Genomic DNA, 70522 nt, shown 5'->3' with positions numbered 1-70522 from the left:
ATGAAAAACTTCCTTTATTTTGTTCTAACTCTCTTTTCCCTTTCAACTTCTGTTTGTGGTTGACCCATTATTAGATTTATCAAAGTTTTACCTCATCCATGATTACTTTTCTAAGGACTAGCATTGGGATTTATTTATGCCCATATTTCTATAGTTTGTGATTTTATTATTTCCTTTGTTTTTATGTTGAATAGTTAATTCATTTATAATCTCTTTTTACAAAATTACTTGCTGAAGTAGTGTACTTAATAATAAATTACTTCTGATTATAGCCTTGGCCACATCTTAAAGTTTGGTAACCTGTGTTCTTGTTTATGTTGTTGTCTAAAGGTTATATTGTAGTGTTTCTACGATATAAAGAGTGCTTTAAGCTCAGTGATCATGTTTATTTATAAATAGTTTTGTTTTAATAATTTATGACACTGTGAACAAAGAATGTGGTCTCTAATATATCTGCATTCAACACCTTCTTAAAAGTTTTATTGTGGCCTACAACATGCCCAGTGTTTATACATGTACATTTAAGGTGAATATGTATTTTCGGTCTGTAGGAGTCAAAACTCTACATGTCTGTTAACTAACTCAGTCTTATCAGTTATATTGATTAGATCCATGTGTTAATTTAATTATGGCTCACCTTATCTGCCAAAAGCCAATAGGGGTGTGTGAGAATCTGTTACTATGACTATGTTTGTTGATATATTTTTGTAACCTTTGCTTTATGTATTCAGCCACTGTGTTATCTGATGCTTACAAGTTACAGCACTGTTAAGTCTTTGCCAGTTCAAGAGTAAAGGTAAAGCACCAAGCACAAGGCCAGGCACAGAGTAGCCACGCAATAAATGTATAGTTCAAACCTCATTCTGAATCCTTTGTGAAATAGAAAGTGATTGTCTTGACTTTTATTTTACCTTGTCTGATAGAGGTCAGTATTTCCATCTTGCTTTTTCATTCATGAGTGTGTATGTGTGTGTGTCTTTAGACTCTTTGTACCATTTTGTTTTGATAGGACTTGCAGTGGCCTCTCCTGGGTTTGCCAAAGAAATCAGAGCAGGAAGAAGCCTGGGATGCTCTCTCCACATCCTTCCCACCAGCCCATTGCATCCAACAAGCAAGAACATTCCCTTAAAAGAAACACAAGCCTCAGCTGTTACATTCATTAGGATTTACTGGTTGCAAATATCAGAAGTTCAATTCAAAGGAGCTCAAACTTGTTATTTATTAATTATTGATTCATGTTACACCACCAAAGTTCAGGAGGAAACTGGCTTAATTTATAGCTGGCTCCTGGGGCCTAAAAATATCACTAAAACCTTTCCTCCTCATTGACCTCAGGGCTATGATCTCTTTCAGGAATGACCTCCTTCTTTTTCTCCACATGTCTGGGAGGATGGCTACCACCACCACCCTGATCTTCACGTCCAAGTGGCAAAGTGGGGGACACGGGACAGACTCTCATCACACCCAGTCCCACCTCCCACCCCTTCTGTGCCACAAGAACTGGAACCTTGAATTAAGTCATGGAGAGAATAGTAGCTGAAGGCAGGAACAAGGCAGGCAGAGAATGGACAGGAAGGACAGGGCAAGTGTGGAAATGAGGAGCTGCCATGGGGACCATCCTAGATGTCTAGCCTAGATGTGGGGGCTGTGGGCTGATTAGTTCGGCTTGTGCCGCAAGTCTTCATCAAATTTGTGGGAAGTAATCATGAAAATAATGTAAATCATATAAGCAGTGGTCATTCATTTGGATTCTATCACATGCCAGAGCAGTGGTCATTCATTTGGATTCTATCACATGCCAGAACCTCATTTCATTGACGATAGAAGTATCCACCCACAACCATGGTGTTCCATTCTCTACAGCTAGATAGATCCCATAAAACCATAATTAAGACCATTCCTAACCCACTCAGTTCAGCAGGTAAAAGCCAAATTCCTCATCCCTGAGGGATGAGCCCATCCCTCAGGGGCCCATCCCTCAGCCCATCCCTGAGGGAACTGGCCTGCGCTTGCACCCCTCCCTCCATCCAATCCACACTGGCCTTCAGATGTTTGAACAAGCCCATCATGTGCCTGCCTCTGTCTGCAAACGAGAGTCCCATTGCACTCATTCATCCATTCACCCAGCACTCCTTGAAGACCTACTGTGTGCAGAGCACCTCAGCCGGGTGAAGGTCAGAAAGAGGAGTCAGACTGTGTGGCCCATGACCCTGAATGGCTGTAGGGTTGGAGCTGGGCATGTTCAACTATTCATTCACTCTATTTCCCGAGGACCTACTGTGTGTTGACACTTGAGTTGGGAGATATCTGGGGCATAGGGATGAACTGGCTGTGTCATCCCTGACTCTGAATGACTCCAGGGTTGATGCTGGTATGTACAATTATTCAGTCACCTGGAGCTTCTTAAGGACCTATTATGTGCTGAGAGTTGGGCCAGACAGTTTGGATTACAGGAGGGAATGAAGACGCATGCTCTCCATTTCAGGGCTGGTGCTAAGGATGTTCACTTATTCATTAATTTACCTGGCCTATTAATGTATATCTCCTAAGCACCTACTGTGTGCTGGTGCTTGGGCTGGATGATGTCTGGGTACAGGGAGGAAGCAACTGTGTGGCCTCTGGCCTTGAATGACTCCAGGGCCAATGCTGGGATGTTAAAACTAGTCACCCAGTACTTCATAAGGATCTACTCTGTGCTGAGGCCTAGGTGCTGTCTGGAGCACAGAGAAGACTCAAGATACCATGAGTCTTGACTCTAAGACAGGTCGGGGATTTTTCCACTCATTTGTCTATTCATGTGAGATTTCCTGAGGACCTACTGCGTGCCAAGACCTGTGTAGGTAATGCCACAGCAAAAGTAACAGCACACATCCTGCCCTCCTTGGCCCTTTGCCAGCTTCCTTGGTAGGACTAAGAGCCAAGGAAGCTGATGGGGCAGGAAGACAGATGTCTTTGTGTTTATGTGTCTGTGTCACTGTCTTAGTTTCTCTCCTCCTTGTACACATTAAAGATCATTTATGTTTATTTTCAAGGCTTGACATTATTTTGACAAATTACATCCCTTTTTCAAACTTTTTCAGGAAAGGAAATCTGAATATTGAATAGACACTGGATGACATCCAGAAATTAATCTTTTACTGGGTGTGATGATGTTGTGGTTTTATAGAAGCTATTTTTTCTTTTCCTAAGGAGATACAAACTAAGGTATTTAGCAGTAAAGTGATACCATGTCTGCAATTTACTTGAAAATAGACCATGAAAAAAAATAGACATATTTTCATGACCCATTCTAAAAGCAAATATGTATCATAAAATATGGCAAATTTTGTTATGAAGACATTTTTGGGTATTGTGTTCATATTCTATTAAGATAGTGTTCTTAAGGCATTCAAATTGGATGGGCATATGGGCATTTATTGTACCTTTTTTGTATAAATGAAAAATCTCATAAAATTATTTAATGTGGGGGGTTCGTTTTTATGCAGAGGGGGTTTACGTTGTCCCATGATACAGGACACTTCATTGGTCAACCTTGTAAAAAAAAATTCCTAACTGGAAAATATTTTTCCCATGATTTTTTCTTTTCTGGAGCTGAACACATCACAGTGAGATAAAAAGAATCATAAGTGAGAAGAATCAATGAAGCAAGATGGGATTGGGAGGGAGACAAACCATAAGTGACTCTTAATCTCACAAAACAAACTGAGGGTTGCTGGGGGGAGGGGGTTTGGGAGAAGGGGGTGGGATTATGGACATTGGGGAGGGTATGTGCTTTGGTGAGTGCTGTGAAGTGTGTAAACCTGGTGATTCACAGACCTGTACCCCTGGGGATAAAAATATGTTTATAAAAAATAAAAAATTTTAAAAAAAGTGTGCAATCACATATTAAGCACAGAATCTCCCCATTTATGATTTTGAGGAGAAAGAGTTGAAAGCAATAAAGGGCTTGGAAGACTTAAAAAAAAAAAAAAAGAATCATAAGTGATACCCATGAAATCTGATGCCCAAACCTTGTGAAACGGGAACACCTGTTCTCTTGTCTAATGGTACAAGGCGCTTCCAGATATAAAATAATAAGAGGTGGGAAGCTATGTGCCATGTGCTACTGTACAGAAAGGTATGCTGTGCATCTTTTTACAAATATCCACATAAATATTTGTTTCTATATGCATATAAGATGCTGGAAAGATACCAGGAAACTCAAGAATGGTTGCTTCTAGGGAAGGGGGGACTTGGATAGAGGGGATGGAAGAGGATAGGGGTAGGAATTTTTTTTTCTTAATTTGCTAATTGTGGACCCAAGAAATGTGTTACCCACAGTGTAATTTTGTAGAGCTCATGCTGTATGGCCATAAATTACCTCGTGGAGATAGTAGGTGACTCCTGTCTTCTGTCTCATAACACCATTGGAAAGGCCCTCCCTACACTGCTCCCAGGCTTGGCTATGATGCTCGCTTTGGCTGATAGGTCTAGAGGCAAACTCGACATAACCAGAGGCAGGAAGCAGTGCTTGTGTGGGCCCACTCTCCCAAATTCCTGCTAGTGCTGGGAGCACCAAGCCAGGTCAGACGTGCCTCCTGAGGAAGACAGGGACGTTGGCCCAGCTGAGCAGCCCTGGGACAGCCAGCCCCCATCCAACCATCCGCTGACCACAGATGTCCCCCCATAGACAGCATTAAAGGGACAAGTGCACTCGGGAGGATTGTTACACAGCAACTGCTAACTGACGCGTCACTGCGCGGAGGGTTGTGAGCTGGGAGCAGAGAAAGCTGGAGCAGGGGAGAGTGCGTCCTCGCGCTGGAAAAGGCCGGGGTCCACTCCCTCCGGTCTGTCAAGGGAGAGGTCTCTTCTAGAACCTGTCCTCCTCCGGCCCGTCCTCATCTGGGCAGCGCTGTTCGCAGCCGCAGAGCCCACACGTCCTTCAGACGCTGCTCCCTCGTTAACACGCCCACTTCCCCCAAAGGAGCTGAACTTTTTACGCAGCTAAATTTATTGAACAAATGCCGACTCGGTCACAAAACCTTCAACTAAACGCTCGCTAGCGACGCACGGACACTTCTTTGGGTCTCCTGTCTCGGGTCACATTCCTCACTCTGAACCAGGAGGCCGCGGGGGTGTGTGTGGCGTGGGGAGCAGTCTGGCAGATGAGGGGTCGAGTCCCACCCGGGGACTCCCTCCCGGTGTGACCTCGGGTGAGTCCCTGCGCCTCTCCCAGCACCCACGGCTCCGGGAGCAGGGCGGCACTCCCCTGAGCGCCTCGGGGCCGGAAGTGTTCCGCGAACGCGCGCGGGCACGCCCCCGGGCTAGCGGAGGCGCGCGCGGCACGTCAGCTCCGGTCCGCCCGCCCGCCTGCGGCCAGGTCCGCCACATCCCCGCTGCCAACCCGCGTCTCCTTCTGGGGGCCACTCAGGTATCACGTCAGGGGCGGCAGCTGCGCGACGGTGTCGCCGCACCGGCCGTCTGAACAAGGCTTCCTGTCGGCATGCGTGCGCTGGTGGCGAATGAGCGCGGAGGAGAAGCTGAAGGCCTTGCCGCAGCCGCCGCACTCGAAGGGCCTCTCCCCAGTGTGCACGATGTGGTGCTGGATCAGGTAGGAGCGGTTGCTGAAGGCCTTGCCGCACTCGGGGCACGCGTACGGCCGCTCGCCCGTGTGCGTGCGCTGGTGCAGTGTGAGCGAGGAGCCCTGGCTGAAGGCCTTCCCGCACTGTGCGCAGCGGTAGGGCCTCTCGCCCGTGTGGACCTTCTGGTGCTCGATGAGGGAGGACACGTGGCTGAAGGCCACGCCGCACTGCAGGCACCTGTAGGGCTTGGCGCCCGTGTGCGCCAGCTGGTGCTGCCGCAGGTGCGAGCGGTTGCTGAAGGCGCGGTCGCAGTCCGGGCACGCGTAGGGCCGCTCGCCCGTGTGCACGCGCTGGTGCTGGCTCAGGTGCGATACCTGCGTGAAGGCCTTGCCGCACTGCGCGCACGCGTACGGCTTTTCGCCCGTGTGGATGCGCCGGTGCTCGGCCAGCGAGGCGCTCTGGCTGAAGGGTGCGCCGCAGTCGGGGCAGGCGTACGGCTTCTCGCCCGTGTGCACGCGCCGGTGCTGCGTCAGGTGTGCGGTCTGCGAGAAGGCCTTTGAGCACTGGCCGCAGGCGTAGGGCCGCTCGGCCGTATGTGTGCGCTGGTGGCGGATGAGCGCCGACGAGAAGCGGAAGGACTTGGCGCATTGCGTACACACGAACGGCTTCTCACCCGTGTGGATGCGCTGGTGCTCCAGCAGGGATGAGCGGTTGCGGAAGGCCTTGGTGCACTGGCCGCACGCGAACGGCCGCTCGCCCGTGTGCACGCGCCGGTGCTGGGCCAAGTGCGTGGGGCGCGCGAAGGCCTTGCCGCAGTCGGCGCAGCGGTGCGGCCGCTCGCCCGTGTGCGTGCGCCAGTGCGACGCCAGGTAGGAGCCCTGGCTGAAGGCCTTGCCGCACTCTGGGCACGCGTAGGGTCGCTCGCCCGTGTGCGTGCGCAGGTGCAGCGTCAGGTGCACGCTCTGGCTGAAGGCCTTGCCGCACTCGGCGCACGCGAACGGCCGCTCCCCGGTGTGCGTTCTTTGGTGCAGAGTGAACGCCGAGCAGTAGCTGAAGGCCTTGCCGCAGTCCCCACACTTCCAAGGCTTCCCCGGTCCGCCCCCGCGCTCCTGCGCCCTGGACTCCGCCTGCTTCTGCTTCCGGTTCTTCCCTGGCGCCCCCTGCCTCTGGGGCCCGCTGTCGGTTTGGGGATGCGGAGGGCTCGAGCTGGTTCCTGGAATCCCTGCGCTGAGCTCATCCTGCGCCGGCACAGCTCGCCCTGCGGGCTCTTCCCCGTGGGCCACGGCCTCTCTCTGACCTGACAGGCAGCTCTCCCTGACCTGACCCTCTGGTTGCCAGGTTTCTCCTGCCTCGGAACCCTGGGGGGCGGCCTCGAGCAAGAGTCCTTCCATCCCCGCCTCGGGAGCTACTACTGCCCGTCTTCACGTGTCCGCAATGGGATCTGAAAGAAAAGAAGAAAACCAAACAGGTTGGTCGTTTGTCCTGGGCTGGAAAAGGCTAAGTGCAGGGTCTCAGCCTCCACACTCCTGCCAGTTGGGGTCAGGTCGTTTTTTTTGCGGGCAGTCCTGTGCGCCCCCCACCCAACCCCCCCTGCCATGTGATTGCCAAAAGTGTCTCCAGACATTTACACGTGTCCCCCCAGGGTCAAAATGATCCCTGATTGAGAATCACGGACTTAACGAACTGAAAACAATTTTAAAAGGTCCTTCCAAAAATAGGACTCTGGTAGCTCTTTTTATTTTTTTTTTTAAAGATTATTTATTTATTTGACAGAGAACACAAGTAGCAGAGAGGCAGGCAGAGAGGGGGGCAGGGTAAGCAGGCTCCCCGCGGAGCAGAGAGCCCGAAGCGGTGCTCGATCCCAGGGTCTTGGGATCATGACCTGGGCGGAAGGCAGAGGCTTTAACCCGCTGAGCCACCCAGGCGCCCCTCTTTTTTTTTTTTTTTTAAATAAAGATGTTTTATTTATTTGAGAGAGAGAGAGAGAGCACAAGTGGGAACGAGATGGAGAAGCAAGCTCCAACATGAGCAAGGAGCCGGAGGCAGGACTTGATCTCAGCACCCTGGGATCAACGACCTGAGCTGAAGGTAGAGGCTTAACTGACTGAGTCACCCAGGTGCCCCCTGACAGCCCTTAAATAAAGCTTTGCAACCTGGTGCTACAGGCTAGAAGGTGTCCGGCCACCTCACCAAATTCATAGATCAAAGCCTGAAGTGATGGTGTCTGTGGGCGGGGCCTTTGGGAGATAATGAGGCCCCTCCATGATGGGATCAGTGTCCTTATAAGAGGAAGAGAGACAAGAGCTCCCTCCACCTCCTGAGGGCACAGTGAGGAGGAGACCACCTTCAAGCCAGAAAGAGGGTTCTCACCAGAACCCCAACCTGGCTGACACCCTAACCCTGGCTTCCAGCTTCTAGAACTGTGAGGAGATGGTTATCGAAGACACCGAGTCTGTAGTACTTGGTTATGTCTGTGGGAGTCGAGAGTTTTCTTTGCTGGAGAAAAATCATACCCAGAGAGACAGGGAGCTCCCAAACTCCACGCATAACAGACTTGTGGTGGGAGCGGGCACTGGAGAAACCACTGGTATTTTTGAGGAAAGCTGAAGACACATATTCCCTGTAGCCCAATAATTACATTTTCTGGAATGTGAGCTTCTCTTGCTCCCGTGTGTATCTGGAGGCCCAAGATCGTGTGTGACAGCCAAATACCAGAAAACCATGCAACTGTCCATGGACAGGGGACAGTCTGATGGACAGGGGTATATTCATATAGGGGAGTACCTCAGAGCATGAGCATGACCGCCCATCAGCTGCCGTACCAGTTCAGAACCATAGATACACGGTGCTGGCGAGAAAGTAAGATGCAGAGAATTTATCAGGTGCGATGCTATTTAGGTTACAAACAGGCAGACTCAACCATTTGTTTTTTAGGGATTGTGAACATGTGGCAAAGGTTCACTGTGCCACCCTGAATGGGGCCTGGCAGCATTGCCTGTGAACACCGAGTGGGAACACAGACTCTGCTTTTTACCAAGAGCCCTGTGATTCGAGGGCACGGGAATGTGGCCGTCTTGGCTGCACTGTTACTGTGGTGATACCCAGCACCTGTTGAACACAGAGCTAAGTGCCTGGCGTCCTTTAAGCTCCTGCCACGTGTTTGCTCACTGCTCCTCAGTCACATTCCCAGAAGGGGCAGTGCCTACACCTGGGCCAGGTGACTCCAGAGCTTTTCCTTGATGCTCTTGCCTGCCTTGGGCTCCTACTGCTCCAACGATGGGCCTCCCCCTGTTCCGCAACATCCCAGGCGTACTCCTGACTCAGGGCCTTTGCCCAGGCCTCAGGGAGAAGACTTTTGAATGCAGACCCATAAGTGAAGGAGTGAGTGTTCTGGGCCACAAGTGCAGCAGGGGCAAAGGTCTGAGCAGGACCATGGCTGGGGTGACAGCGGAAAAGCAAAGGTGCTGGGTGTGTGTGTGTGTGTAGCAGAACTGAGGCAGATAGCAGGGAGATTAGGTGTGTGGGGGTGAGGGTCAGACCAAGCAGCATCTTATGTGCAGTGGTGAGAACAAGTCCCAGTTCTGGTGCCGTCTCTGCAGGCAGCCCTCAGGCCAGAGTCAGGCCCAGCTTTGTCCCCAGGAGAGGGCAGGGGTACCCACCTTGTGGTTTTGGGAGCAGCGGCTCCTGTCCACGTCCCTCAGCTTGTGACCCCTGCTCTGGCCACTCTGCACTGGTGGGTGTAGTCAGCACCTGCGAGAGAGAAGTGGGAGCCGTGAAGGAAGATGCTGGGGCAGAGGGCATGCGGGTGCAGGGCGGGTAGTCCTGGCCCCAGCACGCAGGCAGACAGGCAACTAGAGGCGAGACACAGACATACCCACAGGCAGGCACACACAGAGTCACACAGAATCACATGTGCTGCCCTGCTCACACAGTGTGCACTGGGACACCACACCCAGTGACACACCCAGACGCACACACAGTCACAGCAGCGTCTGCCCCGTGTGCAGAAACACAGCGACCTGGGCTTGCACAGCATCTCCTATGCACCCTGCGACCCCTGCACAGATCACCCCTCCCGGTCCAGGTGAGGCACACAGAAGGACGCAGACACACTCAGGCTGGCAGACACGCCCCTCGGAAAACACTGTGGACAGCAGCACAGCCAGACACACTTGGGGTCACACACTGCACACCCAGAAGAAGTTCCACACGTGGACACACATGGGCACGGTTCTCCGAGGGCCGACACCTGCTCAGTTACGCAGGCTGCTCCCCCCTTTACGGGGCACCTGCCGGCAGATCAGTGATATGGGGGGGGGGTGGAGACGGGCTCACATGCAGAGTTGCACCCACAGTTACACACCCGCAGGGGTTCAGCCGAGATGGTCACCCTCACGCAAATGGGCGGGCTCACACCTGCACGGGCACGCAGGTGCAAACACGGCAGCATGAGGAATGGACTCACACAAAGTTCTGGAGTGACGCACGTGCAGACAGGCGGGGCGGGACTCACATGCACACCGCGCGGGAGTCACGAACGTCCAGCGACGCAACGACAAGCACACCCGCGCGCACACCCACCCGCGCACGCGCACACCGCACACCAATGCCTCGCCTCCCAGCGCCAGCTCCGAAGTCCGTGGAGGAATCCCCCTGAGCTCCGTGGGTTCGGGTCAGGTTCTCCTTGGTCTCCAGCAGTCGCGGACCCCAGTAGCCCCTGGTCCCGCGGTGGCTCGGAAAGGCCGGCTGTACGGGCCACGGCCGTGACCACGCGGATGGGCCGGAGCACCGGGCCGGTGCGAAGTGCGCGTGCGCGGCGAGACAACGGGGACTCCTTGTGCCACTCCTGAGAACTACAATTCCCAGAAGGCGCCGCTCCGGGGCCGGAAGCTCCCCCGCCCTGCGGGCGGAGGGGCGGGCGGAAGGACCGCTGTAGACTTCAGGCTCGGGTGGGGGGCGGGGCGAGGAGTATGGGGGCAGGACTCTTCCTCCTCAGGGGCGGGACGGCCCGCGACTCCGCGGGGAACCCACTGAGGATCAGAGACGCCAAGTCTGGACGCCGGCCGAACAGCGCCGCGAGGGTGGGAGTCAGCACCCGCGGGCCGCGGCGGTCCTGAGTTCGACCTTGTTCCGCTCCGGAACAGAGCGGGCGGCACCCGCATCCGCGTGGGCCAGCCGCTGGGCGAGTGGACGCGCCCCACCGCATGCGCCCCGTGCCGCGGGTGTTCGCAGGCGCTCCCCGGGAGGAAGCCGTGCGGGCAGCCTGTGTCCCCCGTCCCGCTGGAAGCTTCTGGCCTTGCCGCGCGAAGGGCCGCCCTGCGTCCTGCCCGCCTCCCAGGGGCGCCCCAACCCGTGCCTCAAGATCCAAGGATCGTGGTCTTAAGACCCTGACGGCTGTTTTTTCTGTTTTAGTTTTATATTTGAGGACTTAAAAATATCTCTCACTGTTCTCCGAGCCGTGCGAAGAGCTCAGAAGTCCTCAGCGGTTTTTGTTTTTCCCACTAATTAGCTAATTATTCACATACAGGGACGAACCCTTTTGCCCACGGATATCGTGAGGAGAAACGCTTTACTGTGCTGCTTTCATCCTGCTGTGGGTCAGGAAGGCAGGCAGGGCGTAGAGGTAGGCCTCGGCTCTGCTCCGCAAGGGCTTTCGTCCGAGGCGGCTCAAAGCGGTGGCTGCTCCGCTGGCTCATTTAGGACCATCCGTCTGGGGCCTGGCTTCCTGCCCAGGTGGTGTCCTGGGGGCTGGCCAGACATCTCGGTGTGGCTGGCGTGGGCGTCCTCGCAGCACAGTGGGCGCAGAACAGGAGAAATTCTTAGGGTGGTTCAGGGCTCTAATAGGAGTAATATAAATCCGAGAGCAGGCCCGGGAGCGAGGGACTGTTTGTTACACAGTAACTTGGTGGCCGCAGCTGGCTGAGGCTGAGGCCCGGCCCAGAGAGGAGGCTGAGGATGACGGTCATTCAGTTTCCTGTGGGTCACGCTAAGGACTCTTCCTGAGGGAAGTTGGGAGTCACTGTTGTGCTTTTTCTTCTTTTAAAGCTGGAAGAGTCTGTGTTTATGTTGACACGTGTCCCTGCCTGGTGGGGGGGCTGGGTTCTATTCACACCAGTTCTTTGGTGGTCCTTTCCAGAGCCTTAGATCATTGCTGTGCTAAGTACTCCCAGAGGTCCTCTTGAGTCTCCGATTTATTCTCTGCTGCTCTATCCTGTTCACGACTCTGTCCCCTCAGCCCTTGCCCCCTGGTCTTCCTGCACATGCAGCTCCGTCTCTTCAGCTCAGGGGGTTTCCATAGCTCTGCCTGGTTCCTCCCCTGCACCAGGACCTGGAAACTCTCTGAGGACAGGAAGCGGGGACAATCTAGGGCTCACCTCATTCATCTCCCGCAAGTGCCAGTAATCACCATCCTTCGTAGTCTGATGTCCACAGTCTTAAAAATCACTGTGTTTTGCCCCTTTTATGGTTGTTTCTGAGAGAGGAGACCTGATCCCTTTTATTCCATCTTGGCCAAAAGCAGGACTCCCTAATTAAAGTTTGTAATTAAAATTTGCCTCATTTTTTTTTTTATAGAAAAAAATGGCAAGTGCAGGTTTACCAGAGAAAATCAGAAATGGTCTGCGTTGCTGCCAAGAGGAATGTTAATGCTTTTTCTCTGATGGAATACAGTGGTGGTTTCACTATAGTGATATGTTAGCTTCATGCGTGAGTGTTTAGGGACCCTTGTCCACCCTAGGTGAAATCTTGAGAGGGGACGTTTTCTTCAAAGAAAGGACAGTGGGGCACCTGGGCGGCTCAGGTGGCTAAGCGACTGCCTTCAGCTCAGGTCATGATCTCAGGGTCCTGGAACGGAGTCCCGCTTTCGGCTCCCTGCTCATCAGGGAGCCTGCCTCCGCCTCTATCTGCCACTCCCTCAGCTTGTGCTCTCTTGCTGTGTCTCTCTCTCTGACAAATAAATAAATAAACTCTTTAAAAAAAAAAAGGACAATGAAACAACTTACACATTCTTTTCCTTTCAATATGATCATTAAAGCTGTTTTCTTTACAAAGCTACATTGAACTGTTTTGGACTGAATTGTGCCCCACCCCCAAGAAAAGAAAGATGCCTGAGAGTCCAAACCCCCAGTATCTCAGAACGTGACCTTAGTCAGACTCGGGATCTTTATCCTTAGCAGAAGTAATCAAGTCAAATGAGGTCCTTAGGGCAGGGACTTCATCCAACATGACGGGTGTCCTTGTAAGAAGGGGACCCTTGAATATAGAGGCAGACACGCATGGGGGAGGGGGGCCTCAGACCCAGCTGTCAGCCACCTCCAGCGGATGTCTGCACAGAAACACCTGAATCGGCGTCTCATTCTGTCCCAGGGACTGGAGCCTGGCCAGGCGCTGTGTGGGCCTGAGCATGCAGGAGTCTCGAGGCGAGATGGGAGGGACGAGGGTGTGCAGGGAGAGGGACAGAGGTGAATGTGAGCTCTCAGTGTAATTACAGAAATCACCAGTAAGTCTTCTCTCTGAAAAGAGGAAAAGGAAAGAGGCCACATGTAAGCTGTGCTAAATAGAATTTCGTTCTGCTGTTTACTTCTGAAGGACCCCAGGTCAGAACTATAGTATAGCCTATAAGTTTTAACATTCTTTTTATAACCAGCTTATGCTAACTAAGAAACTGTGGTCAGCTGACCATAGATAAGGGAGTCAGCAAGCAGCATAACAGGATAACGAATAGTGAAAATCTGTGTATTAACCCGGCTGTTTCTGGCTTCTGTATAATAATGCTTCTAATGCTTTGCTAAGAAATGAAAAATTGCTTAAACCCTCGTTCGCTGTGTAATCAAATAAAGTTATACCCTTCCCCTGTTAAGAATTTCCCCTACTACTAAGTAAAATTGATAAGGGTTGCCTCCCGTACCAAGGCCGGAGACGTGCGGTTCAGCACGTACGCTAGCTGGAGACGTGCGGTTCAGCATGTATACAGATAAAGGTTAGAAACGTGCAATTCAACACGTACCCTCTACTGTACACTACCTGAACGGTGACTGGCCAGAATGTATGGTTGGTTTTAAAGGATTGGCTACCTGTGTGTAGGCCTTACTGTAATGCTTTGAAATTACTGGCTAGAAAAGTGAGGGCTCTGATGTAATGGACTGTAAAATTCTATATTAAGGGACTCCCGAAACAGATCAGGGCTCTCAGACACTGACCCATCCCTCGCGGATTTCATGGTCAAGTGTCCCTGGGAGTCCGAGCATGCCCGAATAAAATCCTCTTGCATATTGCATCCAGTGGTCTGTGAGTGCGTCCTTGGGTGCGGGTCCTCTAGGGTCTTTCACTTCCAAGGACACGCATCCTCTTTTTCAAAGTACCGTGTTGATCACTTGGTGGCGCTGTGGCCTCACAGACAGAAGGAAAAAAAATCTGCTCAAACAAAGCCTTACCCTTGAAAAATGGGGGAAAACAGGATTCCAGTGGGCCGCCTAGGCCAGGGGTAGGCCGGCTTGGGGCTCTCAGCGACCCCCCCTCGTGGGGAAATGCAGTTTTAGGTCCCTGTCCCCAGGAAAAGTGCTGGCACCATGGGCTCCTGGGAGTGCAGGGCATGACATTTTTGCTGGAGCAAAAAGGTGTGTGATAGGTTGCTGTCCCTTCACCTCTCCAGGGCCTGGCTTGGTGGGCAGGAGGGTGGGGGAGATAAAGTCCCCACAGCAGTCCAGGAGGGTCACTGGCTCTGCCCAGTGACCTCATCTTTGCCCCTAGCCAGGCTGTTGTGACGTTATCAGAAAGCCCCCTGTCCCCCTCCCTGGCTTGCTCCATGCAGGCCCCAGTTTCCAGCCTTGACTTCACTGGCTTCTGCTGAATGCTCCCCCCAACCCCCCAGGGCCAGCGATTTGCCCCCCGTTATGCCTGCCTGAGGTCCCCAGGCATGAAATCCTCCATAGCAGTTCTCACTGCTGTCTTTACAATTACATTCCCGTCTGTCCTGTTTTATCTCATTAAAAATATGCTGGCCAGGCTGAATGGGCTTAATTACACCCCACTAGGACAGACCGTCCCCTTTAGAGACAGCTGAAAAACGCTGCATCTGTGGAGGAGCTCGACTTTGGTACCTTGGCCCCTGGCTAAGTAAGCCCTAACAGCTGTGTGACCGGGTTGAGCTGTGTCTGCTCTCGTGCCTTAGTTTTTCCTGTGTGTAAAATGGGGATGATGCTGAGAATGCCCCCCACCTCTTATGGGTGTGGCGCCGTTGAAAGCAGAACAGTGGGTACCCTGGCCCAGGAGAAGGGCCGTGTAAGGGCCACAAGGATGATGATGGTGGTGATGGAGCCTAACCAGCTTGGTCAGATCAGTTTTGGCCCCTGGAATATAGTATTTAATGTTGAAAAACCACGGATGCATTAAGACTCAATTTCTTCATTGGTGAAGTGGAGACAAAAAAATGTACTTCCTCCATAAGGCTGTTGTGAGAATTATAGAGGTGATTCATTCATTTGACACATTATTTATGTATCATCTATTTATCTATCTATCCACCCATCCATCTACCCATCCATCCACACATTCATCCATCTATCCATCCATCTCTCCTTCCATGCATCTACCTACCCATCTACCTGTCTACTCATGTATCTATCTCTCTATCATCTATCTGTTTATCATCTGTATTTTTAGTATCTTCTATGTGCCAGAAACTGCTCTAGTCATTGGGGATACATCTACTAACAAAATAAAAATGTATGTCCCCCCGGGGCTTCCATTTTGTTGATAGGAGACAGACTCTTACCCAATGAATAAGTTAATTACCGAGTATGCTAGAAATTGATAATGCCATGAAAGAAAAGGCAGCCTAGAGGTAGGAGGGGCTGACTTTGGTTGGATGTTTTGGTTATAAATGCTTTCTTTAAGGTGCCTGGGTGCCTCAGTTGGTTAAGCAACTGCCTTTAGCTCACGTTGTGATCCTGGAGTCCCAGGATTGAGTCCCACATCAGGCTACCTGCTTGGCAGGGAGTCTGTTTATCCCACTGACCTCTCCCCCCTCATGCTCTCTCTTACTGTCATTCTCTTTCTAATAAGTAAATGAAATCTTTTTTTTTTATAGATTTTATTTATTTATTTGACAGAGAGAAATCACAAGTAGATGGAGAGGCAGGCAAAGAGAGAGAGAGGGAAGCAAGCTCTCTGCTGAGCAGGGAGCCCGATGTGGGACTCGATCCCAGGACTCTGAGATCATGACCTGAGCCAAAGGCAGCGGCTTAATTCACTGAGCCACCCAGGCGCCCAGTAAATGAAATCTTAAAAAAAAAAAAAAAAAGTTCTTCAGAGAATGCCACACTAAGCAGGTGTTGATTAGGCAAAGATACAAGCAGAAAAAGGAAAACATTTTTTTTTAAAGATTTTATTTATTTATTTGACACAGAGAGATCACAAGTAGGCAGAGAGGCAGGCAGAGAGAGAGGAGGAAGCAGGCTCCCCACCAAGCAGAGAGCCCGATGTGGGACTCAATCCCAGCACCCTGAGATCATGACCTGAGCCGAGGGCAGAGGCTTTAACCCACTGAGCCACCCAGGCGCCCGAGAAGAATTTTTTTTTAAAGATTTTATTTATTTATTTGACACAGAGAGATCACAAGTAGGCAGAGAGTCAGGCAGAGAGAAAGAGGAGGAAGCAGGCTCCCTGCTGAGCAGAGAGCCCGATGCGGGACTCGATCCCAGGACCCTGAGATCATGACCTGAGCCGAAGGCAGCGGCTTAACCCACTGAGCCACCCAGGCGCCCCGAGAAGAATGTTTTTGAGAGAAGATACAGCAGGGGCAGAATAGCTGAGTTGGGAATATCCAGTCCTGGGCAGATTGGCACGGAGCCCACAGTGTGCTTCAAGTGGAGTGGACAAGGTCTACCATTGGAGATCCAGTGGGGCTGGGGCCGTGCAGGGCTTCCCAGACCACGCTAAAATCTTGGCTTTCACTCTGAGTGTGGTGTGGAGTCAGTGGAGGGTTTTAAGAAGAGTAGCCGTGGGGCGCCTGGGTGGCTCAGTGGGTTAAGCCTCTGCCTTCGGCTCAGGTCATGATCTCAGGATCCTGGGATCAAGCCCCGCATCGGGCTCTCTGCTCAGCAGAGAGCCTGCTTCCTCCTCTCTCCTCCTGCTTTCTCCTCTCTCTCTGCTTGCCTCTCTGCCTACTTGTGATATCTCTCTGTCAATAAATAAAATATTAAAAAAAAAAAAGAAGAGTAGCCGTGATGCGATTGACATTTTAATAGAATGACTTTGTTGAGATGATAGTCGAGGTAGAGAGGAAAGTAGCAGGTGACAGGCATGGGGGAGAGGAGAGTAACCCACGTGTGGATGAAGGTGGCTTAGACAAGGATGACAGTGATGGAGATCCTTAAGAGGTGTTCTTTTTTTTTTTTTAAAAGATTTTATTTATTTGATAGAGATAGAGCACAAGCAGGGGGAGCAGCAGAGGGAGAGGGAGAAGCAGATTCCCCGCTGAGCAGGGAGCCGATGTAGGACTTAATTCCAGGACCTAAGCTGAAGGCAGCTGCCTAACTGACTAAGCCACCAGGTGCCCAAGAGGTGTTCTGATTGCCACTGTTTTGGAAGAGAAAAGCTAGCAGGATTGGCTTATAACTTCTAAGTCCAAAACAATGGCAATCACGACACCAAAGTTTTCAACACTGAGTGACAAACCACCAAGTCTCTGTTAATTGAGATGCCAGAACATGTGGGAATGCAGGTAGGGTGGAAAGCTTTCAGATCTCTTCCATGGGTACGCGCCATTTGAGTTCTCGTTTAGGCACCATCTGGAAGTTTCCAGAAGATAGTTAAATGCGGGAGTCTGGGCTTTGTGGACTGGAACAGCTGTGACTCTGAGAATGAAGCATTCTGAAAAATAAGAAATATTTAGGGAGGAAAGTGTTAATGACCGTGTAAGGAGAGGCTTCTGGATGGTTTCCCATTGGGTTCTACAGCTTGCTTAAGGCCACGCTAAGAACGGTGTTGCTAGCGTTGTCTGCCAATTCTAGTTGTCTGGAGAACTTTCACTCTTTTAAAATTTGATTTTTGCCAGTTTTAATGAAATATAAATGACATATAACATTTCACTTATGTTTTTATTTTTAGACAGTCCACAAACCCTCATTGAGATGAGGAAACTGGATTTTTCATTCCAAATCTTCCCTAAGACTTTTTATTAATGTGCTTCTTCAAAACATTCCCCGTGAATTTTTTTTCTTCGTGTTATGGTACATGCTCATAGTAGAGAATCCGACACGATAGGAAATGGTAAAACAGATCCACAGGCCTTGGACAGGCCTCCTGTAGGATCCTATCTTCCATTAAAATGCATCACATTAGGGGTGCCTGGGGGGCTCAGTCAATAAACATTTGCCTTCAGCTCAGGTTATGATCCCAGGGTCCTGGGATTGAGTCCAGATATGGGACTCCCTGTTCAGCAGGGAATCTGTTTCTCTCTCCCTCTGTCTGTCCCCTCGCTCACATACACACACACTCTCTCAAATAACATCCTTTTTTTTTTTTTAAGATTTTATTTATTTATCTGACACATAGAGAGAGATCACAAGTAGGCAGAGAGGCAGGCAGAGAGAGAGGGGGGAAGCAAGCTCCCTGCTGAGCAGAGAGCCCAATGCAAGACTAAATTCCAGGACCCTGAGATCATGACCTGAGCCGAAGGCAGAGACTTAACCCCCTGAGCCACCCAGGTGCCCCTCAAATAACATCTTTCAGAAGATGTTCATTTATTTTATTTTTATTTATTTATTTTTTAAAATTTTTATTTATTTATTTGACAGACAGAGGTCACAAGTAGGCAGAGAGGCAGGCAGAGAGAGAGGGGAGGAAGCAGGCTCCCTGCTGAGCAGAGAGCCCGATGTGGGGCTCCATCCCAGGACCCTGGGACCATGACCTGAGCCGAAGGCGGAGGCTTTAACCCACTGAGCCACCCAGGCATCCCAATGTTCATTTATTTTAATCTCGCTTTTTCAAAAAGGTCAAAGCTGATACATTTTTTTTAAACATTTCACTTTTAATATATACATAGGGGAGAGCAAAGAGGGAGAGAAGGAGGCTCAGGGACATACGCATTTTTAAAACTATTCATTTTAGGACTGTCACGCAAGATCCCACAAACTGAGTGGCTTACGCAACAGAAGTGTGCAGCTCAGAGTCTGGGACCACGTGTGGGGGGGCCGTGCTCCCTCCACAGATGCTCGGTGGCCTCCCTTCTAGCTTCTGGTGCTCCTAGACCTGTGGCAGTGTGGTCTTCCTTCTGTGTGTGTTTGTGTCCAGATTTCTCCTTTTGTAAGGGTTCCATTCATGCTGAAAGCCCACCCTGATGATCTCAGCTTAATCATTTTCATAATCTGCAGAGACCCTGTGTTTCTAGATAAGGTCTCCTATACAGGGACTGGGGGTCAGCATTTTAACATAACCCTTTTGGGGGGTGGACATGATTCAAGCCAGAGCAGCAAAGAAGGGGTTCGCCCAGCCACCTTCAGCTGCGTGAATGAGAGGACAGAGAAGGCAGGGAGCTGTTCTCAAGTGTGGGTGAGTGGACTTCTGCAGGAGAAGAGAGGGAAGGTACAGAGGGATAGGACCCTGGGTTGTGTGCATGAGGAGTTTGTGGTGTAGATGGGCTGTGAATTTACCCCAGTGGTGAGGGGAAGCGAGACAATGAGGAACAATAGAAAAGCAGAAGGATCGATGCATTTTAGGCACCAGTGAGGTCAAGGCATTACTGGGATCATGTTATAGAGAGGGGAGCTCACCCCAGTGGAGGGGGTGACCTGGGAAGGAGCACCAAGGTGATTTACAGAACAAGGTCACTGGAAGGAGGAGATCAGGACTCAGGAAGCTCAGGGTATTGGAGGCATCACTCACCTTACAGTGATTTTCTTACAGTCTTAAACAATGACCATTACCTAATAATGGCACAAGTGTGCAAGTTGGGCACTCCACGACTTCTTCAACCTGGGAATTAGGACAATTCCACTGTCATCTCCTGTTCCACCTTGACTTTCACAGGTGCTTACTTTAAGTTTCTAACAGCCACCACTGTCAAACCAGCTCTCAAGGATCTGCCCTCAGGGGAAGGCATGCAGAGAGATGTTGCAAATGTGAGAATGTTGTAAATGTGAGCCACAGGAGTAGGCAAGTTCCCTGTGTAAAATATTGAGAGGGCCATTTTTCTTTTGTCATTAAGTTTCCCACAATAGTCAGTGGCTGGCTGATTTTGAAACAGCATTTGGTGAAAACACTGGCTTTGTCTTGTGAGGCTCTGTGAATGTTAACTCCTTCGGAGGCTCAATGCCGCCACTCCTGCAATCAGCCTGGTTGCCATGCCTGCAGCTTAGCCTCCTGCAGAAAATCAGGATGGAGTGTCGGGAAAGGGGAGGGGGAGGGACCGTTGTCATGGGAACCTGCAGCCCTGAGCCCCACTCTGTCAGAAAATGGGATTCAGGATCTGAGAAAAGGAATATACATGGGATTTCTTTCTTTCTTTTAAGATTGTATTTATTTATTTGACAGAGATCACAAGATTTTAAGATTTTATTTAAGATTTTATTTATTTATTTGACAGAGATCACAAGATTTTAAAATTTTATTTAAGATTTTATTTATTTATTTGACAGAGATCACAAGTAGGCACAGAGGCAGGCAGAGAGAGAGGAGGAAGCAGGTTCCCCGCTGAACAGAGAGGACCCCAGGACCATGACCTGAGCTGAAGGCAGAGGCTGGACCCACTGAGCCACCCAGGAGCCCATGGGGATTTATTTCTTGGCTCGAGGTAGACCTCCGCCCCCTCCCTGGAGATTTCTAACTCTTCAGGCAGCGGGGCCTGTGAGGTGAGCTCCCCAACAGACCTCTCCCCCCGGCCCCCACCTCGCTGATTCCCAGGGGGCCGCTGCCACCTGAGACCGCACAGACCTAGCTCTCTGCGTCTGTGATCTCCCTGCACAGATGCAAGAGACAGGGCTTAGAGCAGCTGATGTCCTTGGATGGGGACTCCCAGTGTCAGTGTCACCTCCTTCAGGCATTTCCATCCCCACCTGGAAGGCTGCAGACCCTCTCCCCTTGTCTCCCCAGCACCCTTCAGTCCCATTCACATCTCTGCTAGGCAGCGAGGAGAAACCCAGAAGACTGAATCAGTTCAGGCACTCCCTTCCTCCAGCTATCATCCCCCTCAACCAGGGACCCTGTGTTCCCTCAGAATGAAACCCAGATTTTCCCTTGGTCTGCTGGGTCCTGTGGAGATCATCGTGGTCCTACTAATTTTATCTCCACCTTGGTCACTAGGCTGTAGCTATGCTGGCCTCTGTGCCTCCAAAGAACAAGCCCCAGGATCTTTGCACCTGCTGTTCCTTCGACACTTCCTCACCTGGGTCTTCATGGGGCTCCATCCTTTCTCCTTTCAAAGGTCAACTCCTCAGGGAAGCCCCCCACCACTGCCATCCCCAGAGACCCTCCACACACCTCCCCTGCCTTATTTCCATCACGATGCTGATGCTCCCTTTATTCCCACACTTGTTTATTGCTTCTCCACCACTGGAATGGGAGCTCCTTGGTGTGTGGTAGAAAGAACAGAGCTAAGGGTCTTGTTTTCCACTGGTGCCAGGTTTGTCCCTGGAGAATGTAAAAGTCTGAAGAACAAAAGTAACCATAAGTGATTTCTTGTCCAAAAAAGCAATACAATATTCTGTTTGTTTTGCTGCTTTTGTCAGGGAAATGGGAATCACGTGGCAGGGTGATGAGAGAGTCAGAGGTTTGAGGCTAGGAGAGCCGGTGTGCGGCTTTTCTGTTCATCTATGTGAGCACTTCGGTCAGCTGGAATTCGGGGACAGGTTTTGGTGGGGGTGACAGCTCACATCCAGACCAACAGGGCACAGAGGATTTCGTGAGGATGTATATTTCTGTATTTCTGATCCTGTGTCACCCAGGGATGGTCGCTCCTGGGGCTAGTCGAGGCCTAGAGTTAGTGAGAGGCAGATAGCCGTCGTTGTGTGTCCACCTGCCAATCCCGAGCCCAGGCCCGCCTGCCGCCGGCTCCCTCAGGCTCTCCTGGGTGGGCCCATAGCCATGGGCCCCTGCCGCCCTGCTGGCCTGCTGCCCACCCCAGTGCTTTCCCACATGACCCTCACTTTTTGGGAAAGTAATACCATTTTAATGACCATCATTGCCAGTTCTGCTTACCTGTTGTGTGTAAAACTCTGACTCCTGCGTCATCACTTGCATTTTGTGCAAGCCCAGGGGAGCCCAGATGCCTCTCTTCAAGGTGTGTGCATGTGGGGTGGGGAGGCCTTGGAGGGGGTTTGGAGATCACTCCATGCACAGCCACACTGTGGTCTTGACCCCCTTCCCTGCCCATCTTTACCTTAGTAGGACCCGGGTCAAACCACAAAGCCCAAGCCAGAGGACAGAGAAGGAAGCCAGGTCTGGGTTGCCTGGTTCCCCCGATGTTCAGAGACAGGTTTGAGTGTGGATGGGGGAGACCTGGGCTCAGGGCCAGACAGGAGGGGGCCCTGCCTTCTGTCTAGTGCAGACCCTCAGAGGCGGGGGGCTGCTTGGGGGTGGGGGCTGGCCCTCTGCAGGTGTGTCCAGGGAGATGAGTGGGGGTGTGAGACCCAGCCTGCACCACTCACCCGGCTGAGTCTACATGGGGGGCTGCGGGATCCCGCCCAAGCCCTGCTGCACCTGGCTTTGCACCGTGAAGGTCACCGAGGAAGCGGACTTAGAAAACCACAGGAAAACTCCACCCAAATATAACAGGGGCGGTGTAAAGGCATCTGGTTTATTTTCCCTGCTCTAGTTTGAGGGAGTGCCTCAGTGGTCCTTGGTTCCTGTGTGGTCAGCAGGTGGCAGTCTGGAATCACGGGAAAGTACACAGGCACCTTTTAGAAAATACTTGGTTTATTTGAGAAAAAGAGAGAGAGCTTGTGGGATTGGGAGGGGGTGGGGTGAGCGGTGGAGTGGTGGGGGAGCTGGGGTACAGAGGGGGAGGGACAGGCTGATTGCACAGCCAGACCTGGGTGGTGACCAGGGCCGAAGGCAAATGCTCAGCCCAATGAGCCACCCAGGCGCCCCTCGGCCACCTTGTTCAACTCATTTGTGAGATTTCACTGGGTTGAGTGTGGGTGTCGCTGGGTCATTTGCACTGCATTTTGGGGGTGAATGTTTCATGCAGTCTCACGTTAAAGGACATTTGTGTGGTCTCTGGTTTGATGCTGACTTAAGACCTGGTGCATGTCAGGGCGCTCTCATCCCTGCCAGCCTCCAAACATGCAGGGAGGGGGGACCGGCTTTGTTGTTGAATCCGTCTACGGTCCACGTCTGTCCTGCCAAATCCATGTGGCAGGTGACCGTCTGACATTCCCCGCACCGAGAATGCAGGTGGCCCAGCGTCAGCGTCCTCTGTTCCAGAACCTGGCTGGAAGCTCTGGCTTTTTAGTTTTTTTTTTTTTTTTTTTAAGTTAGAGATGGGGAGAGAGAGCGAGAGCACATGCGTACAAGGCAGCACGAGCAGAGGGAGAGGCAGAGGGAGAAGCAGGCTCCCCCCTGAGCAGGGAGCCTGACAAGGGGCTCCATCTCAGGACCCTGGGATCATGACCTGAGCTGAAGGCAGAGGCTTAACCCACTGAGCCACCCAGGCATCCCGGAAGCTCTGTTTTGATGTTTGGTGCATCCAAGCATTTGTGGTAATGTCTCAGGTTTTCCTGTGCATTTTCCTGAGTGTTAACAAACGTGCAGGTTTTTTCACGTACGGAATGTCCGTTCAATAGTCCCTTTTGACGTGCTACTTTCAGTTTCTTCCCCAGCATTTTCTACTCAAGTTTCCTACTCAAGTTTTTTTTTCCTCTCCTTTTAACAGGAGTCACTTCTTTCTTTCTTTCTTTCTTTCTTTTTTTTTTTTTTATCATGCTCAGCCAACATGCAGTACGTCATTAGTTTTTGATGTAGTGTTCCATGATTCCTTAGTTGCATATAATACCCAGTGCTCATCCCAACACCTGCCCTTCTCAATGCCCATCACCCTGTTACCCCATCCCCTACCCTACCTCTGCTCTGAAACCCTCAGTTTGTTTCCCAGAGTCCAGAGTCTCTCATGGTTCGTCTCCCTCTCGGACTTGCCCCCCTTTGGATTTCCCTCCCTTCCCCTATGACCCTCCATGCTATTGCTTATGTTTCGCGTATGAGTGACGCCGTATGATCATTGTCTTTCTCTGCCTGCCTTACCTCACTTAACAAAATCCCCTCCAGTCCCGCCCATGTCGATGCAGATAGTGGGTATCCATCCTTCCTGATGGCTGAGGAATATTCCTTTGTACATATGGGCAACATCTTCTTTATCCATTCATCTCTTGAAGGACATCTCAGCTCTTTCCATAGTTTGGCTATTCTGGACATTGCTGCTATGAACATTGGGGTGCACGTGCCCCTTCTTTACATCTGTATTTTTGGGATAAATCCCTAGTACCGCAATTGCAGGGTTGTAGGGCAGCTCTATTTTCAACTTTCTGAGGAACCTCCATACTGCTTTCCAGATTGGCCGCACCAGCTTGCATTCCCACCAACAGTGTTGGAGGTTCCCCTTTCTCTGCATCCTCCCCAACACATGTTGTTTCCTTGTTAATTTTAGCCATTCTGACTGGTGTGAGGTGGGATCTCACTGTAGTTTTGATTTGTATTTCCCTGATGCCGAGTGATGTGGAGCACTTTTTCATGTGTCTGTTGGCCATCTGGATGTCTTCTTGGCAGAAATGTCTGTTCATGTCCTCTGCCCATTTCTTGATTGGATTATTTGTTCTTTGGGCCTTGAGTTTGGTAAGTTCTTTATAGATTTTGGATACTAGTCCTTTATCTAATACGTCGTTTACAAATATCTTCTTCCATTCTGTCAGTTGTCTTTTGGTTTTGTTGACTGTTTCCTTTGCTGTCCAGAAGCTTTTGATCTTTTTTTTTTTTTTTTAAGATTTTTTCTTTATTTATCTGACAGAGATCACAAGTAGGCAGAGAGGCAGGCAGAGAGAGAGGGGGAAGCAGGCTCCCTGCTGAGCAGAGAACCCGATGTGAGGCTCGATCCCAGGACCCTGAGATCATGACCTGAGCCGGAGGCAAATGCTTAACCCACTGAACCACCCAGGTGCCTCTTTTCCTTTGTTTTTCTGCAGTGTCCTTTTCTCCCCATAAGTTAAGAGGGTATACGTGTTGGTTGGCGTCTTCACTCTCTTTGTGAGTTCACTGGTCAGCTTTCCCTCCTCATTGCTCATTTCTGTAGCGTGGAGATGAGCATGGCTTCCGATTTGGCTCGTCCCTTCATACTCGCACGTAAACTTCGGATTCGGGGTGTCCAGTTTCTCGCACACGCATGCGCACACTCATCACCACACACTCATGGGACGTAGACTGAGGCGGGACGTAGACTGAGGCGGCACCAAGTTCATAAACTAACATCTGTCAAAAAGAAAACCTACAATTATTATCACCCAAATTTATAACATGCGCCCATCTGTGTAGTTCCTGTTTCAGATCTTTTCATTTGTTGGTAAAAATGTATATTCGTAAGGTGTGCAGAGGGGTGGTTGGGTGGGCTCGGATGCAGTGAGAAGACTTAGGACAGTCCAGCCGCCGAGTTGCTGGTGTGTGTGTGAGGCGAGCACCCGAACACTCTCTGCGAGCCTCCGGTACACAACACAGTGTTAGCAGGCGCAGTCGGCTGCTCAGGAGGTGTCTGGACTGTTTTACTCTGTGTAAGTGCGGCTTGGTCCCCGCCGACCAGCCCCTCCTCATTCCCTTCTCCGGCCACCACCGTTCAACTCTCTGCTTCTGAGCACTCAGCTGTTTCTGACCCACACAGGAGTGAGATCATGCAATCTGTTTTTTGTTTTTTGTTTTTTTTTAAAGATTATTTACTTATTTATGAGAGAAAGAGAGAGCACGTGTACAAGCAGGGGGAGCAGTGGGCAGAGGGAGAAGCAGGCTCCCTGCTGAGCAAGGAACCCTCTGCAGGACTCAGTTCCAGAACCCTGGGATCATGACCTGAGTCAAAGGCAGACACTTGAGCGACTGAGCCCCCCAGGCATCTGGAGATCATCTGTCTTTTTTGGGAAAGCTTTGCCTTTGTTCCTTTGGGGCCAACACACCAACCAAAAAAACCTACTTTCTATAGAAAGGGGTTTTGAAAGTCAGTGATAGGCTCCACTCCCCTCATTGTCTGGGCAGACCGAAGGCCAGAGGATAACACTGTGCCATTTCAAGGTCATGTGTCTCAAGGTCACAAGTAGGCCTGACGAGCCGCACTGAGAAATCTGTGGGACGCAGGACTTTCAGTCGTAAAATCGGGACAGTCTTGGGAACACAGGCCTGGGTTGGTCGCCCTACAAGCTGGAGAGGCCTTGGGTTTGTCTGGCCAGTGCTCGTTTTGTCTGTGTTCATGCACGATTACGGGCTCGTCTCGTTTCTGCCGCGCTGCTTGGCGGTCACAGAGTGGCCTTGTCTGCCCAGCGGGTCCCGTCACTGCGGGCTTCTCCCCGCCCACCCATGAGCCCTTTCTCGGGCCACGACAGCTGGGGTTCCTCTGTCCATCTCACACACGAGGAATGGGAGTCTCAGGAAGGCCCCAGAGCCCATCCACAGTGTGGCTGGGACAACCCCTGCACACCCAGATCCTGGGTCTCCCATCCACAGTCCCCTGCCTGCCCCCAGCAGCCCAGATTCTGGAGGGAGGCAGCAACCCCTCACGCCAAACTTTTCCTCTGTCAGCTCTGAGAGCTCCGTGGAGATTGTTTTTCCAACATCCCAGTCCAGTCTTTGCAAGCAAGCGTCCCCAGGTGGTGCTGGGAGCCTTCAGAGACCGCTGGGGTGTAGTTGGGGTAGAGACGACTGACATGACTGACATCACTCACCTCTCTCTACTCCTCCGGTTCTCCCCCTGCCTCGGCTCCGCCCATCCCCACCGGGATTGCTGGAAACAATGCAGGAGACCGGAAAAAAAAGAGACAGACAGAGGGAGATGAGATATTCTTATTCTCAGGCCTCCTGCTTGGGAAGGTGCAGGGGACCAGGATGTTGTACATGGACTCCTTGGAATGATCTTGTTCTCCCCAAAGTGTGAGACAGCCTGATTCCTGTTTGTGTGCATCTCTTCATGCAAAGAAGGACTGAAGTTGGCGGGTTCGACTCCGCTGGAACCAGGTGTGTGGCTGGGTATGGGAGAAGGAGACTTCACCGGATACAGCTCTGTCTGTCCACCCGCCCATCCGCCCATCCATCCATCCGTCCATCCATCCGTCCTACTCTCTCTGCCTGGCTTGCCGTTCCCTCCCCCTTTCAAGGCCCCTTTCCTCCCAGTGCTCTCCCATCATTTCTTTAGGAAGCATTTTTATCCCCTCATGAGGACAGGATCCCTTGCCCTCGGTCAGATACTCAAGTTCCTACAAGCGTGAGGCGGGTGCTCTAGCGCCTCTAACTGTGCTCCTTTGTCCTAAGTTCAGATATGTCCTCTCTCATCTCCTTCATGTGACAGTTCAATTTCGGTGTCAGGTCGAAGGAGGAGATCAGGTATACAGTGTATTTTCTTCCCCACTAAAAAACAAAGATAAGTCCTGTTCTCTTTCGAGATGCATACCCAGGTGTTCCCGATAGGACGGCTGCTGCCACCAAACTCACTTCCAGACTTTCGGTTTAACAATATATTAGAAATCAATCAGTCAATCTATCTATCAGTTCACATAGTTTCCTTATTCTTTTCACTCCTGCACAGTATTCTTGTCATAGATGGGCCACAATTTCTCTACCCCATCCGTGTTTCTAGATACTGAGATGGTTTTCCATCTTCTGGACTACAATCTAGCATTTATGTTTTTAAACATGATTTTGAGGGGCACCTGCCTGGCTCAGTTGGAAGAGCATGCAGCTCAATCTCGGGGTGGTGAGTTTGAGCCCCACATTGGGTGTGGAGATGACTTAAATGAATAAATGAATAAACTTTAAAAATTTTTATCTTACATAGCCAGTTACAGATTTATTTGTTCCTTCTCCACTCCCACTGCTTCACTTGACTAGCCTAAAAAAAAATTTTTTTTATCTTTTTTAAAAATTTTTAAAAATTATGTTAGTCACTATGCAGAACATCATTAGTTTCTGATGTAGTGTTCCATGATTCATTGTTTGTGTATAACACCCAGTGTTCCCTGCAATCCATGCCCTCCTGAATACCCACCACCAGGCTCATCCACCCCCCGCCAAAACCCTCAGTTTCTGAGAGTCCACAGTCTCTCATGGTTCATTTCCTCCTCCGATTTCCCCCAACTCTCTTCTCCTCTTCATCTCCCCATGTCCTCTGTGTTATTCCTTATGCTCCACAAATAAGTGAAACCATATGAGAATTGACTCTCTCTGCTAAGCATAATCTCTTCCAGTCCCATCCATGTTGATACAAAAGTTGGGTATTCATCCTTTCTGATGGGGACGTAATACTCCATAGTGTATATGGACCACATCTTCCTTATCCATTTGTCCGTTGAAGGGTATCTTGGTTCTTTCCTCAGTTTGTCTATTTTGGACATTGCTGCTATGAATACCAGGGTACACATGGTCTTTCTTTTCACTACATCTCTATCTTTGGGGTAAATACCCAGGAGTGCAATTGCAGGGTCATAGGGAAGCTCTATTTTTAATTTCTTAAGGGATCTCCACACTGTTTTCCAAAGTGGCTGCACCAACTTGCATTCCCACCAACAGTGTAAGAGGGTTCCCCTTTCTCCACATCCTCTCCAACACACATTGTTTCCTGTCTTGCTGATTTTGGCCATTCTAACTGGTGTAAGGTGGTATCTCAATGTGGTTTTGATTTGAATCTCCCTGATGGCTAGTGATGATGAACATTTTTTCATGTGTCTGATAGCCATTTGTATGTCTTCTTCGGAGAAGTGTCTGTTCTTATCTTATGCCCATTTTTGACATGGTTATCTGTTTTGTGTGTATTGAGTTTGAGGAGTTCTTTACAGATCTTGGATATCAGCCCTTTGTCTGTACTGTCATTTGCAAATATCTTCTCCAATTCCATGGGTTGCCTCTTTGTTTTGTTGATTGTTTCCTTTGCTGTACAGAAGCTTTCAATTTTGATGAAGTCCCAAGAGTTCATTTTTGCTTTTGTTTCCTTTGTCTTTGGAGATGTGTCTTGAAAGAAGTTGCTGTGGCCGATGTCGAAGAGGTTACTGCCTATGTTCTTCTCCAGGATTCTGATGGATTCCTGCCTCGTGTTGAGGTCTTTTATCCATTCTGAGTTTATCTTTGTGTATGATGTCAGAGAATGGTCAAGTTTCCTTCTTCTATACATAGAAGAATGTCCAATTTTCCCAGCACTGTTTATTGAAGAAAATGTCTTTTTTCCACTGGGTATTTTTTCCTGCTTTGTTGAAGATTACTTGACCAGAGAGTTGAGGGTCCATATCTGAGCTCTCTACTCTGTTCCACTGGTCTGTGTGTCTGTCTTTGTGCCAGTACCATGCCGTCTTGGTATTCACAGCTTTGTAATAAAGCTTGAAATCAGGTAACATGATGCCCCCAGCTTTGTTTCTCTTTTTCATTTCCTTGGCAATTTGGGCTCTTTTCTGGTTCTATACAAATTTAGGATTGTTTCAGCATTTTGAAAAATGTTGATGGTATTTTGATCGGGATGGCATTGAAAGTATAGATTTCTCTGGAAACCTGAAAACATTTTTAAAAATCTGTTTGAAAATAATCCTATTGATCTCAGTTTGCACATGCAATCCATCAGCAGGATAAACTCCTAGAGGTTGTGGAACTTGGGGAAGGACACATGCAGATACAGTTTTTCAGGGAAGGGAGTATGGTGGGCAGGAACAGATCATGGTTCCAGCACTTAGCACACTTGTGTTACTTTTCAAATTTTTCTTTAGTCTATCAACTCCTTGAGCTCAGGCCTCATTTTTTGTTTTTGTTTTTTCGTTCCCCACTAATTTCATTGCTTGGGGTCAAGTCTGGGCTGCAGAGAGGTGCTTGTTGAATGAATGAATGAATGCATTAAAGAAACAATGAGTGAATCCGTCCATAAGTAGACTCATGAGTTATAAATGGAGGTTATAAATGGAGGAATGAGGGAGCCCACTAAGCAATATGTGATAGAGTCAGCCAAGGAACAACCCAGTCCCTTCCATGATCCACCAGTCCCCCAGTTGGTGACTCCATATTGGAGGGCCCATGAGTGCTTCTGAGTGGTGGTCTGTGTTCAGCCAACATTGCTCAGCAAGGACTGCAGCAGTGCTGGGGTGAAGGGCCCATCGCAGTGCCCAGGAACGCGTGAATGTTGGTGCCTTCAAAGAGCCCTTCCAAAGAAGCCTAGCCAGCTTCTAAGGAGCTGCCGGTTTCTGAGCCATCTCTCAAGGTCATCACATTTTCCCACCCAGCCAGAGCTTGGGAAGGGGCACAGAGGCCAGAATGGCGGAGAGGAGACCTACTTCATGCTGCTCGGGCTCTCCTGGTGCCCGTGGGCTCCGACTGTCTTCTTCTGCCTGTTCATCCTGACCTGCGTCGTCACCGTTTTTGGGAATGGCCTCATCTTGCTCCTGCTCTCTCACGGTCCCCGGCTCCACACACCCATGTCCTTCTTCCTCAGCAGCCTGTCCCTTGTGGGCGTGTGCTACACCGTGTCCCGCGTACCCCAGATGCTTGTCAACTACCTGCTGACTGTTCCCGTGGTCTCGCTCACATACTGCTTGGCCCCAATGGCTGTGGGGCCCTCTCTGAGTGTCATGGAGTGTCTCCTGCTGGCCTCCATGGCCTGTGATGGCTGTGTGGCCATCATGGACTCCCAGCGCTACTCTTTGCACATGGGGCCCTGACTTTGTGGCCTGTTGGCCAGGACCTTGTGGATGGTGGTGTTCCTGCTGACTGTGGTCCCTGTGCCAGCCCTTGAAGTTCTGCGGCCACCAGGTCATCAGTCACTTTTTGTGTGAACTCCTGGCCCTGCTCCAGCTGGCTTGCTCTCACTGACTGTTCTGTGAGGCGCTCCCAGTGGGTACCGGTGCCCTGATCCTGCTGTGGCCTCCTACGGAAGGATCCCTGGCGCACTTCAGAGGGCCATGGCCAGGACTTCTTCAAATGTGGGTCTCACCTTGCTCTTCTGCAGCCAGAAGAGCAGCTATAGCAAGGTGTGGGTCATGCTTCATTCTTCTGCGGCCATCCCCCCATACGTGGCTCTTCAGGAGAAGGTCACCCATGACCGAGACAAGGTCATCTCCATGTGCTGTGGCATCCTCACCCCCATAGTGGACCCTGTTGTCCGCAGCCTGTGGAACAAGGACAGGAAGGGTGTGTTCAGGAGGCTCTTGGGGAAAAAGACTGACTTCTGAGATGCGGGGCCGAGGAGGGGGAAAGAAATTGCTATTTTGGATGGCGTGCTCTGCACTGTAGACTATCAGTTCCTCCTTTGCAGCCCTTCTACGGTTTATTACAAACACACACACACACACTCACACAAACACACCTTCACACTCACAAACAAGAACTCAGGTTTAAAAAAAGTCTTTCCTCTGAGCAAGTGAAACCAGAGTCAATTCTGTGTGTGTGAGTGTGTGTGAGTGTGTGTGTTTGTGAAGGACTGTGTATGAGTGTGTGTGAGATGTGGACATGGAAGGGGCTGTTCCAGACATTCTCAGTGGCTGAAGGAGCGGAGGGCTGGGTGGATGCTGGCCATTGGCTGCTGATCTGGGATCTGGTGGCCAGCCCCCAGCCAGAGGTGTGTCCTCCACTTCTGCTGCCTTGGGAGCCCCTCTGGGAAGATGCACCCTGGGGGCGTGTTGCAGCGGTTGGGGCGGTGGGTGGGGGCTTCTGTCTCTCACCCCCTGCCTAGCTGTACCTTCCCGCTGGGGCCTTTCTGCCCAGCACTGTGAAAGGTCTGGGAGTCAGATGCTGGAAAAGTCAGGGTGTCCAGGTCAGGGACAAAGACTGTCAGGACGCACAGCTAAAGTGGTATTTTGTGTCGGTTTGGTTCTGTTCTGCACGTACCCTGAGTCCCACAGGGACGTAAGCAAGGGGCTAGCTGTGATAGCTGCCTGGGCGTGGGCTGTGCATTGTTGGGTCGGGGATGCTGGGTGTGGAGGGTTTGCTCTGGTTGTGGGGATTCTCACAGCAGACACAGCCCTGACATGTGGCTGGGTGGCACCGGCACCAGGAGGAGATCTACATGGACACTGAGACCCAGGGATGCCTGCTGCTTCCCCCTCCTGGTCTGATGTGCTCTGGCGGGGCCCGTGTGGCAAAAGGGGAGCACGGAAGCACGGAGAGGGGCAGTGAATGGCACCAAGACCCAAAACTAGCTGTACACACTTGGGTAATTCAGAAGCTGCTGTCCGAGGTGCTGGCTCTCAGTTGCATGCCTTGAGAGAGCCCCAGTAAAAGACTCCAAATCTGGGGTGCCTGGGTGGCATGGTCAGTCGAGTATCTGACTGTTGATCTCAGCTTCGGTCTTGATCTCAGGGTGGTGAGTTCGAGCCCCCCAAAACCCAAAAGACTCTAAGAAAAATAATCTCCCATGTTCTCCCTCTTGAAAGTCCTTGACTTTCCCACTGATACCACCTCCAGTCCTTGCCCACATTCATTTTAGAAGCTGTACTGACTTCGCTCTTCCAGTATGGTCATTAAAAAATACAGTATTTGTCCTAGGAAAGGTCTCCCTTAAAGAGCTACACATAAGGTCTTACCAAACACAGCCTTAATTTCTTTTATTAAAAAATTTTTCAGGGCACCTGGGTGGCTCAGTGGGTTAAGCCTCTGCCTGCGGCTCAGGTCATGATCTCAGGGTCCTGGGATTGAGCCCTGCATCAGGCTCTCTGCTCAGCAGGGAGTCTGCTTCCTCCTCCTCTCTCTCTCTGTCTGCCTCTCTGTCTACTTGTGATCTCTGTCAAATAAATAAATAAAATCTTAAATTTTTTTTCAGTGTTCCAGAATTCATTGTTTATGCCCCACACCTAGTGCTCCATGCAATCCGTGCCCTCCTTAATACCCACCACCAGGCTCACCCAACCCCACCACCTCTACAAAACCCTCGGTTTGTTTCTCAGAGTCCACAGTCTCTCATGGTTTGTCTCCCTCTCCGATTTCCCCCAACTCCCTTCTCCTCTCCATCTCCCTATGTCCTCCATGTTATTCCTTATGCTCCACAAGTAAGTGAAGCCATATGATAACTGACTCTCTCTGCTTGCCTTCACTCAGCATAATCTCCTCCAAATGGTGGGTATTCATCCTTGCTGATGGAGGCATAATACTCCATTGTATATATGGACCACATCCTCCTTATCCATGCATCCATTGAAGGGCATCTTTGTTCTTTCCACAGGTTGGTGACTGTGGCCATTGCTGCTATGAACATTGGGGTACAGATGGCCCTTCTTCTCACTACATCTGTATCTTTGGGGTAAATACCCAGAAGTGCAATTGCCGGGTCATAGGGAAGCTCTATTTTTAATTTCTTTTTTTTAAAAAAGATTTTATTTATTTATTTGACACAGAGAGAGAGAGAGATCACAAGTAGGCAGAGAGGCAGGCAGAGAGAGAGAAGAGGAAGCAGGCTCCCCGCTGAGCAGAGAGCCTGATGTGGGGCTCGATCCTAGGATGCCGAGATCATGACCTGAGCCGAAGGCAGAGGCTTAACCCACTGAGCCACCCAGTGCCCCTATTTTTAATTTCTTAAGGAATATCCACACTGTTTTCCAAAGTGGCTGTACCAACTTGCATTCCCAGCAACCGTGTAAGAGGCTTCCCCTTCCCCACATCCTCTCCAACACACATTGTTTAACGTCTTGTTAATTTTGGCCATTCTAACTGGTAGGAGGTGGTATCTCAATGTGGTTTTGATTTGAATCTCCCTGATGGCTAGTGATGATGAACATTTTTTCATGTATCTGTTAGCCATTTGTATGTCTTCTTTGGAGAAGTGTCTGTTCATGTCTTCTGCCCATTTTTTGATGTGATTATCTGTTTTGTGTGTGTTGAGTTTGAGGAGTTCTTTATAGATCTTGGATTTTATTTTTAAGTGATCTCTACACCCAGCCTGGCATTTGAGCTCATGACCCTGAGGTCCAGAGCTGTGTTCCCTACTGACTGAGCCAGCCAGACACCCCATAATTCTCTCTCTACAAAGTTGTAGCAAACACCTCCAGCTGGCTTCTCCATTATTTTCAGCAGATGTGGCCATACTTGCGTAGAGACTCTAAATGTCTTATCGGCCCTCACTTAGCAATTTCAACTTTCACACTAGAGACAGCGCAACAGACCCATCTCCGGTGGGGATGGGTGCTCATTCTCTGTCGAAACAGTGATCAGCTCTGGGAGTACAGTACTGTTTACTTAACTCATATAGTCTTCAAATCACTTGTGGGTTAGATATAGTAATTGTTGGCATCGTAGAAATGAGGAAACTGAGGCACCAAGTCCACATTCTTATTCGATGACAGAGCAGACTCTTTTTTTTAAAAAAATTATTTTATTGTGTTATATTAGTCACCATCATTAGTATCTGATGCAGTATTCCAAGATTCATTGTTTGCATGTAACACCCAGTGCTCCATGCAATCCGTGCCCTCCTGGATACCCACCACCAGGCTCACTCCTGCCCCCACAAAACCCTCAGTTTATTTCTCAGAGTCCACAGTCTCTCATGGTGCATATCCCCCCTCCGATTTTCCCCAACTCACTTCTCCCTTCCTTCTCCTATTGTCCTCCATGTTATTCCTTATGCTCTGCAAGTAAGTGAAACCATATGATAATTGACTTTCTCTGCTTGACTTCTTTCACTCAGCATAATCTCTCTTTTAAAAAATTTTTAGGGGTGCCTGGGTGGCTCAGTGAGTTAAAGCCTCTGCCTTCGACTCAGGTCATGATCCCAAGGTCCTGGGATCCAGCCCCACATGGGGCTTTCTGCTCAGTGGGGAGCCTGCTTCCTCTTCTCTCTCTGCCTGCTTGTGATCTCTGTCTGTCAAATAAATACATAAAATCTTAAAAAATAAAATAAATCAATGGTTCTGGGAAAACTGGACAGCTATATGTAGAAGAATGAAACTCGACCATTCTCTTACACTGTACACAAAGATAAACTCAAAATGGATAAAATACCTCAACATGAGACAGGAATCCATCAGAATCCTAGAGGAGAACATAGGCAGTAATCTCTTCGGTATCAGCCACAGCAACTTCTTTCAAGATATGTCTCCAAAGGCAAAAGAAACAAAAGTGAAAATAAACTTTTGGGACTTCATCAAAATCAAAAGCTTCTGCACAGCAAAGGAAACAGTCAAAAAAACAAAGAGGCAACCCACGGAATGGGAGAAGATATTTGCAAAGGACAGTACAGACAAAAGGTTGATATCCAACCTTTCATATAATGAACTCCTCAAACTCAACACACACAAAACAGGCAATCATATAAAAAAATGGGCAGAAGATATGAACAGACACTTCTCCAATCAAGACATACAAATGGCTATCAGACACATGAAAAAATGTTCATCATCACTAGCCCTCAGGGAGATTCAAATTAAAACCACATTGAGATATCACCTTACACCAGTTAGAATGGCCAAAATTAACAAGACAGGAAACAACTTGTGTTGGAGGGGATGTGGAGAAAGGGGAACCCTCTTCCACTGTTGGTGGGAATGCAGGTTGGTGCAGCCTCTTTGGAGAACAGTGTGGATATTCCTCAAGAAATTAAAAATAGAACTTCCCTATGACCCTGCAATTGCACTCCTGGGTATTTACCCCAAAGATACAGATGTGAAAAGAAGGGCCGCCTGTACCCCAATGTTTATAGCAGCAATGGCCACGGTTGCCAATCTATGGAAAGAACCAATATGCCCTTCAATGGACGAATGGATAAGGAAAATGTGGCCCATATACACGATGGAGTATTATGCCTCCATCAGAAAGGATGAATACCCAAATTTTGTAGCAACATGGACGGGACTGGAAGATATTATGCTGAGTGAAATAAGTCAAGCAGAGAGAGTCAATTATCATATGGTTTCACTTATTTGTGGAGCATAACAAATAGCATGGAGGACATGGGGAGTTAGAGAGGAGAAGGGAGTTGGGGGAAATTGGAAGGGGAGGTGAATCATGAGAGACTATGGACTCTGAAAAACAATCTGAGGGGTTTGAAGTGGCGGGGGGGTGGGAGGTTGGGGTACCAGGTGGTGGGTATTATAGAGGGCAAAGATTACATGGAGCACTGGGTGTGGTGAAAAAATAATGACTACTGTTATGCTGAAAATAAATAAATTTAGTTAAAAAAATAAAATAAAATAGAACAATTTTAAATTTTCATTAACATATAATGTATTATATGCTCCAGGGGTACAGGTCTGTGAATCATCAGTCTTACACAATTCACAGCACTCACCATAGCACCTACCCTCCCCAATGTCCATCACCCAGTCACCCTGTCCCTGCCTCACCACCCCTTAAGCAACCCTTAGTTTGTTTTGTGAGATTAAGAATCTCTTATGGTTTGTCTCCTTCCCAGTCCCATCTTCTTTCATTTTTTCCTTCTCTACCCCCATGACCTACCACCCCACCTCTCCTATTCCTCATATCAGAGAGTGATTGACTTACTTCATTCAGCACAATACCCTCTAGTCCCATCCACGTAGTTTTAAATGATAAGATTTCATTTCTTTTGATGGCTGCATAGTATTCCACTGTATATTTATCTATCATATTTTCTTTTCCCATTCATCTGTTGAAGGGCATCTTGGCTCTTTCCACAGTTTGGCTATTGTGGACATTGCTGCTATGAACACTGGGGTGCATATGGCCCTTCTTTTCACTACATCTGTATCTTTGGGTAAATACCCAGTAGTGCAATTGCTGGGTCATAGGGTAGCTCTATTTTTAACTTTTTTTTTTTTTTTTAAAGATTTCATTTATTTGACATAAATCACAAGTAGACAGAAAGGCAGGCAGGGAGAGAGGAGGTAGGTAGGCTCCCTGCCAAACGGAGAGCCCAATGTGGGGCTTGATCCCAGGACCCTGGGATCATGACCTGAGCAGAAGGAAGAGGCTTTAATCCACTGAGCCAGCCAGGCACCCCTATTTTTAACTTTTTTAAAAAGATTTTATTTATTTATTTGACAGAGAGAGATCACAAGTAGACAGAGAGGTAGGCAGAGAGAGAGAGAGAGGGAAGCAGGCTCCCTGCTGAGCAGAGAGCCCAATGCGGGACTCAATCCCAGGACCCTGAGATCATGACCTGAGCCGAAGGCAGCAGCTTAACCCACTGAGCCACCCAGGCGCCCTATTTTTAACTTTTTAAGGGAACTCCATACAGTGCTCCACAGCTCCCACCTGGCCATGGCTCTTTCATATGGTGTGGCTACCGCCATGTCCCTGTGTCCCCTGGGCTGCAGAGCCTCCATGCCAAGCTCCACAAACTATGTCATCTCACTTTGGTCCTGAACCCACTCACTGATAGCCTTCAACACCGCGAGGTCTGTGCTGCAGCCTTGTATGCCCTGGCTGGGCTCTGGGGTTGTGCACTGTGCTTGGCGTACCTGGCGGGGTTGGGAACAGAGCTGGACACTTAGCACTGGGGTCTTGTACGCATCACTCTCTGACCTTCTGTGCACCTTTTGGTGCATTCTTGTACGCATCTCTCTGAATTTCTGTGCACCTTTTGGTGCATTCTGTCTCCACCAATTTCCATGCATAGGTCAGAGATTCTACCACATTATCCATAAAGGGCCAGAGAGTAAATATTTTCAGCTCTGGCAGCTCCATGCTCTCTGTTGTAACTGCTCAGCTCTGTCATCATAGCTCGAAGGCAGCCACAGACCATGAATGAATGAGGGACAGGCTGTGTTCCCAAACCTTTTAGTGAGATTTAAATTGTATATAATGCTCATGTGTAACAAAATGTTCTTCTTCTTTTGATTTTCTTTTCAAGCATTATTTAATAATGTAACAATGTTCCTCCCTCCCTTCCTCCCTCTCCCTCTACTTTTTTTCTCTCCCCATCTCCCTTCCTCCCTCCTTTTCCTTCCTCTCTCTTCTTCCTTGATTCCTTCCTTCCTTCCTTCCTCCCTTCTTTTCTCCTTCCCTCCCTCCCCCTCTCTTTCTTTCTATCCCCATCTTCCTTCCTTTCTCTCTCCATTCCCTCTCCTCCCCTCCCCTCCCCTCCCCTCCCCTCCCCTCCCCTCCCCTCCCCTCTCCTTTCCTTTCCTTCCTTCCTTCCTTCCTTCCTTCCTTCCTTCCTTCCTTCCTTCCTTCCCTCTTTTTTGCTCCAGGGCTATAGACAGTGGGCAAAGAGCCATAGCTTGCCAACCTCTGATACAGGGCAAAAGGCTGACCCAATACAGTTGCTGTCAAGATGGCGTAAATAAGACGTGTCAGGCATGGACTTTCATGTTTTGTTTTTTGGGTTTTGTTTGCTTGTTTTTTGGATGACCATTGAGTGTAGAGTGTTCATTGTCACTTAGACACAACAGCTAACAGCACACACAGAGTCTGTTATAAGGACTTTACACTTGCAAGGTACAGACTATGCTTCTCAGGTAGCTAGTCCTGTGATCCTTCCTTTACACACTTAACCACAAGAAGGTGGGGCACCAACAAGTCAGGTAACATACAGTTACCCATGAGAGAAGCATTATGGTCATGTGTGGTCACTCAGGTCCCAAAGCCATTTATGACAACATGGGTGGACCCAGAGGGCTTTGCGATAAATCAGAGAAGTCAACAAAGACACACGCTGTAGGATTTAATTTTTATCCATGGAATCTACCTGATAACTGTCTATTAGTACAGACACGGAGACAGAGAGAGATGCAGGTGCACCAACATTGATTCCAGTGCAGACGGGATGCAGATGTGTTTGCAGAAATGGACAGAGAGGGAAGGAGGAAGGGAAATGGACACAGAGATGTATGGGAAACTTGGCTTATCCTTCCATCCCAAGATGCTGCTATTCTCTGCTCTGTCCTATGCCGAATGCTGTCTGGCTTATGAAGCTGACTCGCCACTGGTAAAAGTGCTGAGTTGCTCACTCTGCAAACACATATCCAGTGCGCACATTAAGATGTGAACTAATGGGGGCCCTGCAGATGGGGTGATGTGGTTAGATGTGCAGGCATCCTGGGACCAGAGAATATCTACTGCTGGCCCCGGGAGAACCAAGCATGGTGCTAGTCCCCTGGAAGCAGGGTTGTGTGGATCCTTGGTCATCACCTGTGCTGGCAACATAGGGAGGCAGGTACTCTTCTAGAAACACCCTGTTTCCAGAAGGGGAAACTGAGTCAAAGGGCTCAAGCCCTTCATCCAAGCATACGGGGTGGAATTCTGATGGCAGAGCCCACATACCCAACCCCTCGATAGTTTGGCTATTTTTACTTCTGTGATCGAAGCATGGCAGCCATATGGGAAAAAGCACAAGTCAGAATCATGGAGCTTACATTGGCTCTCCTGACATAACCCAGAGTTGTGGGGCTGTGGGGGACATGTGGCGAGGACACGGTAAGACATGAAGACAGGGAGATGGCAGAGACAGATTTCAGGGGGCCTTGAATGCCAAGATGAAGAGCGTATGTGGGTGGTAGGAGCAGGCAGTATTCAGCCTCTCTGGAACATTCTGGAAGCAAGAGGTCAGAAGGAACACAGGTTGGAGAAGTCCAGGAAGAGGGAATGTAGTGGAAACTACAGCCTTCAGAGAAGCAGAGACTCCTTGCTCCCCAGCTCCCTCTGCCTCCACCTGGAGCACACAGGTGCCAATTTGGTAATGAGCAGAATTCTCTGTGGGTTCAGTCCTCAGGGCTCTCATTGTGTGGCCAGAACCAAAGATTGAAGTCTCCGGTTCCTGAAATCCCAGTCGTCCCTGGGAGCTCCGGGATCAAAGGGGAGAGTCAGAGCTTTGTCCTCAGTTCCAGGTAGACCAAGAAGCAGGTCAGTGGGTCCTCTGTGAAGGGAAGGGCTCCAGGCTGCAGGGGAAGAGGGGGCTGGGGTGCCCCATGACCATCATTCTCTGATGGTGATGATGGTGGTGACGATGATGGTGATGATGATGATGGCGATGGTGGTGATGATGGTGGTAATGGTGACGATGGTGACGGTGATGGTGGTGACGATGATACTGGTGATGATGGTGTTGGTGACAATGATGGTGGTGATGATGATGTTGGTGATGAAGGTGATGATGATGGTGATGACAGCGGGTGATGAAGAGGTTGGTGATAATCATGGTGGCGATGAGGCAGATGGTCACTGCTGTCAGTTATTGAATGTTCCCTGTGTCCCGACTGTCGTCTATGATCTCAGGGAATTCTCACAGCAGTCTTATGGGGTAGATGCCATCAGCTGGCAGGCAAAAAAACAGAGGCTCAGTGAGGTTTGGGGATGCACACAGCTAGTCGATGGCAGAGCTGGGGTTTAAGTCTCCATCTGGCTGCTTTCTGGTCAGCTCCCTGAAACATCTGGGGGTGACCTCGTCCCAGCTAAGCCACTTGCCCGAGGTTACACAGCTTCCCCAGCTCTGGCTCGGGGCTGCCCCGTGTCTGGTGGGGGAGCTCAGCGCTAAGTGCAGGAGCAAGCTCTCCGCCATTAGTGCGGTCTGCACAAAACCTCAGTTAGGGGAAACTTTTCCAGCCAGAACCTTCCTTTCCTGCCCAGGGGTGAGCATCCTAGGAGATGTGGGGCTGCATGGGGGGAGGTGCTGGGTCGTTAACAGAGGCACTTGTCACTCTGCACCCTCTGCTCGGATCAGCCCTGATGTGTCTGGGGCAGGGGAGGGAAGCAGACAGCCATTGTCTGGGAAGCCCATTGTGGGAGGAATAATCCAGTGAGGGCACTGCCACATAGTGAACTCACCTCCGCGTGCCAGGTGCTGCGGCAGGTACTGGGGGCTCCAAAGGGCCCGGGGCAGAGATGGTCCTTGCCCTCTGAGAGGGTCATCAAGAGGTTTTGCTTGAACTTTGCCTATTTTGTGGGCCTCGTTGAAGAATTTAAGAGCCTTTCCCAGATTCAGAATGTTCTTACTATTGCAGGAGACCTGTGGCCAGATTCCTCCTTGTGGCCTCACTGTCCCCCTAGAAGTTTTCCAGGGGTTTAATGATTTCTCTGTGTCTCTCTCTGTCTCTGTGTCTGTCTGTCTCTCTGTGTTCAATGTGTTATGACTGGTAGCCCCAGTTTGTAAGCAAGTGTGGACACCCTTCTGGGAAGCAGGAACAGGGTGACCTGTTCTGGCCGAGGTTTGGACACTGCTGTGTGTTCCCCGTGAGTTGTGGGGGTGTGGGCTGGTACTTCATGGTTACTCAGGGACCTAGTTTGTCACTATTGTGTGGGGTCTGTGCACTAGTAATGTGCTTGAAACTTTGCTTGGTACAAAGTCCTGTGGAAGTGCTTGGCGCACACAAGATCAGTCCCTCTTTCCCTCGCTGGGCATAGCTGCGGACCTGAAGCTTTCCCTGTGTCCTTCCTGGGCAGACAGAGACAATGACAGGAATTTCACAGGCGGGGAGTGGACATTGCTGAGCGGGGACATGGTGGGTGTTGAACAGAGAGGGGGATGGGCAGGCTACCGGGGGGGCCGTCGCAGGTCCAGGAGGTGTAGTGGTTGCATGAGGAAGAGAATTTCCCCCAAAACTGTGTAAAAATGAGGCCCTTTGCTTCCCGCAAAAGCTTTCTACAGTCCAGGAAAGGGACACTCCAGGCAGGAATCCGGCAAACTGCTGAGTCTTTTATACAAACCCATCCAGTCTTGAGTGGCCAGAGGTTTTGTGCACCTGCCAGAGTTTTGTTCCTTTTTGCTGTATTCTTTTTTTGTTTAAGATTAAAAAATTTTTTTAAAAATTTATTTGATAGAGACCACAAGTAGGCAGAGAGGCAGGCAGAGAGAGAGGGAGGAAGGGAAGCAGGTTCCCTGCTGAGCAGAGAGCCCGATGTGGGGCTCGATCCCAGGACCCTGGGATCATGACCTGAGCCAAAGGCAGAGGCTTTAACCCACTGAGCCACCAGGTGCCCCTTTTTAAAGATTTTTAAAATTTATTTGACAGAGAGCACAAGTTGGCAGAGAGGCAGGCAGAGAGAGAGAGGAAGGGACCTTTTTGCTGTGTTCTAAAGCAATGTTTCCCAGCCTTGCACATAGCTCAAACAAAAGGGGGTCCTAGTGTGCCTTTCTTCTTAAATAAGAATCCATTGGTTTTTAAAGATTTTATTTATTTGACAGAGTGAGACACAGCGAGAGAGGGAACAGAAGCAGGGGGAGTGGGAGAGGGAGAAGCAGGCTCCCTGCCCAGCAGGGAGCTCGACGTGGGACTTGATGCCAGCACCCTGGGATCATGACCTGAGCCGAAGGCAGATACTTAACCCACTGAGTCCCCCAGAGGCCCCAATGAGAAGCGTTTTTTATTTTATTTATTTATTTTTTAAAAGATTTTATTTCTTTATTTGACAGAGATCACAAGTAGGCAGAGAGGCAGGCAGAGAGAGAGGGAGAAGCAGACTCCCCTCTGAGCAGAGAGCCCAATGTGGGGCTCGATCCCAGGACCCTGAGATCATGACCTGAGCCGAAGGCAGAGGCTTAACCCACTGAGCCACCCAGATGCCCATATACCCTAATTTCTTTTTTTTTTTTTAATTTTTTATTTCTTTTCAGCATAACAGTATTCATTGTTTTTGCACCACACCCAGTGCTCCATGCAATCAGTGCCCTCTCTAATACCCACCACCTGTTCCCCCAACCTCCCACCCCCCGCCTCTTCAAAACCCTCAGATTGTTTTTCAGAGTCCATAGTCTCTCATGGTTTACCTCCCCTTCCAATTTCCCTCAACTCCCTTCTCCTCTCCATCTCCCCTTGTCCTCCATGCTATTTGTTATGCTCCACAAATAAGTGAAACCATATGATACTTGACTCTCTCTGCTTGACTTATTTCACTCAGCATAATCTCTTCCAGTCCTGTCCATGTTGCTACAAATGTTGGGTATTCATTCTTTCTGATGGAGGCGTAATACTCCATAGTGTATATGGACCACATCTTCCTTATTTATTCGTCCGTTGAAGGACATCTTGGTTCTCACAGTTTGGTGACCGTGGCCATTGCTGCTATGAACATTGGGGTACAGATGGCCCTTCTTTTCACTACATCTGTATCTTTGGGGTAAATACCCAGTAGTGCAATTGCAGGGTTATAGGGAAGCTCTACTTTTAATTTCTCAAGGAATCTCCACACTGTTCTCCAAAGTGGCTGCACCAACTTGCATTCCCACCAACAGTGTAAAAGGGTTCCCCTTTTTCCACATCCTCTCCAAAACGTGTTGTTTCCTGTCTTGCTAATTTTGGCCATTCTAACTGGTGTAAGGTGATATCTCAATGTGGTTTTAATTTGAATCTCCCTGATGGCTAGTGATGATGAACATTTTTTCATGTGTCTGATAGCCATTTGTATGTCTTGATTGGAGAAGTGTCTGTTCATATTTTCTGCCCATTTTTTTTATATGTACCATGTACCCTAATTTCTTATCAATACGTCCCACAGCTCCTACGAGCCTGGGCTTTCTTTTCAAACTGCAGGTCATGACCTATTAGTGGATCCTGAAATCAATTTATATCAGAGTTTCTCAGCCTTGGTCCTACTGACATTGGAGTTAGACTCCTTCAGTTTTGGTGGCACATGGGGGGGTCTAATTCTGGGCATTGTAGGACATTGAACAGCGTCCTTATCTTTGACCAACTGGACACCAGTAGGACCTCAATTATAACAACTCAAAATGTCACCATTACACAGCCCCCCAGTGGGCGAGGGGAGACTGAATCATTCCCAGTTGAGAACCACTGATTTGGATGGTCAAAACCAACATGTAAAAAAAAAAGAGAGAGAGAGAGAGAGAAAACAGACTTGAGCCAAACGGAAGAGAAATTATTTTGTGGGGAGAAAGTACCCACTTTTGTCTGTTGACAGAGGAGACTCAAACTTGTAACAGACCCAACTTTCTGGAGTCCTATTATGTGCCAGCCACTCCTTCCCATGCTGCAGACACAGCCCCCAAAGCAGGCAGAAATATGCCATGGATATGGCCCTCTGAGTGCAGCAGTTAGACCACAGACAAGTAAGAAAGTAAACCAGGCTACTTTCGGTGTGCTTTAGGGATGACAGGATGTCTTAGAGAGTGGCTGGGGCACGTGCATGTTGTGGAGAAGACACCTGAAACCAGCTCATTGAGGGAGGGCTGTCTGATGGTAAGGGGCATCTGAGTTCATATTTTTTAATTTTTATTTTATTTTTTAAAAGATTTTATTTATTTATTTTTTTTGGAAAGACAGAGATCACAAGTAGGCAGAGAGGCAGGCAGAGAGAGAGAGGGAGAAGCAGGCTCCCTGCTGAGAAGAGAGCCTGATGTGGGGCTTGATCCCAGGACCCTGAGACCATGACCTGAGCCGAAGGCAGAGGCTTTAACCCACTGAGCCACCCAGGTGCCCTGAGTTCACATTTTTAGCAAGAGAAGGAAACAGTTGCATAAACATCCAAGGGAAAAGTATCTCAAGCAGTGGGAAAGCAAGTGCAAAGGCCCTGAGACAGAACCAGGCATTGTGGATGTAGCTGCATGGAGAAGAGGTCAGAAGGTGGGTGGGCCAGGCCAGTCAGGGCCTCGTGGGCCTCCTGAGGCCCTGGGATCTCCTCCCAGGCTCATGGAGGACATTCAAGAAGGACCCGTGTGTGGACGGCGCTGATTTGCCTTCGGATAAGATGCCTCCCCTGCTCTGCGCAGCGCACTTTGGGGAGACAGAGCCTGCGTAGGCCCAGCTCTGTCCTTCATGGCCTCTCCTTACTTCTTCCCCTCCCAGAGCTCCTGCGCCCACCCAGGTCCATGCCGATCGCCGGGGCTCCCCTGGGCGCCCCTGAAACCCCACCCTGCGCCAACTGGAGCTGCGCACCCCATGACCTGGTCCTGCTGGGCTTCGCGCACGTGCCCGCGCTGCGGCCGCTGCTCTCGGCGCTCTTCCTGGCCATGTTCCTGCTCACGCTGCTGGGCAACGCGCTCATCGTGCTGCTGAGCGCCCTGGACCCGGCCCTGCGCGCGCCCATGTACTTCTTCCTGCGCCACTTGGCCCTGTTGGAGATCTGCTTCTCGCTGGACATTGTGCCCCGGCTGCTGGTGACCCTGCTGTGGCCGGGGCGGGGCGTGTCGGCCGCGGGCTGCGCCCTGCAGCTGCTCCTGGTGCTGTCTTGCGTCACGTCCGAGTGCTTCCTCCTGACTGCCATGGCCTGGGACCGCCACGTGGCCATCTGCAGGCCCCTGCGCTATGGCGCCCTGGTGAGCCCTCGGCTCTGCCACCTGTTGGCCGTCACGTGCTGGCTGGCCGGAGTCCCTGTGTCACTGGTTTTCACCGTCTGGCTGTTCAGCTTCCCCTTCTGTGGGCCCCGTGGCATCCGCCACTTCTTCTGTGATATCGCCCCCCTGCTCAGCCTGGTGTGTGCGGACACCAGCGTCTTCGAGGCCAGTGTGTTGGCAGCCACAGTGCTGGTCATGATTGTTCCCTTCTGTCTGATAGCCACGTCCTACGGCAAGATCCTGGCCACTGTGCTCCGCATGCCTTCTGCCACCGGTCGCCGCAAGGCCCTGTCCACGTGCGCCTCCCATCTCATGGTGGTGGTTCTGTTCTACGGCACTACGGGGGTCATCCACCTGCGTCCCAAGGCCAGCTACTCCCCCGAGAGCAAGCAGGTGGTGTCCCTGTCCTATACCCTGGTGACCCCCATGCTCAACCCCCTCATCTACAGCCTGCGGAACAAGGAGGTAAAGGCCGCCCTGGGGCGCGTGTGTGTTCAGAGAAGGGGAACCTGCACCCCATGACCTCTCGGGGATTCCGGTTCCCTTCATTCAGCCCTCTGCTGGATAGCCCTATCAGAGCCGTGATTAGGCACCTCAGGTACCTGGAACTGAATTTCTCCTGTGTCCCTTCTATGGTTCCCTGTTTGAGCAATGGCACCGTGTCTCTGTGATAGCTGTCTTGTGTCCCGCTGCCACTCAGTAACACTGTCTTGAGTGCAGTGGGTTCTGTTCCTCCTAGAGAAGTGTGAACCATATGTCTGTTTATGGTCAATGTTTGGTTCCCATGGAAGTGGTGTCCCTGCTTTCGCAAATAAGAAATCAGGCTACCCAGTTAAATTTGAATTTCAAATAAACAATTTTGAGTATAAGTATTTTTTGCAATTTTTTTAGTGTAAGTATGTTTTCCTTCATCATGACTGAATAATACTCTGTACACAATCACATCTTTCTCCATTCAGCTGTCGGCGGGCACTCAGCTTGTTGCCCTATTTTGGCGATTGTGATCAGGGCTTCAATAAACACAGGCGTGTGCACAACCCTTGGTTATCCTGTTCTCATTGCCATGGGGTGGAAATCGAGCCGTGAAGTTGCTGGGCCATATTTTTAAGATCCTGCAGAACCTCCGCACCACTTTCCCTAGCGGCCACAGCAGCTCACATCCTGCAAATGGAGCACGAGGGCTCTGTTTCCACCACGTCCTCGCCGACGCTTGCCTCTTGTGTGTTTGACTGTGGCCATTCCAACAGGGGTGAGGCCACTCCTTACTGTGTTTTTTTCAAAGTTTTTGTTTGAATTCAGGTTTGCTAAGGTACAGGGTTCTGTTTTGGGTGTGCCGTGGAGTGACTCAGCACTTCCATGCTCTGACCGTGGTTTCCACTTGCATGACCGGGGATGCCCGCGCCTTTTTGTGCACCCGTTGTCCAGCTGGGTCCGCAATGGGAAAGTGTCTGTTCAGTTACACTTTTAACTGCGTGTGGCCGATGACTTGGTTAATGTCTGTGGTTCCCCACTCAAGTATAAGCTGGCCCCGTCTGATTGTTCTCTTATTTTTCGCTCAGCACCTGGTGCTGTGGGGCACTCACGCAGTCGCCCCGTGAACGTTCTCTGAAAGGATGAGGAATATCCAGGTGTGCGTCTCGAGACTTCCCCCGAGAGGCCTGGGGTCTCTCTCGTTCCAGAGATGGCTGGGGTCTGAGGCATCTGTAGTGACCTAAGCCCCTTGCCCACTTGCCTCCTGCCGCCCAAGAGCCAGTACTGCCCGCTCTGTGCTATTCGGCTGGCATTGATCTCTCCCTGGAGCCACCACTGTATTTTGTTAAAGACCTTATTAACTTGAGAGGTAGAGAGAGAGAAAGAGACAGAATGAGCAGGGGGGAGGGGCAGAGGAAGAGGAGAAACAGATTCCCCTCTCAGTGGGGAGCCCAGTGTGGGACTCAATCCCAGGACTCTGAGATCATGACCTGAGCCGAAGGCAGACACTGAACTGACTGAACCCCCCAGGCATCCCATCACTACTGTATTTTATCTCTGAGCGCAACTTCCGTTCCTCGGATTAGCGTAGGACTCACATCAGCTCACTCAGAGTCCGTATCCTTTGAGCTCGTCCCATGGGGGCGAGACCGGCTGTCTCTCCGCTGTCCTTGAGCCTGGTGGGAGGTGGACCGGGAGCTGCTCAGAGGCACTGGATGGAGCGTTTTCGGAGTCAGGCCAGAAGTATTCCTGTTAGGAACAAATTGAACGCTGATGTCACTGTCACAGTGTCTGGATTTCTCTGTGCCATACTTCAGCTCACGAGTCAGTAAATTCTAATTTTTTCTCTTAATGTTGAATCTGATTTATTTTTTTGCTTACAACCAAAAGAGGTCCTCCCAGAGGTCAGAGAAGCCATCCCAGGCCCACATTCAGCCGGTGCCTCGCTCCTCATTCAGCGGCTCCTGCCGCTCATGTCAGCCCCGGCTCCCGGCCCTCTCTCTGTCTGGAGGTCACGTTCACCCTTCAAGTCCGTCTCCTGCTGCCGATGGCCATGCTCAGCCGACCCCGCATTTCCCTCCACGTAGCGTCCTCCTTCCTTCTTCCCTTTCGGGAAGGATGTGTGTCATGGTCCCAGGGCTGCATGTTAGGGATGAATGATGGTGAGACCGTATCCTGTCTTCCAGAGTCTCATGGGCGAACACTAACTACTGTATCTGGGTTCTCTAGTAGATATTTTTGCGCTGTTATGTTCAGTTAGCCGCTCGTAGCACGTCATTAGCATTTGATGTTGTGTTCCATGATTCATCAGTTCCGTGTACCACCTGGCGCTCATCACCACACATGCTCACCACCCCTCCCCCCCCCCCCGCCACGTTCCCATCACCCGGTTACCCTCTCCCCCTACTCCCTCCCTTCGAAACCCTCAGTTTGTTTCCCGGAGTCCAGAGTCTCTCATGGTTTGTCTCGATCTCTGATTTCTGCCCCCTTCAGTTTTCCCTTCCTTCCCCTGTGGTCCTCCATGCTCTTCCTTATGTCCCACACATGATCATTGACTCTGCCTGACTGACTTCACTCAGCATAATCCCCTCCAGTCCCGTCCATGTCGATGCAGATAGTGGGTATCCATCCTTCCTGATGGCTGAGGAATATTCCACAGTATATACGGACCACATCTTCTTTATCCATTCATCTGTTGAAGGGCATCTCAGCTCTTTCCACAGTTTGTTGTGGACATCGCTGCTATGAACATTGGGGTGCAGGTCCCCCCCCTTTTTTACCGCATCTATATTTTGGGAATAAATCCCTAGTAGTGCAATGGCAGGGTCATAGGGAAGCTGTATTTTTAATTTCTTAAGGGATCTCCACACTGTTCTCCAAAGTGGCTGCGCCAACTTGCCTTCCCACCAACAGTGTAAGAAGCTTTCCCTTTCTCTGCATCCTCGCCAACACACGTTGTTTCCTGTCTTGTTGATCTTTGCCATTCTGATCGGTGTGAGGTGGGATTCGGTGTTTTTTTTTTTTTTTTTTTTTTTAAGATTTTATTTATTTACTTGAGAGAGAGACAGTGAGAGAGAGCATTAATGAGGAGAAGGTCAGAGAGAGAAGCAGACTCCCCATGGAGCTGGGAGCCTGATGCTGGACTTGATCCCGGGACTCCAGGATCATGACCTGAGCCGAAGGCAGTTGTCCAACCAACTGAGCCACCCAGGCGTCCCCATAAGAGCCTTTTGATGATTGTTTCAGCTCTGCACTTTGTTTCTACTATTTCCCTGATGGCTAGTAGACACTTTTCCTAACAGACTCATGAAGAAATGCTCAACGTACAGATGTCTTACATTGTCTTTTAAAATGTAATAGTTTTGCTTTTCACACAGAAGTATTCATCCATTTGTAATGGCTTTTCTCCAGGATAGGGAGAAGGGATCTATATTTTTTTATTTTGTGTTAAAAAACTACTAGCTCCATTTAATAAATAGTTTGCCTACCCCACCAGTGTTATGAAGCAGAGTTTTATACTGACCACCTGTGCCTCTGGGCTCTTCTGTTCCTTCGATTCATTTGTCCATCCATGTGCCCAGAAGTCTTAACCACTGTAGCTTTTATTTTTGATTGTTTACTTAAATTCAGTTTAGTTGGGGTGCCTGGGTGGCTCAGTGGGTTAAAGCATCTGTCTTTGGCTCGGGTCATGATTTCAGGGTCCTGGGATCGAGCCCCACATTGGGCTCTGCTCGGAGGGGAGTCTGCTTCTCCCTCTCTCTCTGCCTACCTCTTTGCCTACTTGTGATCTCCGTCTGTCAAATAAATACATAAAATCTTAAAAAAATCAATTTAGTTAACACACACTGTATTATTAGTTTCAAGGGTAGAATTCAGTGATTCATCATTCGCATAGAACACCCAGTGCTCATTCCATCCAGTGCTCTCCTTAATGCCCGTCCCCCAGGTTCCCCATCCGCCTGCCCCCTCCAGCCACCCTCAGTTCGTTTCCTAGAGTTCAGCATCTCTTAGGTTTTGCCTCCCACAGATGAATGGATAAAGAAGATGTGGTGTACGTAGACAGCAAACATTTCTCCGCCAACAGAAAGAAGGAGATCTTCTCATTTGCAACGATGTGGTGGATGTGGAGGGTAATGTGCTAAGCGAAGTAGTCAGCCAGAGAAGACACATACATAGGATTTCACTCATGTGGAATTTAAGAAACAAAACAGATGAACAGAGGGGAAGGGAAGGAAAGATACTGTAGCTTTTAAATCAGATCTTTGTGAGGTAGGTCCGATTCAGTCACCGTCCCTTTCCCACACTGTGTTGTGCTCTGGGAATGGCTTGGTTTACACTAACCCCGCCCCCCATTTTCCACATGCACTTTAGAATTATATTTTGAGATAGAAATTTTTGTTGGGATTTTGTTAGCGATGTACTGAATATAGAGATCTGTATGGAGAGTATGAACGTCTTCATAATAAGGATCATTCCCATACAAAAACTTAACATAATTCTTCATTTCTTACATTTTTATATGTCTGTCAATAGAAATTAATACTTTGTCTGGTAAGGCTTATAATCTTTTATTAGATTTGTTTCTAGTTACTTTATAGTTTTCTTGCCATTTTGCATAGGACGTCCTTCCTTAAGGTTCAGTTGTTATTTACTAAATCCAAGTATAATTAGCACACAGGGTTATGTTGTTTTCAGGTGCACAAAATAGTGATTCGACAATTCTGTACATTTCCCAGTGCTCACGGTGGTCAGTGTGTTCCTTATCCCATTCCCTCCACTGACCTCCCCTCTGGCAACCCTTAGTTCTCCATGGTTAAGAGTCTGTTTTTTGGTTTATCTCTTTTTTCCCTTTGTTTATTTGTTTTATTTCTTCAATTCCACATATGAGTGAAATCATACGGCGTTTGTCTTTCTCTGACTGACTTGACTTAGCACCAAACCCTCCAGTTCCATCTATGTTGTTGCAAATAGTGAGAGCTCGTCCTTTATGGCCAAGTAATATTCTTGTGTGTGTGTGTGCATGTGCATGTGTGTGTGCACGCTCGTGTGCATGTCTGTGTGTGTGCGTGCACACCACATCTTCTCTACCATGTCATCTATCAGCGGACACTCCTGTTGTTTCCATATATTGGCTACTACAACAACAACAGCAACAGCAATAATAATAATAATAATTCAATAAACATGGCTGCACATATATTTTCAAATTGGCATTTTTGTTTTCTTTGGGTAAATGCTCAAAGCGTGCTATTACTGGACCATGCGGTGACTCTAGTTCTAATTTCTGCGGCACCGCTATGCAGTCATGCACAGTGGCTGCACCATCTTGCATTCCCACCAACGGTGCACAAAGACTTCTTTTTCTCCACATACTTGCCACACTTGTCACTTCTGGCCTTTTTGATTCTGGCTGTTCTGATAGGTGTGAAGTGGTCTCTCATTGTGGTTTGATTGGCGTATCCTGATGCTGAGTGACGATGAGCCCCTTCTCCTGGGTCTGTGGACCGTCTGCACATCCTCTTTGGAGAAATGTTTATTCCTGTCTTCTACCTGTTTAATCAGATTTTTTTTTTGTTTTTTTGGGTTTTTTTTTTTTTTGGTGTTTTATTGTTTACGTTCTTTATCTATTTTGGATGGTAATCTCTTATTAGATATGTCATTTGCACATATCTTCTTCCATTCAGTACATTTTTTGCTTTGTTGATGGTGTCCGGTGCTGTGCAGAACCATTTTATCTTGATGTAGTCCCAGTCCCAGTCCCATGGTTTCTTGATGTAGTCCCAATGGTTTCATTTTGGTTTTATTTCCCTTACCTCAGGAGACGGGTCTAGAAAAATGCTTCTGTGGCTGATGTGAGAAAAAATTACTGCCTATGTTTTCTTCTAGGAATTTTACGGTTTTAGCTCTCACATGTAGGTCTTCAGTCCATTTTTCAATTTGTTTTCGTGGGTATAGTGTGAGAAAGTGGTCCAGTTTCCTTCTTTTGCATGTAGCTGTCCAAGTTTCCCAGCATGATTTATTGAAGAAACTCTTTTTCACATTGTGTATTTTTAAAAAATTTATTTATTTTTTCATGTATCTGAAAGCCATTTATATGTCTTCATTGGAGAAGTGTCTATTCATATCTTCTGCCCATTTTTTGATATGATTATCTGTTTTGTGTGTGTTGAGTTTGAGGAGTTCTTTATAGATCCTGGATATCAACCTTTTGTCTGTACTGTCCTTTGCAAATATCTTCTCCCATTCCGTGGGTTGCCTCTTTGTTTTCTTGACTGTTTCCTTTGCTGTGCAGAAGCTTTTGATTTTGGTGAAGTCCCCAAAGTTCATTTTCGCTTTTGTTTCCTTTGCCTTTGGAGACATATCTTGAAAGAAGTTGCTGTGGCTGATATCAAAGAGATTACTGCCTATGTTCTCCCCTAGGATTCTGATGGATTCCTGTCTCACGTTGAGGTTTTTTTATCCATTTTGAGTTTATCTTTGTGTACAGTGTAAGAGAATGGTCGAGTTTCATTCTTCTACATCTAGCTGCCTAGTTTTCCCAGCACCATTTATTGAAGAGACTGTCTTTTTTCCACTGTATACTTTTTCCTGCTTTGTCGAAGATTATTTGCCCATAGAGTTGAGGGTCCATATCTGGGCTCTCTACTCTGTTCCACTGGTCTATGTATCTGTTTTTATGCCAGTACCATGCTGTCTTGGTGATCACAGCTTTGTAGTAAAGCTTGAAATCGGGTAGTGTGATGCCCCCAGTTTTATTTTTGTTTTTCAACATTTCCTTAGTGATTCGGGGTCTCTTCTGGCTCCATACAAATTTTTGGATTATTTGCTCCAGCTCTTTGAAGAATACTGGTGGAATTTTGATTGGAAGGGCATTAAAAGTATAGATTGCTCTAGGCAGTATAGACATTTTAACAATGTTTATTCTTCCGATCCAAGAGCATGGAATGGTCTTCCATCTTTTTGTGTCTTTTTCAATTTCTTTCATGAGTGTTCTGTAGTTCCTCAAATACGGATCCTTTACTTCTTTGGTTAGGTTTATTCCCAGGTATCTTATGGTTCTTGGTGCTATAGTAAATGGAATCAATTCTCTAATTTCTCTTTCTGTATTTTCATCATTAGTGTATAAGAAAGCCACTGATTTCTGTACATTGACTTTGTATCCTGCCACGTTGCTGAATTGCTGTATGAGTTCTAGTAGTTTGGGGGTGGAGTCTTTTGAGTTTTTCATATAAAAAATCATGTCATCTGCGAAGAGAGAGAGTTTGACTTCTTCACTGCCAATTTGGATACCTTTTATTTCTCTTTGTTGTCTGATTGCTGTTGCTAGGACTTCTAATACTATGTTGAACAAGAGTGGTGAGAGTGGGCATCCTTGTCGTGTTCCTGATCTCAACGGGAAGGCTGCAAGCTTTTTCCCATTGAGGGTGATATTTGCTGTGGGTCTTTCATAGATAGATTTTATGAAGTTCAGGAATGTTCCCTCTATCCCTATACTTTGAAGCATTTTAATCTGGAACGGATGCTGGATTTTGTCAAATGCTTTTTCGGCATCGATTGAGAGGACCATGTGGTTCTTCTCTCTTCTCATATTAATTTGTTCTATCACATTGCTTGATTTGCAAATGTTGAACCATCTTTGTAGCCCAGGAATGAATCCCACCTGGTCATGGTGGATAATCTTTTTAATGTGCTGTTTGCTAGGATCTAGTTGAGAATCTTAGCATCCATATTCATCAGTGATATTGGTCTGAAATTCTCCTTTTTGGTAGGGTCTTTGCCTCGTTTGGAGATCAGGGTAATGCTGTCTTCATAGAAAGAGTCTGGAAGTTTTCCTTCTGCTTCAATTTTTGGAAACAGCTTCAGGAGAATAGGTGTTATTTCTTCTTTGAAAGTTTGGTAGAATTCCCCATGGGGTCCGTCAGGTCCTGGGCTCTTGTTTTTTGGGAGGTTTTTGATCACTGCTTCAATCTCGTTACTAGATATTGGTCTATTCAGGTTTTCAATTTCTTCCTGGTTCAATTTTGGGAGTTTATAGTTTTCCAGGAATGCATCCATTTCATCCAGGTTGCTTAGCTTATCAGCATATAACTGTTGATAATAACTTCTGATGATTGTTTCTACTTCCTTGGAGTTAGTTGTGATCTCTCCCTTTTCATTCATAATTTTATGAATTTGGGCTTTCTCTCTTTTCTTTTGGATTAGTGTGGCCAATGGTTTATTGATCTTATTGATTATTTCAAAAAACCAGCTTCTAGTTTCATTGATACGTTCTACTATATCTCTGGTTTCTACCTCATTGATCTCAGCTCTAATCTTGATTATTTCCCTTCTTATGTGTGGAGTTGGTTTGATTTGTTGTTGATTCTCCAGTTCTTTAAGGTGTAGAGACAGCTGCTGTGTTCTGGATTTTTCAATTTTTTTGAGGGAGGCTTGGATGGCTATGTATTTCCCCCTTAGGACTGCCTTTGCTGTATCCCATAGGTTTTGGCCCGAAGTGTCTTCATTCTCGTTGGTTTCCATGAATTGTTCCTTGTGATTGAGCTCCAGTTTCAAAGCATTGTGATCTGAGAATATGCAGGGAATAATCTCAGTCTTTTGGTATCGGTTGAGTCCTGATTTGTGACCCCGTATGTGGTCTATTCTTGAGAAGGTTCCATGTGCACTTGAGAAGAATGAGTATTCTGTTGTTTTAGGGTGGAATGTTCTGTATATATCTATGAGGTCCATCTGGTCCAGTGTGTCATTCAATGCTTTTGTTTCTTTATTGATTTTCTGCTTCAATGATCTGTCTATTTCTGAGAGAGGCATGTTAAGATCTCTTACCATTAATGTATTCATATCAATATGATTCTTTATCTTGATTAACAATTTTCTTATGTAGTTGGCTGCTTCCATATTGGGGGCATAGATATTTACAATTGTTAGATCATCTTGGTGGATAGTCCCTTTAAGAATGATGTACTGTCCTTCTGTATCTCTGACTACAGTCTTTAGTTTAAAATCTAATTTATCTGATATGAGAATCGCTACCCCAGCCTTCTTTTGAGGCCCATTGGCATGAAAGATGCTTTTCCATCCCTTCACTTTCAGTCTGGGTGTATCTTTAGGTTCAAAATGGGTCTCTTGTAGACAACATATGGATGGGTCCTGTCGTTTTATCCAGTCTGCAACCCTGTGCCGTTTTATGTGCACATTTAGGCCATTCACATTGAGAGTGATTATTGATAGATATGTTTTTATTGACATTGTGTTACCTTTGAAGTCTTTTTTTTTTCTGTAGATTGTCTCTATATTTCTGTTCAATGCTATTCTTAGGATTTTTCCTCTTTTATAGAACCCCCCTTACTATTTCCTGCAGTGTCAGCTTGGTGGTTGTATAGTCTTTTAAGCCTTGCCAGTCTTGGAAACTCTTTATCTCTCCATCCATCTTGAATGTCAGTCTTGCTGGATAAAGTGTTCTTGGCTGCATGTTCTTCTCATTGAATGCCCTGAATATATCTTGCCAGCCCTTTCTGGCTTTCCAGATCTCTGTGGACAGGTCTGATGTTATTCTGATGGGCTTTCCTCTGTAAGTAAGGAGCCTCTTTGCCCTAGCGGCTTTCAAGAGATTATACCTACAATTATGATTCCTCAATTTGACTTTCAGGTGCCTTGATTTTTTTTGGAATGTATAATCTTGGGTGGAGACTGTTTGGCCTCTAGTACATGAACTCTGGTTCCATTCACGAGATTGGGAAAATTTTCATGAAGAACTTGTTCCACTATATCTTCTAGACTTCTTTCTTTCTCCTCCCCTTCAGGGATTCCAATAATGCTGACTTTGGAACGTCTCATGGCATCATTTATTTCCCTGATTCTGTTTTCGTGGTTTCTAAGCTGTTTGTTCCAGGCTTCCTCCTGATCTTTTCTCTCTATCTGTTTGTCCTCCAGATCACTAATTCTATCTTCTGTCTCAGTTACCCTAGCTTTGAGAGAATTTAGATTAGATTGGAACTTATTGAGAGCATTGTGAACTCAGCCCTGGTAGCTTTTAGCTCCGCCCTAACATTGTGAACTTCATCTCTGGTCGCTTTCAGCTCAGCCCTAATCAATTCTGTTTGGTCTTCCATGGCTTTCTCCAACCTAGCTATTACCTGGATAATTATTAGCCTGAATTCTCTTTCCAACATATTGTCTATGTTGATAGCCATTAGCTCTGTTGCTGAAGGTCCATCCTCTGTATTTTTTTTCTTTTGGGCATTCCTCCTCCTAGTCATTTTGGTGAGAGATGACTGAACAGATGTAGTGACCATGGTGCAGTCAAGATGCACCCTGGAACACTTCTGAGCAATCAGGATTCCCCACCCATACGAGAGACAAAAGAAAAGAAAAATAAAGAAAAAGAGAGAGAGAGAGAGAGAGAGAGAGAGAGGAAAGAAAGGGAAGATGAAAGAGAAGGTTCAGCCCAAATGGGCCCCAAGATAAGATTTATGAAGTAGACAAACAAAAACAGACAAACAAAAAGACTGATAAAAGTATATGACAAGAGAAAAAAAATATATGCAAATAAAGGAAGAACCTCGTCGAAAAGAACCCCAAGTGTAAGATTTATATACTATCAGGACAAACACAAAAACACAGAAACAGTGGTGGAAGAAAAAGATGGGAGAGTGGTTATAAATTCTCAGTGTGGGCGAGGAATGTTGTTTTGATTCTTCCTGGATGTATCTTGATATCTTTGTTAAAGGACTCAACTTTCCTAGGATAAAGGGGGATTAAAAATTGGTTTACCTATAGGGGTAGTATTGACTGGGGAAAGGCGATTACTTTGAAGCTTAACTCTATATGAATATTAGAAAATAAAAATAAAAAGGAATAAACTAGACAAAACTAAACTAAAATTAAAAAAATAAATTCAAAAAATAGAAATGCAAAAGAAAAACACAGGTGTATGTATCAAAAAGTTCAGGTTAGAAGGTAATTATGGGATTTTTTTTTTTTTTTGCTGCTTTCTTTTTTTTTTTATTAATTTTTTTTTATAAACATGTATTTTTATCCCCAGGGGTACAGGTCTGTGAATCGCCAGGTTTACACACTTCACAGCACTCACCAAAGCACATACCCTCCCCAATGTCCATAACCCCACCCCCCTTCTCCCAACCCACCTCCCCCCAGCAACCCTCAGTTTGTTTTGTGAGATTAAGAGTCACTTATGGTTTGTCTCCCTCCCAATCCCATCTTGTTTCATTGATTCTTCTCCTACCCACTTAAGCCCCCATGTTGCATCACCACTTCCTCATATCAGGGAGATCATATGATAGTTGTCTTTCTCCGCTTGACTTATTTCACTAAGCATGATACGCTCTAGTTCCATCCATGTTGTCGCAAATGGCAAGATTTCATTTCTTTTGATGGCTGCATAGTATTCCATTGTGTATATATACCACATCTTCTTGATCCATTCATCTGTTGATGGACATCTAGGTTCTTTCCATAGTTTGGCTATAGTGGACATTGCTGCTATAAACATTCGGGTGCACGTGCCCCTTTGGACCACTACGTTTGTATCTTTAGGGTAAATACCCAGTAGTGCAATTGCTGGGTCATAGGGCAGTTCTATTTTCAACAGGTTATTATGGAATTTGATGTACTGGACAGCTCACTGTGATGGTAAATAGCTTAAAAAATTATCTATATATAAAAAAAAGAACCAGAATAGTGGGAACGAGTTAAAAATAAAAGTTGTCCTATGAAGTAGTGGTGGTTGTTCTCTTGTAGTCTTTTTTTTTTTTTTTTTCCTTTCCTGGTTGGTTTTCTGGGGGAGGGGCCTGCCACGTGGGTTTTCAGTCAATATGTTCCCTGAGTTAAGTCCTCCTGCCCCCCTCAAGGGGGTGGGCTCTGAGGAAACCGGTTTTTTTCAGGCTTTTGTTCTCTGGCGGTTTTTATGTTTGTTCACTTTTTTTTTCTCTCACCTTGACCGCTTTTGATGATTTTTGTAGTTTTAGAGGAAAACAAACTGCACCCTGACCTCCCTCTCAGCCTCAGTCTGGCTGCAAAGCCCAAATAAGTTCCCCCTTGGCGGCTGGCAGAGCAGCCGCGGTCCCTGGGGACACAGGATCTTTTGCTTGTACCCAAAACCACAGCAGCGGTGGCTGTCTGCGCAGATCTAGACCGCCAGAGAGGTTCCAAGCAGCGATCGCACACTGAGATTTTCCGCCCGGGCTGGGAGTGCCTGGTCCCTCTAAGAGCACCCAGCTTGCGCACACATCTTTCAGGGGAGGCTGTGGGTTGCGCACAAGTCTCAGGCTCTGAGAATGGGGCACAGATCCAAAAGCACCAGGCCGGGCCTTTGAGCACCTCTCTCAGGGGAGTGTTTGGGACATGCATCTTAGGCTCTGAAACAATGGCGTGGGTCAAAGAGTGCCGGCTGGGCCTTTGTGTAACTCTCTCAGGGGAGGATGTGGGGCGCGCACATTTTAGGCTGTATAGCAGGGCTTGCGCGTTCTGTCATCTGGCGAGGCTCCCAGCCCCTCACAGGAGCCGGACCCCACGCCCGTCTTCAGGCACGCTGTTGGCTTAGGGACCAAGACCTGGTTTCTTTGCCACACTCTCTCTGGCTCAGTGCCAGGGGAGGTTGTCCTGGGACCGGGGACTTAAGCCCCTGTCCCTAGCCGCCCCGATTCCCACAGTCCCCCCCCCCGTGATCCTTTGCTCTTTTGGAGTGCTTTCAACCAGTCTCCAAGTTAATGCTGGTCCCCAGATGCAGGGCACTCTCGCTCGTATTAGGGGTATTACTTTTCAACCAGTCGCCTCTGGTGGCTCCCTCCCCCTTTCATTTATCTTCCGATATCAGTCTGCTGTTCCCACTCCACTTTACCTGCCCACTGGTGTCTTCTCCCCCTGTAGAGATCCAGACGTGTATAATTCTGATCTCGGGCTGATTTCATGGGTGATTGGAGTTCTTTTGTAGGTAATCAGCTCACTTTAGGGTACAGGTTTAAAAGGTGCCTCCTCCTACTTCCCCACCATCTTGTCCCCCCCACACAGATTTTTATATTCAAGTTACTCTTTAAAAACTTAGAGACATTTTTTCCCAGCTTTATTGAGATACAATTGACATGGGCACTGGGTCTGTTTAAAAGCACGGGGTGTTGATGATACATTAATATTTTGCAGAACTACTGTCATCACAGGATTAGCTCACCCTTCCATTACGTCCATACATTCCTTCTGTGAGCGCACGCGCGTGTGTATGTGTGTGTGTGTGTGTGAACACAGAAGAGCTACTCTCTTAGCAACTTTCAAGTACATTCTATGGTATTAACCCTAACGGTTTTCTCCATAGATTTGCGGGGAGGGAGTTTGCACAGATACATCAAATTATTGCATATAATTTCAAATTTGCGTCTTCAAATCCTTTCTCTCATTCCACCGATTTGGCTTCTGTTTTAGCCCTGCACTGAGGTAAGATTGGCGACAGAGGGCATGTTTGTCCTGTATCCTAAAAGGTCTTCGGTCAGCATCTTTCCGTTAGGAGGTTTTGACTGCCCTTCCAGAATGCTCTTTCCGAATGGGCTGAGAAAATTCCTTTCTTTCCTAATTTACAAAGACACATCTAAGAGCATGAATAGACATGGAGTCTTCCAGATTTACCCTTTTTGCATCTATGAAGACGATCCTATTTTTTTTCTTCTGTAATCTGTGAACTATGAAGAGTTACCTTTAAGTATCCTCCCCAGAGCTCTCTCCCTATTGATGAGAGCAAGGTGCCAGCAGCTGGGAGCAGGTCACGAGTCAGTGTGAGAGAAGTCAGGTGATTCCAGTGGTGCCCAAACCTGGGGATCCCCGGGAGCAGAATCTAGGCAGTGCCTCCAAATAGCCTGTCAACTGCCAGAAGTACCCATGGTCGCATCATTCCACAGTCACTTATGATGGAAAGGCATCTTGCTAGACCCGGTGTAGATCGCACGGAGTGTTTACCTTACATGGTTCATGGTACATGTAGGTATCTGAAATCAAGATTATCAGTGGAAAACTGCTTTTCCTCTGGCACTGCCCCCCATGAATTATCTTGGGGGTCCTTGACCAGATACCCCAAGACCTGCAACATCCTAAGCTGGGTCTGGACCACTCTGTAATTGGCAGACCAAGAAGAAAGGTTTACATGGAGAAAAACAGTTGAGGTACAAAGGCCCAGGTGAAGCTGTTTCCACTGATTGTGACAGGGTCCTCTAGAGCCTACCTTAGTCAGTAACAAGGCAGGAATAAACAGCCCCAGGTGGGCATAGACTTTCCCTCCCCACTTCTGGGTTTGCTTGCTCTAGCAGCTGGTCCAGGAGACTTGGAGACTTGGTATCCGGGTTGGTGAGTTATGATCCTTGGCAACTTGCTTTTTTTTTTAAATTTTAAAATCCTGTTGTTTATGTTGTTACTGAAATTCTCCAGTTTTCTTAATTTTTTTTCATGCTGTCTTTCTTAATCAGAAACTCGTCCCTGTGGCCTTGCCACAGACGCTATCCTATGTGGTGTGTGCAATGTTAGAGAAGATGTTTTAAGGGTGAGTTATGGCTTTCTACTTCTAGGGAGGCCCAACAGTGTTAGAAGGCACGGGCTCTCGATTTTGGCTGCATGTTGATGCCGTTTGGGGGAATTGTAAGAAAACATGGATTCCTCGGTCCAACTTGCAATGTTTCTTGTTTAACAAGTAATGGATATTTCTGCACACTGAGACTGTGAAAACAAAACCACCCAGAAGTAGCAAAACTAAAACCGCTGGATCAGTAAAATAGTATTCAGTAAGAGCTTAGTGTGCGTTTAAGAATGGTTTGTGAGCTAATCCAGAGCTCCAGGGCGGGACACTACAGGACGGCTCAGACACTTGAAAACAAGATTTGTTTATCCTACTACAGAGAGGGTGTGCGACAGCAGGGGTGGATTCAAACTGATCACACATTTTTAGGAAGATGGCTGACGTTTCTTAACTTGGATTTTTTATTGACCTGTAGTTAGCCTATGATGTTGTATTAGTTTCTGGTGTGCAACGCTGTTTCAACAACGCTGTGTGTTACTCCGTAGTCACCATTGGTGTTTCTTTTCTGCCTGTCAGAGGTATTTGTAAGAAATAACTTAAGTTTCACTTAGGTACATGAATTAAGGTACATTTCATTTCGCTAATGTGGTTTAAATGGCGTCTTCTGTTCAGGGAATTTCTTTCTTTCTTTCTTTTTTTAAGATTTTATTTATTTGACAGACAGAGATCACAAGTAGGCAGAGAGGCAGACAGAGAGAGGGGGGGAAGCAGGCTCCCCGCTGAGCAGAGAGCCCGATGCGGGACTTGATTCAGGAACCCTGAGACCATGACCTGAGCGGAAGGCAGAGGCTTTAACCCACTGAGCCCCCAGGTGCCCTCCTTTGTTCTGTTCCTTACATCCCACGGGGAAGCGAGGTCACGTGGTATCCATCTTCCTCTGGCTGATTGCACGTCGCGCCCTGCTCTCTTGCTCCTCCGCACCTAGGAGACGCGGGATTCCGTGCTTTTGAGGCCGGAGCCCCCGCTGAATCTCTCTGCACGTGGCCGTCTTTGCTGTCCCCTCATCTGTCCGCCAACCTTTGGGCTCTGGCCGCCGCGGGGCCGTGGCGGGTAACGTGGCTGTAAACGTCGGGACCCGCGGACCTCTTGGAACCTGTAGTTTTCTGTCCTTGGGGTGAGCGTGCGGCGGTGCAGCTGCTGGGTCTGGTCGTAGGGACCGGAGGCCCCTCGGCCGCTCTCCAGAGAGGCCACCCGTTCGCGCTCCCGCTGCGGTGCGCAGGTGCCCCCTCCCCTCCGCATGCGCCCCGCACCTGCTGCTCACACCACCGGATTTGCTTGGGGGTTTTCAGGTGTAGTCTCTGGTCTGTGCGGAGCTTGGACAGGGGTTTTAAGAACTCAAGTGCTAAACTGTGGAAAGAACCAAGATGCCCTTCAGTGGACGAATGGATAAGGAAGATGTGGTCCATATACACTATGGAGTATTATGCCTCCATCAGAAAGGATGAATACCCAGCTTTTGTAGCAACATGGATGGGACTTGAGGAGATTATGCTGAGTGAAATAAGTCAAGCAGAGATAGTCAATTATCATGGTTTCACTTATTTGTGGAGCATAACAAATAACATGGAGGACAAGGGGAGATGGAGAGGAGAAGGGAGTTGAGGGAAATTGGAAGGGGAGGTGAATCATGAGAGACTATGGACTCTGAAAAACAATCTGAGGTTTTTGAAGGGACGGGGGTGGGGGTGGGGTGGGAGGTTGGGGGAACCAGGTGGTGGGTATTGGAGAGGGCACTGATTGCATGGAGCACTGAGTATGGTGCAAAAACAATGAATACTGTTACACTGAAAAGAAAAAACAAAGAACTCAAGTGACTCCTCTGGGCAGCAGTGCGTGAGAGGGTCTCGTTCAAGCGGCTACGAGTGTCCGGCGTCTGCCCTGGTTGTGTAGCCTCGTGACTCAGGACGCTTTTTTGCATCGATTTTCCTCATTGAAACCGTGTGTGGGTCTGGGACCCCATCTCAACTCTTGAAATTAATCTGGGTCCCAAGGAGTCCACTCCAACAGGATGCTGCAAAACAGACGTCTGAGGAAGGAAGTAGCTTGGGATGTAGGGGAAGGGATAGACCTCACCGGGCTTAGTTTTTACCCCTGCATGATACACTTCTATTCACTGGAAAACACCTGGAAACCAAGGTTTCTAGGGAGAAGTGGGGGAAGCACTTATCTTGGTTTTACAAACAGCCAGTGTTGAAGACATTTACTTCTTTTTAGTGATATAAAAAAATGCTAAGAAAGTGGAGAGACTGTATAAACCCTAGTCTCTTATCTACTTCAGTTTTCCTGAAACATGTGGTAGGAGCGATTGTTATGTGTTTTTTGGGAACCTAAACTTAAGTAGGTTTCTAGGATACAGCCTTGATACACTAAATATATTTAATCACGCTCTGCTATCAGCCTTTGGATTCTGATTTTATACCACTTCATAGGACAGCTTAATCCTGCATCACACAAGATATACACCTGGTGGTTCTTTTATTTTATTTTGTACTATGTTCATTAGCTGCTGTTTAGTCATCACTAATTTTTTTTTAAAGATTTATTTATTTGACAGACAGAGATCACAAGTAGGCAGAGAGGCAGAGAGAAAGAGGAGGAAGCAGGCTCCCCGCTTGAGCAGAGAGCCCAATGCGGGGCTCGATCCCAGGACCCTGAGATCATGACCTGAGCTGAAGGGCAGAGGCTTTAACCCACTGAGCCACCCAGGCGCTCCAGTCATCACTAATTTTTGACACCGTGTTCAGTGATTCATTAGTTCCGTATAACATTCAGTGCTTACTCCAATGCGTGCCCTGCCCAATACTCATCATAAGCTCTTAAAAGAGGAAATGGAATTAAAGTATTTAAATGTATTAAAAACTTGGACAACTACCTACTTTCCCAAAGGGCTGTCACCGTTTTATACCAACAATCTACATGCCCATCTGACCACACTCTAGTGCATCCTTATAGATTACTTGAAAAATTGTCCTTTTCTGAACCATGAGGTACACTGCTCTGAATATTTTAACCAGTATTTTGAGTATTTTAACCATTCCAACTTTCTTATCTCTATCTCGAATCTCTACATTCAATTGGACGGGTTTCCCCAGTGATTTGAGCATCTCCTGCGTGAATGCTGATTTGTCTTTGCTTCTCTGGTATTCTGTCACAGCTTGTTGCTTCTGTCTGCACATGTGCCCCCCAAATACATATAACATGCAACAGGGCAGGTAGGAAGAATTACAGCGGAGACAGGATCTCCACCTGTGACTCTCCCACTCCCTTTACCTTCCTCAGGTGGACTGGTCTCTCGGGCAATAGCAGACTCGAGGGTGTTCGAGGCTGCTGTTCACAGCCACAATCACATTTCTGAGCCTGAATCAGGTGCCCATTTCCCTAAAGAGGTTTGCGCTTCTGCATATGGTCTTGGGCAACCCGGTACACAGCATCTGGGCTGAGTTAGGTCCAGCTGATGGTTGGCTGTATTGGACGGGAATGCCTGGGTCTCGGTGGGCAGACGTGTTCTCCATAACAGTAGCAACTTCTCCAAGATGGTATGCGCTCCCTGGAAATATAAGCGTACATCCTTTCTCTTCAGCATCTTCCCTGTCATTTTGAATGACTTCAATTCCCATTTGGATGATCTCTTCTAGAACTTGGCTTCTTCTTCTTTTTTTTTTTTTTTCAAAGATTTTATTCATTTATTTGACTCAGAGAGATCACAAGTAGGTGGAGAGGAAGGCAGCGGGGGAGGGGGAAGCAGGCTCCCCGCCGAGCAGAGAGCCCGATGCGGGGCTCCATCCTATGACCCTAAGACCATGACCTGAGCCGAAGGCAGAGGCTTAACTCACTGAGTCACCCAGGTGCCCCTGTGACCGATATTTCTCTAATCATTTTGTCCCTGTGCCCCTGCTTGGGCATAAACCATCTGATCAAAACTTAGAGCCTGCCCAGTAGAGCTACAAGGTAATTTTAAATCTTTGAGAAGCCACATTAAGAAGGTTAAAAAACAGGAAAATTGATTTCATAATCTATGGGAACCTATCAAATTACATCAGTACATAATAGGTATCAAACAAAAAGCAGAAACAGACCCATAATTGCAGAGAATAAACTGGTGTTGTTGCCAGACAGGGGAAGTGGGTGGGGGGTGAGCGAAAAGGGGTGACGGTGAGCGGAGACATGGGCTCCCTGGCACGGAATGAATCCGCCATGGGGATGGAGGAGGAGCTGCCCACGGTGTCGTGTGGTAACAGACCGTAGCTCTCCTTGTAGGAAGCACAGCGCAGAAACAGACTTGCTGTGTTCTGTGCCGGAAACAGCACTGTGTGTCAGTGATGCTCAGTAAGAAATAAGGGCAAAAGTTTCGTGATGATATTTTACTTCCTTTTGGGGGTACGAAGCCTTCAAAATCCAGGATATACTTTACATTTATAGAACATCTCTCCTCTGGGGGCACCTGGGTGGCTCCGTGGGTTAAGCCTCTGCCTTAGGCTCAGGTCATGATCCCGGGGTCCTGGGGTCAAGCCCCCTGTCGGGCTCTCTGCTCTGTGGGGAGCCTGCTTCTCCCCCTGCTTGTGCGCTCTCTCTCTCCCTCTCCCTCCTTCTCTCCAGTAAATCTTTCAAAACACGGATGCCCATGCGTCATTAGGAGTTTCCAAGTCCTCCTGAGCTTACTTTGTGTCCACTCGTTGTGTGCATTCTCGCCCGTGTCCGTGGCATTGAGTAGCCAAGGTGCTGAAGGCTCCCGGACATGGGTTTACAAGCGTTTATTTCTCCCAGTTGGAGACTCCCACCAAACAGACGTTTCAGTGTCTCTGTGATAGGGGCCTTTGAAGTGTGCGTGGATTTAGACAAATTATGTAGGGCTGTGGCCGTGCTGTATCCTTCTTCCTGCTCCCTTGCTACTGTGCGCGGGAGGCCAAGTCCTTGTCACTGCTCATCCCAACTCTTCCAACTGCCTCGTAAATGCTCTCCTTGCCTTTGCCTGCGACGCGGGAGCGAGTACAAGTGCAACTTCAGTTTTCAGCTGAATCCCTTCTTGCCACTCCTCTGCTCTCTGATCACCAACCTTCAGCGGCTGCCAATCTTGCTCAAGATAAGACTCATCATTGCTCCAGAGTGGCCCTGGTGAACCTGTCCCCTGTTTTCCACTCCTCTCCTCTTTACTTACTGTGCTTGTCGCAGGTCTTGGAACCACCAAGCCGGCTCCTGCCTCCGAACCCTCAGTTAGTTCCTCCACCGCGAATTCCCTTCCCTGGAGGCTGAGTGCACGGTCTCTCCTACTGCTGTGGCCACCTTCTTGATGCTTGCCCCACTGGCCACTCCATGCAGAGCTAGATCTCCTTCCCTTTCTCTACAGTTCACCCTGGTTTACTTTTCAAAAAATATTGATTTTTTAACATCTTACTTTTGTTTTTTCAGTGTTCCAAGTTTCATTGTTTATGCACCACATCCAGTGCTCCATGCTATCCGTGCCCTCCTGAATACCCACCACCAGGCTCACCCATCCCCCACCTCCCACCCCTCCAAAACTCTCAGTTTCTCAGAGTCCACAGTCTCTCATGGTTCGCCTCCCCCTCTGAATTCCCCCAACTCCCTTCTCCTCTCCATCTCTCCCCATGTCCTCCATGTTATTCCTTATGCTCCACAAGTAAGTGAAACCATATGATAATTGACTCTCTCTCTCTGCTTGACTTATTTCACTCAACATAATCTCTTCCAGTCCCGTCCATGTTGATACAAAAGTTGGGTATTCATCCATTCTGATGCCTGCATAACATAAATATTTGTTTCTATGGTCAATTGATTTTTTTTTTTTTTTAGTGTTTGTATAGAACTGACCATCTACTAGAAACACCAAACATTTGGTCATTTCTTTCTCTTTTTTAAATTAAATTAAATTTTTTTATCTTTTATTTAAAAAGAATTTTAATATGTCCCATTAGCCAGCATATAGTACATCATTAAATTTTGATGTAGTGTTCAGCAATTGATTAGTTGTGTATAACACCCAGTGCTCATCATAATATGTGCCCTCCTTAATGCCCATCCCCCAGTTACCCCATCCCCGACCCCACTCTCCTCCAGCAACCCTCAGTTTGTTTCCTAGAGTTAAGAGTCTCTCATCATTTGTCTCCCTCTCTGATTTCTTCCCATTCAGTTTTCCTTCCCTTCCCCTATGATCCTCTGCAATGTTTCTTGTATGCCACATGTGAGTGAAACCATATAATTCTTTCTTTTGTTGACTTATTTCACTCCAGTCCCATCTCCTCCAGTCCCATCCATGTTGATACAAAAGTTGGGTATTCATCCTTGCTGATGGAGGAATAATACTCCATAGTGTATGCGGACCACATCTTCCTTATCCATTTGTCGGCTCTTCCACAGTTTGGCTGTTGTGGACAACGCTGCTATGAACACTGGGGTGTGGATGCCCCTTTGCTTCACTACATCTGTATCTTTAGGGTAAATACCCAGTAGTGTGATTGCTGGGTTGTAGGGTAGCTCTATTTTTAACTTTTTGAGGGACCTCCATGCTGTTTTCCAGAGTGATTGCACCAGCTTGCATTCCCACCAACAGTGTAGGAGGCTCCCCTTTCTCTGCATCCTCCACCAGCACTTGTTGTTTCCTGACTTGTTAAATTTAGCCATGCTGACTGGTGTGAGGTGGTATCTTGCTGTGGTTGTGATTTGTATTTCCTTGATGCCGAGTGATGTGGAGCACTTTCTCATATGTCTGTTGGCCATTTGTAGCCTGCCTTTGGAGAAATGTCTGTTCATGTCTCCTGCCTATTTTTTTTTTAAGATTTATTTATTTATTTATTTGTCAGAGAGAGAGCGAGAGCGAGCACAGGCAGACAGAGTGCAAGGCAGAGTCAGAGGGAGAAGCAGGCTCCCTGCGGAGCAAGGAGCCCGATGTGGGACTCGATCCCAGGATGCTGGGATCATGACCTGAGCCGAAGGCAGCTGCTTAACCAACTGAGCCACCCAGGCGTCCCTCCTGCCTATTTTTTGACTAGATTATTTTTGGGGAGAGGTTGTTGAGTTTGAGAAGTTCTTTACAGATCTTGGGTACTAGGGATTTAACTGTTGTGTCATTTGCAAGTATCTCCTCCTGTTCTGTCAGTTGCTTTGAGTTTTATTGACTCTTTTCTTTGCTGTGCAAAAGGTTTTATCTTGACAAAGTCCAAATAGTTCAGTTTTGCTTCTGTTTTCCTTGCCTGTAGAGACATGTCTTGCAAGAAGTTGCTGTGTCTGAGGTTAGAAGCGGTTGTTGCCTGTGTCCTCTAGGATTCTGATGGATTCCTGCCTCACACTGAGGTCTTTCATACAATTAGTTTGTTGTTGTGTGTGGTATATGAAAATGGAACAGTTTCATTCTTCTGCATGTGGCTGTCCAGTTTTCCCAACACCATTTGTTGAAGAGACTGTCTTCTTTCCATTAGACATTCTTTCCTGCTTTGTTGAAAATTAATTGACCATAGAGTTGAGGTCCCATTTCTGGCCTCTCTTCTCTGTTCCATTGATCCATGTGTCTGTTTTTGTGCCTGAACCATACTGTCTAGATTATTACAGTTTTGTAAGAGAGATGTCTGGAATTGTGATGCTCTAAGCTTTCATTTTCTTTTCTGACATTCCTCTGGCTACTTGAGGTATTTTCTGGATCCATACAAGTTTTACATTGTTTATTCCAGCTCTGTGAAAAATGTGGTATTTTGATAAGGATTGCATTGAATGTGTAGATTGCTCTAGGTACTATAGACATTTTAATTATGTTTATTCTTCCAATCCATGAACATGGGATGTTTTTCCATTTCTTGGTGTGTCTTCCTCCATTTCCTTCATGAGTGTTCTGTAGTTTTTAGAGTACAGGCCCTTTACCTCTTTGGTTAACTTTATTCCCAGGTGTCTTATTGTTTTGGGTGTAATCGTAAATGAAATGGCCTCTTTAATTTCTCTTTCTTCTGTCTCATCATTAGTGTATAGAAATGCAGCTGATTTCTGAGCATTGATTTTTGTATCTTGTCATGTTACTGAATTGCCATTTTGGGGTGAGTTTGGGTTTTCCCCATAAAGTATCATGTTATCTGCAAAGAGTGAGAGTTTGACTTCCTTGCCGATATGGATACCTTTTATGTGTTTTTCTTTGTCTGATTGCTGAGGCTAGGCCATCTAATCCTGTGTTGAACAACACTGGTGACAGTGGACATCCCTGCCGTGTTCTTTGGTCATTTATTCCTACCCATTAGAATTCCATACTGTTTCTGGTTTTCTGCTGCGCCCTCGGAACCTAGCACGATGCCTGTTGACAGTTCTTGCGAGGTGACGTGCAGTGGCGAGCAAAGTCCTCCTTAAAGAAGGAGAGCTGGAGAGAAGCCTGAATGAAGCGGAGCAAACCGTGCCGACGTAGGGAAAGCCAGGTAAGCGGAGCGGGGGCGAGGGCAGAGGGGCTGAAACAGGAAAGCGCTTGTGGGACTTTAGCGGGAATGACTGGGTTAGGGAGGATGCTGCAGGGTGAGCCAGGAGCAGCCGGTGTGACAAGGTCAGGTCAAGAGCCAGACCACAGGGCCATGGTAGGCTGTAGGAAGAGAAGTCCGGAGTCTCTGTTCATGTGACGGCGGCAGCTCTGTGGCCTGATCCGGCGGGCGGCCGGATGCCGGACTCAGATCTTGGGCGCGCAGAGGGGAGAGCTGTGCGCAGGCGGGTCCGCTCGCTCGCGGCCCTTCCCGAACCTTCTAGCGTGCCCAGACATGAACTTCCAGAGCGGACGGCAGGCGAGATGAGAAGCAAGGGATCCATTTGTTGCCGGTTTTAAGCAGCCGCCGCAGACTCGGCTGGGTCTAGTTCTACGGAAGAGAGGGACGGCGTGAGAAAGCGGGCGTCCTCGGTTTGCATGAACTCCTCCTGCAGGCGGACGCGCCGGGAGCCGCGAGCGCGGGCGCGTGGAGCCGGGGCCACGCCTCCGCGCCCGGAGACACGGAGACGCGTGCGGGGCAGCGGCCTTATGGGGGCGCGCGCGCCGCTCTGCTACGTCCCGAGTGTTCTCGGGAGGCGCTGGGCGGTCCGTGGATGTTCTGACTTGAGTCTGGGGTCAGAGCCCACCTGAAGGGGCAGGTGCGCGTGACAGCGGCGGGCGGGGTCGGCGTCGCACACATCTGGGCGCTGTTCCGGGCGGACGACCGCGCGCCGCGACGGGCCGCGGTCTGCAGAGGAGGTCGCGGCGCGCCCACCTGACAGCTGAGTTAGATACGGAGGTTCCGGGCCCACCTGGGCCAAAGCACCCGACGGGGAGAGCAGAATCTCGGGTGCTTCAGCGCCAGCGTCTCTGTCCGGGGTCACGGCCAGTGGCAGGCTCTGAGCACACAAGGAAGGAGGCTCGGAACAGGTTTGCTGCTCGCGTTTTCCAGTTTCTGCTGCTCTCACGGTGGCAGACGAAGAGTTCTTCTTGGGTCTCTCTCATTTGTTCCGATGGTCTTAGATCCTTTTCTCCATTCTGAGAAGTTGCTAGAAAAACAGTATTTCAGATGGTTGCGATATGGCAAAAGATGGAGACACATATCAGAAATAAGGCGTAAAGCTACAGAAAGGTGGCGCCGGGCCGGAACAGTCAGAAAACAATAAATAGACCAATATAGAATTGAAAACTGTGGTTTTTATTTTTTGATCTCGCTAGATTTCAGCACATGACAAGTAGAACTAAAACCGCACTTTATAGTCTTGAGTCATTATTTTTCTGTGAAAATATTCGTGTAATGCCCATGTTAGTGTGAGAAAATAGTCTCCTATAGAATTGTCTGACATCCCAAGTTGTTCCGGGATATACCTGGCCCCAGAGGGATCCAGTGAGTGATTGCCAGCATGAGCTAAGTTGATATTCTAGAAGAAGGCATCATGGAAAAAGGGGTAGGGAGGAACTTCCACATTGTTTTCCACAGTGGCCGGACAAACTTCATGTCCACCAACAGCGTAGGAAGCTCCCCTTCTCCGCATCCTTGCCAGCCCCTGTTGGTCCCTGTGGAGTTGATTCTGGCCACCCTGACAGGTGGGAGGTGACAGCTCATTGTAGTTTTGATTTATATGGTTTCCCTGATAAGCAGTCATGTTGAACATCTTGTCTTGTGTCTGGAACCATCTGTATGTCTTCTTTGGAAAATGTCAACTCATGTCTCCTGCCTGTTTGTTAACTGGATTAGTTGCTTTGGGGATGTTGGGTGTTAGAAGTTCTTTATATATTTTGGATATTAACCTGCTGTCAGATAGTCATTTGCAAGCATTGTCTCCCATTCTTTATGTTGACTCTTAGTTCTGTTGGTTCTTTCCTTCACTGTGCAGAAGCTTTTAATTTATGTATATGTGATGGGATATTATTTACCCACAACAAGAATGAAATCTTGTCATTTGCAATGACATGGAGAGAGCTAGAAAGTATTTTGCTAAGCAAGATAAGTGGGAGAAAGAGAAATACCATATGATTTCACTCCTATGTGGAGTTAAGAAAACATGACAATGGAGGGGGAAAGAAGAGGCAAACCACGAAACAGTCTCTTAACTACAGAGAGCAAACAGAGTTGCTGGAGGGGAGGTGGTTGCGGACAGGGTTAG

General features: G+C 48.3%; 4 protein-coding genes across 6 annotated transcripts in view; 3 read left to right on the top strand and 1 right to left on the bottom strand.

Moving 5' to 3' along the window:
• SMIM17 (small integral membrane protein 17) overlaps nucleotides 1–851 on the top strand; it is a 38609-nt gene extending 37758 nt beyond the window's left edge. Inside the window, 1 exon segment of the mRNA XM_082709716.1 lies at nucleotides 1–851. This exon segment is cut by the window's left edge and continues 1287 nt beyond it. The gene's annotated coding sequence lies outside the window, so the exon portion shown is untranslated.
• A 4121-nt stretch (nucleotides 852–4972) lies between these two features.
• On the bottom strand, nucleotides 4973–10383 carry ZNF835 (zinc finger protein 835). Of its 3 annotated transcripts, none has more exons than XM_082709607.1 (3): nucleotides 10075–10383; nucleotides 9221–9311; nucleotides 4973–7002 (listed from the first exon to the last, which is right to left on the bottom strand). In XM_082709607.1, exon 3 carries the CDS (start codon nucleotides 6950–6952, stop codon nucleotides 5414–5416), a length of 1539 nt encoding a protein of 512 aa, XP_082565733.1. In that variant the 5' UTR covers nucleotides 6953–7002; nucleotides 9221–9311; nucleotides 10075–10383; the 3' UTR covers nucleotides 4973–5413. The 3 variants fall into 3 exon arrangements, with proteins under 3 accessions (XP_082565733.1, XP_082565732.1, XP_082565734.1); XM_082709606.1 differs by having other exon boundaries at nucleotides 10166–10383; XM_082709608.1 differs by having other exon boundaries at nucleotides 10027–10153.
• A 19660-nt stretch (nucleotides 10384–30043) lies between these two features.
• On the top strand, nucleotides 30044–30424 carry LOC309853289 (olfactory receptor 13H1-like; the record flags this gene model as incomplete). The annotated part of the gene is made up of 1 exon (XM_082711128.1): nucleotides 30044–30424. The coding sequence occupies one exon, from the start codon at nucleotides 30044–30046 to the stop codon at nucleotides 30422–30424; it is 381 nt and encodes a 126-aa protein (XP_082567254.1).
• A 9022-nt stretch (nucleotides 30425–39446) lies between these two features.
• LOC309852628 (olfactory receptor 10A7-like) lies at nucleotides 39447–45764 on the top strand. The gene is made up of 2 exons (XM_082709687.1): nucleotides 39447–39512; nucleotides 44408–45764. The coding sequence occupies exon 2, from the start codon at nucleotides 44431–44433 to the stop codon at nucleotides 45415–45417; it is 987 nt and encodes a 328-aa protein (XP_082565813.1). The 5' UTR covers nucleotides 39447–39512; nucleotides 44408–44430; the 3' UTR covers nucleotides 45418–45764.
• The last annotated feature ends 24758 nt before the right edge of the window (nucleotides 45765–70522 follow it).

The sequence above is a fragment of the Mustela nivalis genome (genome assembly GCF_964662115.1).
Source record: "Mustela nivalis genome assembly, chromosome: 18".
NCBI lineage: Eukaryota > Metazoa > Chordata > Mammalia > Carnivora > Mustelidae > Mustela > Mustela nivalis.
This window is presented reverse-complemented; position numbering and strand designations above follow the sequence as displayed.

Coding starts and splice junctions, on each gene's coding strand:
- ZNF835 (XM_082709607.1), bottom strand. CDS start 6,952: ATGGAAGGACTCTTGCTCGAGGCCGCCCCCCAGGGTTCCGAGGCAGGA.
- LOC309852628 (XM_082709687.1), top strand. CDS start 44,431: ATGCCGATCGCCGGGGCTCCCCTGGGCGCCCCTGAAACCCCACCCTGC.